At 31.0% G+C, this 60,948-nt stretch overlaps 4 protein-coding genes and 4 long non-coding RNA genes across 14 annotated transcripts; all 8 read left to right on the top strand.

Annotated features, from left to right (window-relative positions):
• Window positions 1–3,925: 3,925 nt before the first annotated feature.
• On the top strand, window positions 3,926–8,224 carry LOC105341439 (uncharacterized). 3 transcript variants are annotated; one of them, XR_010712507.1, is made up of 6 exons: window positions 3,926–4,065; window positions 4,158–4,207; window positions 4,305–4,436; window positions 5,943–6,069; window positions 6,401–7,597; window positions 7,812–8,224. It is a non-coding gene; the product is annotated as an uncharacterized lncRNA (long non-coding RNA). The 3 variants fall into 3 exon arrangements; XR_010712505.1 differs by having other exon boundaries at window positions 5,940–6,069; XR_010712506.1 differs by lacking the exon at window positions 6,401–7,597 and having other exon boundaries at window positions 5,940–6,069.
• Window positions 8,225–13,058: 4,834 nt separating this feature from the next.
• Window positions 13,059–16,370, top strand: LOC105341442 (uncharacterized). Its single transcript, XM_011447987.4, has 6 exons — window positions 13,059–13,241; window positions 13,330–13,376; window positions 13,485–13,616; window positions 14,587–14,713; window positions 15,290–15,315; window positions 15,778–16,370. Exons 1-6 carry the CDS (start codon window positions 13,147–13,149, stop codon window positions 16,152–16,154), a joined length of 804 nt encoding a protein of 267 aa, XP_011446289.3. The 5' UTR covers window positions 13,059–13,146; the 3' UTR covers window positions 16,155–16,370.
• A 2,949-nt stretch (window positions 16,371–19,319) lies between these two features.
• LOC105335212 (uncharacterized) lies at window positions 19,320–19,906 on the top strand. The gene is made up of 3 exons (XR_901261.4): window positions 19,320–19,451; window positions 19,536–19,585; window positions 19,669–19,906. It is a non-coding gene; the product is annotated as an uncharacterized lncRNA (long non-coding RNA).
• Window positions 19,907–21,184: 1,278 nt separating this feature from the next.
• On the top strand, window positions 21,185–57,478 carry LOC136274185 (uncharacterized). 3 transcript variants are annotated; one of them, XM_066080661.1, is made up of 6 exons: window positions 53,853–54,103; window positions 54,336–54,394; window positions 56,034–56,177; window positions 56,499–56,604; window positions 56,760–56,791; window positions 56,975–57,478. In XM_066080661.1, exons 1-6 carry the CDS (start codon window positions 54,015–54,017, stop codon window positions 57,364–57,366), a joined length of 822 nt encoding a protein of 273 aa, XP_065936733.1. In that variant the 5' UTR covers window positions 53,853–54,014; the 3' UTR covers window positions 57,367–57,478. The 3 variants fall into 3 exon arrangements, 2 of the variants coding, with proteins under 2 accessions (XP_065936733.1, XP_065936734.1); XM_066080662.1 differs by lacking the exon at window positions 56,760–56,791; XR_010712504.1 differs by lacking the exons at window positions 53,853–54,103; window positions 54,336–54,394; window positions 56,034–56,177 and adding an exon at window positions 21,185–21,321 and having other exon boundaries at window positions 56,975–57,477.
• LOC105324269 (uncharacterized) lies at window positions 26,004–29,390 on the top strand. 2 transcript variants are annotated; one of them, XM_034483604.2, is made up of 6 exons: window positions 26,004–27,093; window positions 27,178–27,227; window positions 27,311–27,454; window positions 27,669–27,813; window positions 28,001–28,032; window positions 28,394–29,390. In XM_034483604.2, exons 1-6 carry the CDS (start codon window positions 27,005–27,007, stop codon window positions 28,789–28,791), a joined length of 858 nt encoding a protein of 285 aa, XP_034339495.2. In that variant the 5' UTR covers window positions 26,004–27,004; the 3' UTR covers window positions 28,792–29,390. The 2 variants fall into 2 exon arrangements, with proteins under 2 accessions (XP_034339495.2, XP_011421626.3); XM_011423324.4 differs by having other exon boundaries at window positions 26,014–27,093; window positions 27,654–27,813; window positions 28,394–29,386.
• On the top strand, window positions 32,521–35,879 carry LOC105325685 (uncharacterized). 2 transcript variants are annotated; one of them, XM_034483603.2, is made up of 6 exons: window positions 32,522–32,917; window positions 33,143–33,201; window positions 34,272–34,421; window positions 34,744–34,867; window positions 35,023–35,054; window positions 35,235–35,879. In XM_034483603.2, the coding sequence occupies exons 3-6, from the start codon at window positions 34,376–34,378 to the stop codon at window positions 35,624–35,626; spliced, it is 594 nt and encodes a 197-aa protein (XP_034339494.2). In that variant the 5' UTR covers window positions 32,522–32,917; window positions 33,143–33,201; window positions 34,272–34,375; the 3' UTR covers window positions 35,627–35,879. The 2 variants fall into 2 exon arrangements, with proteins under 2 accessions (XP_065936735.1, XP_034339494.2); XM_066080663.1 differs by lacking the exon at window positions 33,143–33,201 and having other exon boundaries at window positions 32,521–32,917.
• On the top strand, window positions 41,151–43,846 carry LOC136273419 (uncharacterized). Its single transcript, XR_010711633.1, has 4 exons — window positions 41,151–41,840; window positions 42,094–42,192; window positions 42,435–42,524; window positions 42,771–43,846. It is a non-coding gene; the product is annotated as an uncharacterized lncRNA (long non-coding RNA).
• On the top strand, window positions 47,365–50,724 carry LOC136274184 (uncharacterized). Its single transcript, XR_010712503.1, has 6 exons — window positions 47,365–47,647; window positions 47,736–47,785; window positions 47,867–48,010; window positions 48,247–48,391; window positions 48,760–48,791; window positions 49,281–50,724. It is a non-coding gene; the product is annotated as an uncharacterized lncRNA (long non-coding RNA).
• Window positions 57,479–60,948: the final 3,470 nt, after the last annotated feature.

The following is a 60,948-nucleotide window of genomic DNA, read 5'->3' as shown; positions in this document are numbered from 1 at the left end:
TGACTATTTAATTGCAATTGTGTTTTCTTAATCTGGAAAATGAGACCTGTTACACCATTGACATTATTTGAAACACCATTGACATTTTGTATGCTCTAATTATGTTTTACTCATTTAAATACTTGATTAAAAGATAAAAGTAAAAACAAATTTATTCTAATAAAGAAATGAAATTATCCACATTTTATTTTTATTAAAAAATCAAACTTTTTAATGACTTATATTGTATTATAAGATATGTTATTCCACTGACATTTCACATACCCAATTATGTTATACTAAAATCTTTCAAATGCTTAAAGGTAACAAATGCTAGCTGAACTTCAACAAACATATATAGACAAACAGAAAGTGTATATGCGTGTATGCACTGATTTTGGAGAAAATTGGAGAAAATTCAATTTAATTGTCCAAAATGTATGATTGATATAAGCTGGTATAGTATTGACGATGTTGTTTGTGAGATTGATGAGGCAAAGAAAGTTCGAACTCGGTACAAGGTGGATAAAAGTGTGTGGATGCCAATAGTAAAAAATATAACATCAAAGAATGAGTGAATTCATGTAAAACAACATCTACATGCAATTTTTCCGTCTGTGGTGTAACACTGATTATAAGTGGTGTAACAGTGTGTCTATCTTCAGATTATGAAAGAATGAGGCACGAAAACTTTTATTTAAGATCAAATTTATCACGTTTTAAATGCAATCAAAAATAGAAATTAGTTTATTTTACAAAATTTAACCCGCTTATCTCTTATTTATTATCGCTAGGTCAGTGGTGTAACTTTTATGTCAGTGGTAAAACATAAAAATCAGTGGTGTAACATGTACATTTTTCTCCAAATAAAATTAACTGACAATAATACATGTATATTTGAAAACACCAGTGCATTTATATTAATGTCTTTTTTATGCTCCATTGAAAGAAAAATCCAGTTGTGTTCTTTTTAATGCTCAAATTAAAAATTTGTTGAGTAACATCAAGACTTTGTCTCAAATGTTATGTTGGTCATAATGTAAATGTGTCAAATATTTTCTGTTATCTAATTCTAATAACTTTAAATGAATTTTGTTGATATAAACCTTATGTCCATCATTTTAAAAGAATTATTTTATTTTATTTAAGAATTTTTTCCTATACTATATACCTGTTACACCACTGACAACATGTTCACAGTTCATTAAATTACGGTCTAATTATCAACCAAATGGTAGATTCCAATGTTTGCAAATTTTCAGATGTTATACTTCATTGTTTGTTAAATGTGTTTTTTGCAATCAAAGTAATTTTTTCAGCAATAATTTTCTCATGTTTTTCATTTTTCCAAAGTCTGCATATTTTGATAATGACCCAATTTATAGGAAATACAAAGTTTAAAAATCTTAAGTTGAATGTAATAAACTCGTGTGAACAAAAGCATGACTCAAACGAAGCTACGTTTCTTGCTTATATTTCTACGATTGACGCTGAAATTTTGGCCGATAAATAGAAGGATGGAATGCTGTAAATACTTTCTGGTATCCCTTCTTAATTGAATTGCATAAAATCTACACAAAATTTTGATAGTTTTTCGAAAACAAGTAAAATAAAACGACGTATTTTAAACAGTTTCCATAGTCCTGACACATTATTATTATGAGGATTAAAGCATTATTGTTGTTCATAAAAAATTATTGCAACGGAAAATCATCTTTGTTTGTAGACATTTGTTGTTTTTTTAATAAAGATGAAAATAATGAGTGGGCCTCGGTACAATAGAGCGACATGCCTGCCAATACACAATTACTAGTAAGTAGTGGAGGGAGAAAATGAACCTTAACGCTCTCATGTATTTTAATCGTTTCATAAAGTGATGGGGGGGGGGTCTAAAATAAAGGGAACTGGAAGTTAACCGTGAACACTAACTGATATTTTAGTTAGTTACATCGCATAAGATCTTATTTTCGGTAAAATAGGTATTCCATAAAGGTAAATATGTCAAAGATTAAGTAGATGCAAAAATAATAAGTGTAAAATTCGGATATTCTTTTTTGGTTAATCTACCAAGGGCCATATGGCACAATATCCTTTGAACGCCCATATAAAGCCAGTGTTGCTCGGGTGAGCGATGTGGCCCATTGGGCCTCTTGTTTATATTGTTAGTGTCAATTCATGTATTTTATTATGCGTGAGTGATGGAGTAATGTGACATAGGAAATATACACAAATCGTGCCTAGCTTTTGCATTATCGGTCCAAGCTGTTTTTTCCGTGAAGCAATCCCGGACATCGACTAAATAGAGAATGATGTGTTTGTTACAAGAGACGTATCATCCTTTTTTCTGAAATAATCAATTGAGTGTTTAGCTTGGTAAATATACTTAACAAAATTAAGCAATCAAAATGACTAAAGCAATATGATATAGAGCGCCATGAAATGAAATAAGTAATGTCAATGAAAATGATATGTTTTTGAAATATGTTCAGAATGTGAAGTGTTTTAATGTCTATTGGTGCAAAGAGCCTATACGACGAGGACATACAAAGCTACAAAAAAATATAGACAGCTGTGCGGCCATTAACATGTCATTTAATTTGCACATGGTATATACAATTAAAGATATAACCAAACACGAGAAGGAAGAGGCATTATTTGTAATGATTATTAAATTTGCTTTATATCTTATAAATTATCTAAATTTTCCTAAATAATTGCTATTGTAATTTACATGTAAATCAATTAATATCATTGAATTTTTCACGTACGTGATGTATATTATTCAGAATGGTACATATATTATCAATCAGACCTTTCTTTAAAATTTACCTATGATATTTATAACCATAGTCTGTCATCTAGTAAAGAAAAAATAAAAATATTTCAGCTTCATAATTTGAATGTTTTCCTTTATCTTTATATACAACTCTTCTTCTGATGAAGATAAATAGAGTCTAAAAATGGCCACGACCATCGAACTCTCTTAAAATTCAAAACACATGAAATGTAAAAGGCTTGATTTGTAATAGTTTTAAAATTTGCTTGATATAATTATAATCTATCTTAATTGACCTAACCAAATGCATTTGTATTTAAGATGAAAATTAATAAATCTCAAATGCATTCCTGACTTACTTCGAAATTTAAGACAGATATACTATTAAACATATTCTTGAGTAAGTTATAAGTTAAGTCAAAGGCGTATAGCGTATATAAACGTTAAATCCATTACTGTGTGATTAACCTTAATATTTTTCTTTAACGTTGAGAAGAGGAAATATGCTTTTTCAATATGACTTTAGATTACTAAAATGAATTAAGACATCAACAGATTTATAAGGTTTGCATTCGAATCAAATTGTTAAAAAGGCAACCTATGATGTATGATATACATGTCTTGTTTACAAAATCTCGTTTATACTCATTTTTAAATAAAAATCTAATCTTGAACTTGTTTTGTTCTGGATGATTGATTGAATGGCATGTATAATGGCATACTGTTTATATAAGATGAAATACAGGTATTTGAATGACAAGGTAAAAAAAAATTCTTTGGGAGTGTTTTTCGAAGCCAAATGTAATCACTAAATAATTGTAAGATAAGAGCTTCAATGTTGCTATATCAAGTTTGATACTGTCTTTTTTATATTTGTATTGTTTGGATTTTTCTTACGGTACCTTAATATGTTTTACTCCAGAGACATTAACAAGCAACCGTTTTGTTTAAGTTAGAGAAAAGACAGTTGCCTCCTAGATATCAAAATGATACAACAGGCTACTATTTGCTTTCTTGTTTTGTTTCGTATTGATATTTTCTTCATTTCATCGGTCTCATATAAATCAAGGATTGAACTATAGAGACAATTTCATGCATATGTTTTCATAGAGAAGGAAACTCAATTTAATTTCCTGTTCGTGTAAATACCACAAAGTTACACCAGGATAAATTACATTTGGAAGTTAGTTAATCAACAAAAAAAGATCATAACAGTAGAGTATGGAGAACAGTATAAGAGTGTTGCTATTTTTGTTTTTTGGAGTCTATGTTTGTCTCAATACTGTCACTGATATCCCGAATATGTGTGGGTAAGTTACTATGGCGTCTGCCAGACTATATAAAGCAACCTTACTTTTCCGGATATTCTCAGCTGAGTTTTGATTTCTATTCTATTTTACAGAGAAAACGTTTGCTGTGCAGGTTTTCAACTTATACAGGGGAGTTGTATAGGTATTTTAAAATTTTAAGCACAGAATTTCACACAAATTCATCATATTGTGGAATTTGTGATAAAATTCACAGATAATAGCTTCTTTGATTTCTGTAGAGTGTCCTCCAGGTTATCATACAGAAAACTGTACAGAAATTTGTCCTGATGGATTTTATGGACTTTTATGCAAGGAAAAGTGCCCGCCACAGTGTAACGAGACATGTAATAAAACATCAGGAAGTTGTCCAGGTAAAGGAAAGTCAAATGTCGTATGAACTGCATTGGTACCATAACATTTAATAGTAAAACAAATTTTTATTTAATATACTTCTTGCATAAGGAAGGATACTAATTTATGTGTTGAAGCACAATCAATGCATATTTTTATTTCAGAGTGACGAGCTTAAACAAGAAAAACTTTGATAGCCGTTATTTTATTAATTATTATATATATATAACTCGGGATATTACAGATGTGTGTTTAATTTCTAAATATAACGCTCTTACGTCAAAAAATGATAATATATGAAAACAGCCGTTTTTATACAACGAATTATAGAACATCTACCATACTTTTTATAATAGTGAATAAATATGACAAATCCTGATTAGTGTTGATCGCTTGGGACTTTTTTATTGTAATGATTAAGCATTATCGATGATTTTGTAAACCCTCTAACAGTGAATTTCGTTTTTGTTTGCGGCTCTATCCTTTCAATGGATAAAAATGGATAGAATAGGTGGGCCTTGGAACAACAGACATTATGTATATAAAAGAATTAAGCAGATCAGAGAAGGCTGGTTTACGTATCACGTGACTTTATTTATTTTACCAAATTCTTACCAATTGTGAGAAACTGAAATGAAATTCGTTTTACAAATAATGTACAAATAATGTACTTACAAATAATGTACTTACAAATAATGCATTCTGTAGATAAAGTTAAATGGCATCAAAGAAACAACAAACACGCTTACAGAAATTTATGTCACGTGACACGCGAGGCACGGACGTGTGATATTATATAAGGTAACGAGTTCACAAAGGTAAACAACATCAGCTTGTATTGGGAAGACCCACTGAACTTTGGCATTTAAAAACAAATTACATATTAGTGAGGTACGTTTTTCATTGATTAGATGAAGGAGAATAATGAACTTAACTGTGTTTGTGTATATCAAATTCTTTCAAATGTAGAGCGGAGCTAAAAGTCTAATGTTAACCTCAGAATAGACATTCAATGAGATGTCAACACGGGAAATGGATTTGATTTTGCTTCTAAATTTTGACAAGATTTTACAATGCTGATATGTAATGTGATGCGTTAACAAGTTTTAATGTGTCACTACAAAATGCATTTCGTATTTTTCTTTGTAATTAATGCTTATATATACACAAACAATCCTAAACAAAATAAAGAATTTCGTTAGCATTTGTTTTTCTCGCTTACTATTAACTTTCAGAAGCCAACCATTCAACAATTAGATTAAGATATGTTGTTTGTATTTTGAGAACAAATTTTCATTTGTTATATACAATATAATCTATTTTATTTCCCTCCAAAGTTTCCTAATGACGTTTGTCGTGAAAACAATGAGAATTCATTTTGCATGATTAACTAACACCTGCACCAATTTACCCCTTTTATATGATTACTTACACTTAACAATATCAAATTTATAATTTCCTTGAATCAAGTGCTTTAAGCTTATAGTTTTACCTTTTGCATTTGGCTTTATTTTTTCATTTAGAAGGTATGGATACTGATCTAAAGAAAAAACTTATAAAATTCGTAGAAGGAAACATCTGGATAGTTATTGGAACATCGTCAATATTTGTCCTCTGTTCCTGTGTGTGGTCTGTTATGTTTTATAAGATTTGGTACGTAATCTATCTATCTATCTATCTATCTATCTATCTATCTATCTATCTATCTATCTATCTATCTATCTATCTATCTATCTATCTATCTATCTATCTATCTATCTATCTATCTGTCTGTCTGTCTGTCTGTCTGTCTGTCTGTCTGTCTGTCTGTCTGTCTATCTATCTATCTATCTATCTATCTATCTATCTATCTATCTATCTATCTATCTATCTATCTATCTATCTATCATTTGTCTAGCTAGCTAGCTAGTTATTTGTTAATCATGAAAATTTTAGGCCATATATAGCAAAATCATATATAATTATTGCATCTATCCTTTTTCAGTACAAAAGACAAAGAACGAATCATCGGTATATTTCATTTTTCTATGCAAAATCAAATGTTTAGTTTAGAAACAAAATCCTTTGTTTGTTTTTACATTTGGTTCCTAACATGAAGTTGTATATGAATAAATACTCGATCAGTCTTATAGCTTTAATTAAATGTTAGGGGATTATAAATAGAATTGATAGTGAAGTTTTGGTCAATGACTGTTATCAAGGTTATAGAATCTTGTTGTTATACCCATTTTTATATTGGATATAAAATACAAAGTATTTATGTTTTCCTCTTACATTAACATTTGGTATTCAAACCTAATCATGTTAAGGGTATACGGCAGGCAACGGTTCCGAACAAGTTATGATTGATTTATAAAACCCTCAATAGGATTCACAATCAAATTATGTTTTCATCTACCATTCACATGTGCAAAGTATCAACTAAATATATTTATAATATTACTAGACTTTGACCCGTGCGTGCACGGGTTGACATTGCATATCGGACATTTACAAAATAGGTACATCGACACACCTTATTATTAACATTTACATTACAAAGCTTTTAGCCTACAATACTGCTATTAATTTCACTACACTTTCCTTACTTTGAATAATCCTAACTGTGTCTTGGGAAAGGCCCTCACCACAGTTAGAATGCCTCCCTTTTACCCGTAATGTAGCAGAAAATTGCAGAATCGATTTTGGAGAAAGTTAATGAAGTTGCCTTGAAAATAACAGCCAAGTTCATCAGAACAAACCTTTTTGAGACTGCAAATACCTTTCAGCTAAAAATTTTAATCCATAGAATGGAAGAATTCAACACCTTTTCACCAACGTACACGTATTTTCTTTGTAAAACTGGGTCCGTACGATTATCATAAAACATATTCTATCTTCACTCTCCTAACAAATTTAATGTAACTTTTTTGCATGTAATCAAATATTTTTTGTCATCACGAAGACAAAAGTAAGTACTTAGTTAAAATGTATATTTGTTATTTTATACTTTCTCTTATAAGAAATCATTAATATATATGAACAGAATATATATCAAAAGTCCAATGAAAATTTACCAGTATTTGTATTATCATTTCTGAGTTTATTCATGCAGATGAGATATTGTGGAAACATAAACTAAAGATCCTGTTAGCGTGAATGTATTGCGCAAGCGCAAGATTGTAAAATCCAAAAAATCCAGGTGATTTCCGGGATGTTTTGAGGAATTTTCGTTGGTTATTACTTAGCGAAGCTTAACTTAGAAAAATGTAAACAAATCGGTAATCTTCAAGTACCGATGATCTTTAAAATGTGTAAAACAAATGACAGTATTCTTCTGATTTCTCGGTATTAAAGACCAAAAATTCGAGTCTATTATTTTAATATAGTACTATAGATATTTTTATCATTTGTAGACCATTTAGCAGATCAGAATCCCCAACAGTCTAACTTTTATGAAAATAATGAAGCTTCAATCCAACATTCAACGAGCGTGCAACCACCTCCTCCGGTTCATGAAAACAACAAACCAGTGCCGCTAGAACAAGTTGAATATAGCAAAGTCAAAATGTGCAACAGTCAAATTCGTAAAAATGTTGTATCCAAGGAAATGACGTCACATGAAGATTATAGTGATGAAAGTGATGACATGTTTGATAGTGATGAATTTGAAGAAAGCAATGAGATATGTAGCAAAGTCCAAATCTCTGATCTACCAAAGACGTCTCAACCAGAGCAGCGATCAATGCGAAGACCAAACGAAGCGTATGGAAGCATTTGGCTCTAAGAAGTACACCTGATTTGAAAACTTTTCTTTTCCATGCTTGCCAAGAAAAAGTGAAATCAAGGCATCTGAAAAAGCCATCAACTGCTGTTAAGTGTCTATGGCAAGGACAATTCATATAGATTAGAAAACGCAATTTTAGAGTAAATGTATCAAACCTTGCTTTATCAGAAATTCAACAAATTTTACGTTCAACTTTTTTCTTGAACTTTTAGAGATTGTTTAACCAATAATTTAATAAAAACAAAATGAAGATAATTGTGAAATCCTACATTACAAAGATTTTTAAATGAGTTTAATAGTTATCCAAAACTTAACTACACCACTTCTTTTATTGGTCTTTGTATTATTGCTACATGGAATAATTATCAAAGTAATTATAAATCTGTACCTTACTTCTTGGTATTTACAATCATATGCAAGTTTAATGAGGAGTTCTAATTATGTTACTTTAAATTGAATTCGGTATCTTTAAAATGGATCTTAGGCCAATGTGTACGATACAAAGTCTTGTCTTAGGTATATGTTTTTATGGACATTGAAATATGACTATCTCGCTACAAGAAACAAATGATAAACATGGAAACATGTTTCTTGATGAAAACATAATTAAATATCAGTTAAAATAGTAAATATTCATAAGGAGAATATATAAACATAAAGTTTGTTTCACATATCTTTGTCACAATTATTGATAAAGTTTTAATATCAAAGATTCTATTTACATCAGTATCTTCCTTTTTCTTCATTGTATGATCATTTAATATAATTTCTTGAAATTCATTATGCCCAGAAACCAAACATATTCACGAATCTATTTGATGGTGATATGTGATGTACAACAAGGTCTCAAGAATTCCCATTTAATTTTCAGAATTTGCAAATAATTCAAACATTGATTTTTTTTCTTTTTTAATGTGCTAGACAAATATCATGTCAAAATAAAAACAAAGTGGTAAAACCATTTTTTAGGTCACCCAAGTCACTCAGGTGACCTATTGCAATCGGTTCTCGTCCGTCATCGTGCATCATGTACATCGTCCGCCGTGCATTTAACAATTTTCACTTCTTATTAAAAACTACATGGCAAATGCTTACCAATTCTTTTGGGTGAAGCGTCTCTATGGTAAGAGGAATTTAAATTGTGAAATTCATGGCTCTACAATCTACAGGACGCCATAGGCGGGGTTAAATATGTAAACAGCCCAATTTTCAAAAAAAAATTCTCTAGTCCCACATGTGTCGAAAAAAATTAAACGCATTGTTATCATGCCCATGAAGTCCTCTACCAAAATTTTGAAATTTATGATCTCAGGGTCAGGGATTCAGGCCCTAGGGAGGAGACAATATAACCATGTAGTGAAAATGTATTGATTTTATATTTTGTTCTGAAGTATCACAGTCGTTTGAAATAAAGTCATGTATTGTTATTGTGTTCTTTGTTAATGTCCTGATGTTAAGTAGTGATATTCACTCTTCAGGCCATTGGATAGAAGTCGAGGCATTGGTAAGGGGGGATGTAATTATGATTGATCATGATTATGATTGATTAATAAATTTTTGAACATTTATCTTTATTTATGGTTATTGATGTTGGTCATCGATAACAATTTTTCTTCATTTTTAAAACAATATGGCAAATTGTCACTAGATAATATTGAATTAGATATTTGTTCTATTTTAGGAAATCTATTTTAATATTATTGTAAAAAAAGTTGCATGCATTATGTGAGCATTTTAAATGTAAATGTGAATATTTTTCAGATAGGCTATTAAATTCCTGCAGTTCTTTTATTACCAAAAGCTTACAATTTTTGGCCCCTTGGAGCTAAGGAATATATAATCCGAGTTTCCTCTGACTCTTGTGACCCCCACCCCCCCCCCCCCCCAACATTTTAATGAATAAATATTTTTCAAAAATCAAAGAATAAAAAGTGGTGTAACAATCAGAGGAGTCTCATATTAGGGTTTAGCCTTCAGTATGAAGCTTAAAATGCAAACACGAGACTCTGACATGTCAAACTAAGGGCTTTGGTACTCGGGTGATCTTCAAGATTTGTGGACCGTTTGTTACACAAAACCAATTGAACCAACACAGTAAACAATTAAGGATTTTCAGAAGGATCCAATTATTCGTTATTTCATACTCTCTAAAGGAGGATTATATTCATTCACAACAATTAATAGATCAACAACGCATTTCCATCGAGCAACTAAATGCATGGAAGGATGCTAGATATTGCAGAAACTATCATTACACATTTTTGCAAAGTTTTTACTCAACATACTATGCAACAATAACGATTTGTTGTAAAAAATAATTGTTAGAAATATTTTAGTTTTGTAGCTTTTTATTCATATCAACTGTGTACGGTACCACGATATTAACTAAATTACTTTAAAATTTATATGCATTATGACTTATTATATCATTATATGTAATTAATTTGATTTTAAGTACCCCAGATTGATTCATTTTATTTTAAAAAAGGAAAAGTTATCGGTTGATTTCCCGACAGATACGAACTATTTTTTTCTCATTGGAACATATGATACCGGGGAGTTTTCATCAACATATTATCGGAATTTGAATAGAAAAAGGATAATGGACGACTCTATACAGATGTCAGTATTTTTAGTTTTTGTTCAGGAGTTTTTGAGGAATGTCTTTGTGGATCCAAATATGTGTTGGTAAGTAACTGCAACAATTTTTTTATAACGATACAATTCTCAAAGAAAGTGTGATATGTCAGATTTCATTATCTTACCCTATCGCATGTTTCAGAAATGGTATTTGCTGTTCAAACTATATTCTTATAGGAAACCGATGTATAGGTATAATATTAAGACATACATAGCATGATAAAATATAGTACTGTCTAATCACATAACCATAATATAATAAATGATTTTATAGTTTTCCATAAAAAGTGTGCCCGGGGAACCTGTGGATTAAACTGTAGCGATCTTTGTTAAGATGATTTCTATGAAGTAGACTTTAGCGATCTTTGTGATGATGGTTTCTATGGAGTAGACTGTAGGGAGGCTTGTGATGATGGTTTCTATGGAGTAGACTTGGGAGGCTTGTGATGATGGTTTCTATGGAGTAGACTGTAGCGAGACTTGTGATGATGGTTTCTATGGAGTAGACTAGGGAGGCTTGTGATGATGGTTTCTATGGAGTAAGCTGTAACGAGACTTGTGATGATGGTTTCTATGGAGTAGACTAGAGAGGCTTGTGATGATGGTTTCTATGGAGTAGACTGTAGCGAGACTTGTGATGATGGTTTCTATGGAGTAAACTCTAGCGATCTCCTTATGAAATATGCTAGCTTTTTATTTGTTTCTTAAAGATGATCTAAAGCTTCTCAAAGTCCCGGTTATAATTATGTGAGCTACATTCAATTTTAATTAAAAACACCTCCAAAGTTTACAATATAATCGATTCAAAAGTAGAATCAATCAGGGTATATGTTCATCTATTATGCTCACATGTCTTGATAAGGTACGCAACACGTATTTAACATAGACAAGGGTCTAAACCTTTTAACTTAAATTTTCAATGTATGGATGTTCTCAAAATATTTGAATCCGATATTGATTGACTCCGAATAAATGTCACACAAAGTCCAAACATAAGTATACTATGGAATCATCATTGTTCGTGGGGGACCAATGTTCGTGGTTTTCGTGGGTAAACCTTGTTCACGAATTTACATCCCCATGAACATATACTCAATCATTTTTTAAAAAATATTTATTAAATTTATCATGATTATACTTACAACGAAATGACGTCTCCACGAGCCAAGAAAATTTGGGTTACCCACAAACATTGACCCCCACGAATTAAAATGATTCCACAGTAAGACAAAAACCACAAAAACCTGTAACATTTGATTCCTCTGTCCAGACCCAAGACGACTGTTAGAATTGGTTTAGATATCTCATATAATGCTTAGGATTATCAATGCTCAACGTTGAAATGAAAAAGTATACCATGCTACTTTACATTTTTAATTTTTTTTTTAGTGTCAATTCATGTATTTTGTTATGCACGAGTGACCTACATGTAATAATGCGACTCATGAAAATATGCACAATTCATTCCTAGCTGGTAACCGACTAAGGTTTTGCATTATCAGTCCAGGCTGGTTCTTCCTTGAAGCAATCCCGGACATCGCTTAAATAGACAATGCTGTGTTTGTTACAAGAAACGAACGTTAACTTTTCTCTGAAATAATCCATGGTGTGTTTGAAAAATGTTCAATGATAAGTAAAATACTTTTATAATTTTATGTTTTGTAATGAAAGTATTTAGGTCTCAATAAATAATCATATTGTGGCAAAAGCAACTTATGATGTGAGAGATAGATGTATTAGTAATAAAATATCGTTTAAACTCATCTATTGAAATTGATTTCAAACAAGACAAACACAAGCTCTACATGTATGTATAGAATTAAATCTTATACTAATTTTTTTTATCCCAAACCATAGCATCATAGAAGTTTTCGTCTGAATGATACAATAATAATGTTGAGTGAATACAGTTTGTTGCAAACAGTCTATTTTCATCTTCGTATTGTTTTTCTTCTTCTAACGGTATTATGCCATGTTTTACCCCTGTAACGAGGACACACGACCGTCTTTTCTAAGCAAAAGGAAAAACAAGTAGTTTGACTGTTACCCTCTAATTATCAAGACCAGGCATATATCGTATTGATAATTTTAAGATGCAGATGTTTTGAATTAATATCCTTTCATTTTAAGAATTAAACTATATTGTTACAAACACAATAATCACACAAATATGAATTTAATTTCATGCCTATGTTTTCACACTTCATAGAAATACTTATCGAGGAGGAAACTTGATTTCATTTCCTTTTAGTGTAAAACCACAAACTCGCATCAGGATAAGTTAATGAAGTTGTCAAGCAACATATTACTCACAAACGTAGAATATGGAAAACAATTTAAACGTGTCGATGTTGTTATTAATTGGAGTTCATGTTTTTCTCGCCACTGCGACTGTCACTGTTGACCCGCATAAATGTGGGTAAGTCACTGGGTGGGTTTGTCAGATTACCATGATTAACTCAATTTTTTTACCTGACATTTTGATTTTAGTTGTGTTTTATTTACAGGGATGTTTGCTGTACAAGTTATAAACCTCATAGGGAACGCTGTATAGGTATTTCTCATCCTCGTACTTAGGATGTTACCCAAAACATTAGATATGTAACATTATTTTGAATTTCCTGTAATTATTCTTAGAGCATAGATTCTTTGATTTTATCAGAGTGTCCTCCAGGGTGGTATGGAACAAATTGTTTTAAAATCTGTGCTGATGGATTATATGGGCGTTTGTGTAAGGAGCAGTGTCCGTCACAGTGCAACACAACATGTGACAAAATATCAGGAAGATGTCAAGGTAAATGGAAAGAAACGGAACCAGCTGATTTGTTTTCATAACATGTCAAAACATGTAAAATGATTTTATATATTTCAAACATAAATAAATATGACAATTAAATGTTTAAAAACACATTCTGTGGAAATGTTAGTTCAGAGTAAACAGATTAAACATGAACCATTTGAAGCAATATGAGCTGCAATTTTCATGTTGAAATTTGTTTTACGAAAATGTTATTTTTTGTGGGAAAAGGCGTTAAGGAGCCTAAATTGAATCAAAATTGTATTATTGTTGTCCTGTACAAAAATAGATTTGCTATATATCCCTTAGAAGGGAAATATCTTATTTATCATAAAAGTTCAAGTTACATGCAGACTTGTTATACTAACAGGTTTTTGCACTAAAATAAAATTATAAAAAACCCAGCTCATATTACTTTAAGAGTTTTATTTTATCACACAATACGTGAATATTTCAGGATGTCACTGTTTTATGAGTAATTTGCTGGCATCCTTATACAACCACGTATACCAAAAGGGAAATGACGACACTTTAGAGTGTATTAGCATCTATATTTGCCTTAACTTCTACGGACTATATCCGCTAGACATAGACACTAAGTAACCAACCTTAACCGTTTTGTAAAACCATTTTTGTACAAACCGTTCTTTAATTCATTTTTGTTTCCGATCACATTAAGCAGGAAAAAACATAATAGCTAAATAAAGAAGGGTGGATGGTCTTGGTCATTTAAGACAATGTTTTTATCCGTGTGATGAAAAAAACTCTATATCAATATTAAAATGTTCAAATTCAAAATAAAGAGATTTTTGTTTTACTATCAGGTAGTTTATGGCCAAATGGTCTAACCTAAAGGCAAATTCGATTAGTAACGTTTAAACACAAAGATGAGACTGGTGGCCGACTTTCTGCATTTTTATGCTTGGTTTTAATATTTTTAATTTATTTTACTTATTTCTTATTATAGGTTTGAATACCGATCTGGAGGATCAGATTATAAAATTTGTGGAAAGAAACATCTGGTTATTAATTGGAACATCATCAATATTTGTCCTCTGTTCTTGTGTGTGGGCTGTTATTTTTTATAAGATTTGGTACGTAATCTATCTATTTTTCAATACCTACCTACCTACCCACCCATTCACCTACCTACCTACCTACCTACCTACCTACCTACCTACCTACCCTACCTAACCTACCTAACCTACCTACCTACCTACCTACCTACCTACCTACCTACCTACCTACCTACCTACCTACCTACCTACCTACCTACCTACCTACCTACCTACCTACCTACCTACCTACCTACCTACCTACCTACCTACCTACCTACCTACCTACCTACCTACCTACCTACCTACCTACCTACCTACCTACCTACCTACCTACCTACCTACCTACCTACCTACCTACCTACCTACCTACCTACCTACCTACCTACCTACCTACCTACCTACCTACCTACCTACCTACCTACCTACCTACCTACCTACCTACCTACCTACCTACCTACCTACCTACCTACCTACCTACCTACCTACCTACCTACCTACCTACCTACCTACCTACCTACCTACCTACCTACCCTAATTACTTATCTATCAGTCATAAAATTTTAAGCAATGTTAGGAAAATCATATATAATTATTGCATTTATCCTTTTTCAGTACAAAGGACAAAGGACAAGTCATCGGTACATTTCATTTTTCTATGCCTAATCAAATTTTTAATTTTGACATACAATCCTTTGTTTGTTTTTAAATTTGGTTCCTAACATGCAGTTGTATATGATTAAATAATCAATAAGTCTTATAGCTTTAATTAAATTATTTAAATTTTGGTTTAAAGATAGAATTGGTGAAGTTTTGGTCAAGGACTATTATCAAGTTCATAGAATCTTTTTGTTATCCATATTTTCAAATTGGACATAGAATACGAAGTATTTTTGTTTACCTCTTACATCAACATTTGATATACATACCTAATTATGTGAAGGGTATACGGCAATCAACGGAGATTGGTTCTGAACAAGTTATGATTGATTTAAAACACCCTCAATAGGATTCACAATCAAAATATGTTTTTTATATACCATTCACATGTGCAAAGTATCAACTAATAAAAATTTATATCAGTATATTTGTATCATTTATAGACCATTCAGCAGATCAGAATCCCCAAGAGTCTAACGGCATTATTTATGAAAATGATGAAGCTTCAATCCAACATTCAACGAGCGTGCAACCACCTCCTCTGGTTCTTGAAAACAACAAATCAGTGCCACAAGAACAAGTTCAATATAGCAAAGTCAAAAAGCGCAACAGTCAAACTCGAAAAAATGTTGTATCCAAGGAAATGACGTCACATGAAGATTATAATGATGATAGTGATGACATGTTTGATAGTGATGAATTTGAAGATAGCAATGAGATATGTAGCAAAGTCCAAATCTCTGATCTACCAAAGACGTCTCAACCAGAGCAGCAATCAATGCGAAGACCAAACGAAGCGTATGGAAGCATTTGGCTCTAAAAAGTATACTTGATTTCGAAAGTTTTCTTTTCCATGCTCGGCAGAAATTCAAGAAAAAGTAAGATCAAGACATCTTATAAAGACGTCAACTGCTTCGTTATATTAAGTGCCTATTACAGGGACAATTCATATAAACTGGAAAACGCAATTGTTATAGGGTAAATGTATAAACTTTGCTACATTAAAATTCAACCAACTTTACGTTCAAGTTTGAAACTTTTTCACAATACTTTGATAATAACAAATAAAGAAATTGTGAAATCCTATATAAAAAAGGTTTTTAAATTGTTCATATAGATAAACATAGATAAACTTAGTAATACCACTATTTTAAATTTGTATCATTGCTACATGAAATCGTTATTAAAGTAATTAAAGATCTGTAATGTATGTCAAATTGGGTGGTTATTTTTCAGTATTTATAATGCAAGTTTGCAAAGGAGTTACAATTCTGTTTCTTTTAATTGTTTTCGGTATCTCCAAAATAAATTTCAAGCCAATGTGTAGATCAAAAAGTCTTATCTTGGGTATTTGTTTTTATGAACATTAAAATAAAAAAATATCTCTGTTAAAAATGGAAAACATTAGAAGCTCAAATAAAAAAACCCCTAATTTTGTTGAATATAATGGTCTAAAAAAGAGTATATTAAAACAAATAGGTGAATGCAATGTAAAAGAAATTAAACCAACAGTTGGAACATATATCTCAAACACACAAGCCATATTCTACAAAAATAGAAAAGGGTCTAAAGATATTTAAAACGTTTTGATAAGGGAAAAGAAGGTCCAAAATAAAGCAATTTTTAAATAAGAAGCGAATATGACACTATATTTTAATGAGAATTATTGGTTTAAAATATTTAAACGTCCTTTTAAGACAATTTAAAAATCTAAATTCCATTGGTTATATTTCCAAATTGTACACAGGATATTACCAACAAATTATTATTTACATAAGCTCAAACTTATTGACTCTCCTAAATGCTCTTTTTGTAAATAAGATTCTGAAACAGTCATATTTTTAGTTTAAACAATATTTATTTCTTAATTGCATCATACATATTACAATAACGCTACAAAGAAGATTGAGAAACAAGCCAAAAGGCTTATGTTAACCTCGCTCTTGACTAATCTCGCTTTCGAGAGTCATATTTTTGTAGATTGCCCATTTGTAAAAGAACTATGGAGTGGCATTGAAGAAACTACACGGTGTCTCTAATGTTTGATAAGCAAAACATACTTTTTGGTGACTCTTAAAAATCACAGTATGTATAAAGTACAAAACCTGTTAAGCTATATTGTAAAACAGTATATTCTCACTTATATACCTACTTTAAATGTGTTGGAACTTAAAAGGAAAACTAAATCAGTCTTCTTGTGGAAAAATATTTACATTTAAAGAATTGTGAATTTGAAAAATTCAAGAGCAATTGGAGAATTGAGCAAGTTTCTTCTATATCCTTAACTACTTGTTAACAAAATGTATTATGCTTTTTAAAATAATCAATATCTTAACCCTGATAAACAAATATAATGCAATGCAACCATTGCCCCATTAGCTTTTTTTCTTTCCCTCCTTTTTTTCTCACATAAATAAAAATATGTACATGCTTAATATTATGTACATGCTGTTGCTTGTGTATAATATAATCAAATATTGGAAAATCTTTAAATTTAGAACTATCACTTATAAGTTGGTGTGCATGTTATATTTTTTATTTGCTTTTCTTCTTTTGTTTGTGTTTATATGCATGTTATTTCACTCAATGTGTCCTTTTTCACACTTACTAAAAGGTACACACTTACGGTATTAAAGCCCAAAATTTCGAGTATATTTTGATATAATAGTAGAGATGCTTGCATTTATATTGTACGTGGAATATGTAGAGATTCCAAAAGAAATGTAGTAACAAAGCTGTGAAAAACATAATCAAAAGTTTAGTTGAAGTAGTAAATATTCATAAGGAAAACATATAAACGTTAAATTTGTTTTACATATCTTTATCACAATAATCGATAAAGTTTTAAAATGAAATGTTCTAATTACTTCAGTATCTTCTTTTTGGTTCAATATATGATCATTTAATGTAATTTTTTGAAATTCATTGCCTGCAGAGACCAACTATTTTCACGGGTATATCTGAAAGTGATTTGTAATGTGTAATAGGGTGTCAAGAATTTTTCCCTTTTTATTTTCAGGTTGCTGAATGGATAACATAAGCCCATTTTTAATTTTCATTGACCTCATTGTTATATTCTGGGTATCAAAAATTGACCTGTAAAAAAATCAAATATGCAAAATAAAAAAAAAATTATGCTTAAACATTTTTCAATACCCGGGGTAGTAAAGTTAATTATTTTAGAAGTTAAAATGATTAATTAATGAATTTTTAAATAAAAAAGTCAATATACACCCTACCTCCAATGAGGTTTTACGTTCAGACTTCTAAAATAGGTTTAATTTTGTATGGTGTGGTATTTTTAAATGTGGAAAAAGATATTTCAATGCACAAATAATTTATTAATTGGAGTAGTTTTGCACACACTACCTCTTCTGGAATTTCATATACACATTATGCTTGAAATATATGCACGTTATAAATTGATACTTTATTCAAAACTTATTGAACTGCTTTAATTGTTTTACAATATTCATTTAAAATAATACAGGTCATTCGCTCTCGCTCATATACATATACTTTTCTGATCATTCTATCATTTATTCAAAGTACATAAAGTGTAAAAATGACAAAAATAATGCATCCTGAATAATCAGAATAATCACAATAATACAACTACCTGCTAATAAATATGTTGAAGACTTCAAAATTGAAAAAAGATTCGAAACATTAAATTGGAAAATAGCCACCGACTATTGCAACATGCCTGTTCCAAAAAGCATAGAAAACAAAAACCTGACAAAAGAAAGTTCCCTTCTGAATGAATCAAATGATTAGAATCTATAAACAACTATAAAAAGAACAACGACCCCAGGTTAATCAAAATCTTTCAATAATACACAATTATTGATATCATTTTACTAATTTCATGCGAATGTTATTTAATAAATATTTGCTTATTAGCTCATAGCGATCACTGAAATACGGAGATTGTCATTGATAGTTTTTCCTGCTCTTAACCCCTCAAAACATTTTATTCTAAGCAGACCGGGAAGTTGTCAACAACGAACACACGATATTCAAAGAATATGGACGATAGTGTATATGTAATCGCTTTACTGACAATTTCTGTTTATGTGTGTTCCAGCTCTGTTACCGTGGATCCGAACATGTGTGGGTAAGGTCAGGTGAGACGATATAAGAACTAAGATCTGACCAAATGGTTTTATTTGTCATTTTTAACATTTGTCTCTTGTTTCAGAGTAGGCGTATGCTGTACAAACTTTATCCTTATAGGAGATCGTTGCATAGGTATAATATGTTTTGAAGATTTTGCATTTTATGAATGGATTACTTTCTGAATTTTTTTCTGATAAATCATTGTTTTTCGGAAGCATGTGGTCCTGGAAGAGTTGGAGAAAATTGTAGCAAACTCTGTCCCGATGGATTTTACGGACAACGATGTCACATGAAATGTCCATTAGAGTGCAACAAGACCTGCGACAAAGTATATGGACTTTGCCCTGGTTACAGCGCAGGTAACAACATTTTTTCTCATAACTTTGTAATTACTGTAGTATGTAAATTCCTAAAATTTTAAACATTATGCATGGTCTGAAGAATTAATATCAATTAAAAGATGGTGTGATGAATTGAAAAAAATTTCTTTACAGTCAAAAATACCACAATGAAAGGTAACACAGTTGGTACGATTTCGGATAACACTTTGGGAAAATTATAAAATACCTCCAAAGATAAAACACTGAAGCATCATAAATATACGATCTATCTATCTATCTATCTATCTATCTATCTATCTATCTATCTATCTATCTATCTATCTATCTATCTATCTATCTATCTATCTATCTATCTGCTCGTCCATAACTCTCTCTCAATTCGTATAAGCAGATTGCGCCTTAGAAAAGTATTATTGTCCTCTAAGCGCACATTATTTAAAGCGCTATTTATGACTGTTTATATCGTATCGTCGAAGAAATACATTTTTCTATAGAAGGTTTTAAATATGTATTGTGTTGGCCAGCTAATGTTTAATTGAATATTTTTTACGCTTTTTTTCGTGGTAAATAACACATACAATTACAACCATATAAATGTAAGCACAACTGTCATTCTTCCCAATTTTATATGGTTTACATACTGTGGTTTAAGGTTTGTTAATTCCTGTATCTCTGGTTGTTTTAATTCAGAAAATAGGAGATTATTCACTGAATTAGATGTGATTGTATGATAAACCAATTAATACTATATTCCAGGAAGTATGTGAATCAGTAAGCCAAATTTCCAAACTAACAACACAAATATAATCTCATTTAGAAATTATGACGATGTATGTAATGAAAGAAATAAGATATAAGGGATGTTGAAGGAACATATTTGTTTCTTATTGTGATTTTGAATATAACAATAAAGTTGAAATGTATCTTTACAACACTGTATGTGACTTCATAAAGAATAGAGATGTCCATGCATTAAAACTGAAGAAAAACCCAATACTCCATCAAGCTACACCATTATGTGATAATTTTCTTGGGTATAGCTAAAATAATTAGAAAACAATGAACATTTTTTATGAAAACATAAAATATTCTTTGCAAGGTTGTTGGCTATATAGGTCTGCTAAAGATTGTTGTCGAATGAGGCATTTTTGCTCTTTGGCCTCTTGGGTAAACAATCAACAAAACAACTACTTTTTTACTGATAGAAAATAGGTAAAATGCAACTGACTATGATTTTACAATAGGAACTCTTATCTCATGACAAGGCTGGTCAATAGATGAGCTGGAAAAATAGTCTATGAATATTTTTCAGTCTAAAATCACTAGACTATGAACGTGTGTAATATTAATTTTAATATAACTCCATCATCTTACATATTTCAGTTTGCACACATGGAAGGTTTGGTAAAGATTGTCACTTACCTTGTAAAAGAGGATACTACGGTCATCTCTGTTCAAAACCTTGTGAATGTGAGGCTCACATGTGTAATGAACATACTGGTTGTAAGACTCGACAGAACGAGACTTGTAAGTTGCTTTTTACACAGCTTTTAAAGAATTAAGATTTAAAAAGTAACAAATTTTTAATCTTTTTTATTTTGAAAACAACGAGTACGCTTAATACACAATGAGGTTATTATATTAAGTTAATTTTATGGTGAGGGAAAAAAGTGAAAGTCTAGGATTTAGTTTAAAATTGCTATTTGCTAAATTGTCTATCTATTGTTATAATGTATTTTGAACAAAAAAAAATTAAATATCTGTACATTTATATTTACAGTGTATGACTGTTTTATTTTAAAAATCTTATTTAACAGTGGTATCTCGGATTATTAAGAGAGTTTTAATTTTCAGGACGTATTTTGTTACACATATGCTAGATCTTTACTTTAACATATTTAGCAATTTTTACGAAATAAAAAAGATTTGAAGCTAATTGGTAAGTATTGTAATTGCAGTTATTATGTCGTTTTCAATATTCTCTAAAAAAGGATTGAGCATCGCTTACCATAAATGTTTTGTACAAGGAATGTAGGACAGTAAACATGACATACAGTTTAATTTCCAGAGTAATTTGGAGTGAAATTACTACCAAAAATGTCTTCATCTACAATTTCTATTCTTTTAATTTACTTTTTATAATAAAGTATTTTCTCCGATAAACTATAGATGTAAATAAAACCAGTGTTTTATTCTTTTCATAACTTTTTAAAAGGGCAAACCCACGGCATGTAGCAAACACAATGAATGTGAATGTGTTCCCTCTTCGTAAAGATTTTTTTGTAAAATATTGTTAAATAAGTTGATATAAAAAAATTGTTTCATGTTCTGAAAGACAAGTTTCGACAATGCACAAAAATTGTAATAAACACAAAAGTAACATGAGAAGTTTATGAAAGAAACGTCACATGTGTCGAATTGCTGTTAATATGAGTATATGCTCTATGATTGTAGACAAGCATATGTGTAGGCAGGTTAACAGAAAATATCATTTGATAACACCATCATTAGAACATTTTCGTTGGTTTTGCTTTGTTCATTTCAATTTATTACAGAGTCGGAATTTGTTGTGTAGGTTATGAAATTGATAAAGTTCAGTTTATATTTGGCTTTTGTAAAAACGATATAACGTCAAACTAAAATGTGATATTTTTATTAATGAGTTGTTTTGTAATTAAAAGTTTGAATATTAAAATAGAGTGTTGTATGGATTAAAATGTAGTGAATCTTGTCGATATGGTTTGTACAGACATTTTTTGAAGAAGAAGTTTACAATGTTTACAATGTTAAAAATAATGTAACAGAAGATCAAAATGTAATCTAGGTAAAAATGATAGCAGAAGATTATTTCTTGTTTTATACATCAGAACATTATTGGGAATAATATTTTGACAATACATATTGTACATGTATGAGTGAACAGATAGAATGACAGAAAACATCATTTTCAGTATACATGTAGTTTTTCACGTAGCTAATAGTGATTATGTTTTGATATCGATTGCTTGAACGCAGTGACATCCCATTTGTTTAATAGTCGGAACGTCGATCTTTTTGCCCAGGAAAGTTTTAAAAGATGTATCAGACATTTAAATACTTTTCTTACATAGCTTTGTTGTGTGTGATTTTACACGGTCTTTTAGATGGTTAGAACAATAAATGATATGTAAAAGCAAATGATATCGATATACGGAAACAATTAACGAATTTACTGAACGAAAACGATGTCCTTATTCTCGATGTATCATCAGCATTTGTTTTGTTCTTGTGCCACATTGATATAGCAAAATGTGGTTTGTACTATCTATCTATCTATCTATCTATCTATCGACAAATTTATGCACTTTTTAAAAATCGTTGATTTTAACATTCATGAATATAACTAATTTTTTTCATTAAAAGTGACCAACGCTGCCAGTGGTATGGGTAAGTATATTTTCAAAATATGAATTTGAATGCACGTATCTAAATAAGACACAAATTTTTGTTTTCTTTGTTTATGTTTATTAAGCTTTCTTAAATTCGGTATTTTTCAACTTTAAAATTAAAAGGTATAATCAGAGAAATTCAGAAACAAAATAGATTTTGTTACATCATTACAAACCATCGCGTTCAATCATCTACAAGGAAGATAAGCCAACTAATATGTTATACTTTTGTACAGTGATATTTTAAAAACTTTGCTTAAACGTAACGTTTTGTATCCATTTAGCTCGTCTGTCTTTCATACGTAATTTTTCATTTTTGAAAAGTTATTCCTGATATTTTCACAATTAAAAATAATCTTAATCAGAATCTAAAAATTTGGGGTATTATTTTTTTATTTAAAAAAAAATCAAAGGCATCCATATCAAAAATAATTAATTTACCTTGTTTCTGAAAGTAACAAATACATAAAACACTACTTCCAAATGTTGGGTTACGATTTCTTTTTGCTACCATTGCCCCACATTGATATTTATACCCGCTTATTTTGTATCTAACAAGCTTGATGATAAACATTTTTCGCTTGTCTAGTAAATTTTCCTTTCTTTTTTTATAAGCTTGAACCAATCCATTTGGTCATAAGTGTACGCTAATGCCTTATCCTGATTACCCGTTGTACAACTCTTCCTTATAATTCGTTGATTAATACAGTTTGTTCAGTGTTACTTTATAAACCGAGATCAAAATGACGGCAGTTTAATGCTTATATAGCGTTCAATGTATATTTCTCCTGAAACACTCTGCTTTTGTGTAAAATAATGTATATGTCTAAAATGAGAGCAATGTACGTTTTTGTATTGAAGTTATCATTATATATTAATGGCCTACACAGGTCGCACGGCCCAGTCTGACGTTGAAATATAAGTAAACTCGAAATATTTCGATGTTTTTCCTGTTTCCTCCACCAATTTATTTGTTTCTATCGGTGATTTGCCTCAGTCGACACAGTTTTATAATGGCGCGCTGTTCCGTGCGGTCAATTGACGTCGCTTTTTCAGGCGTTTTTAAAGACATGTTCTTGTCTTAATATCTTTAAAAAGACCTTTGCTAGTTTTAAAAATATCTTTAAATTACATATGAAAATGACGTGCACCATACGGACTATATCACAATAGAAGATTATGAAGTTTTGAAATGTTTTATAAAAACTATAACTATTCATAACGAAAAACTCAATTACAAAGTTTGGACAATGTTTACGCTGGACCGTGACTACTTTCTGCAACCTTTTGATACATTAAAATTTTAGTTTATTTCAATGGAAAACATTCAAATCCACTTTAGTTTGATTTGATATTGTATGACAAAGATTTAGATATATGTCACAGGAACAATTATTTTAGTTAATAAGTAATCATATTTGCGTTCATATTGTTTTCATTTCCAATTGTTCATTTGTTTACATTCACACCGCTTCATTCATTCATAGTATGATAGTAGTACGAGAGGTCACGCGGTTACGTTTGGCGGGTGGATCAGTGAATGAATGGGTGTGTTAGACTGGTTTTTCGGGTTTGAGTGAGTGAGTGCGCATGTCCGTTTGCTTAATCTAACTTTGAGCACGAACTTTAATTCAGAAACACGACGCCTACCAAGACAGACGGTTGAATTATTAAAATTCATAGTTTTTCAACCCGACTATATATTAGTTCATTTTCCTGTTATACTTGATCACCTAGATGTTCATGTGGAAAGATTTATTTGATTCACAAATACATTAATATATATCAGCTACCCCTTGACATATACATTATGTATATATAAATCCATTAAAAATGACGAAAACGCGATTGTTTATGAACATTTTGGACAATTCTCGTACATGGATGATAACAGATTAGATTTTAATTAGTATTAAACACTAATAAACATTGACTTTTACTTATGTCAATAAACTGGACCATCTAACAGCTGCTTCGCAATTAGCAGGTCAGCGATAACGTTGGAATCACGCGCATACATAGCTTCATATACAGGCTTTGTCCGAAATCGTCGTAGATCTAATACAAACTAGCGATTTTCGACCAACGTTTAGAGGTAAGTCACCATACCTTCAATTTCACCTCTCATTGTTAGATGGAACCAAAGTATTAACTGTGCCACGAGTGAACCTTAACGTACAACACATGTCAATAGAAGGTATACGGAAGGACTGGCTAATGAAAATGTCAGATCATTAAATCAACTACATTATCTTATGTAAACAATATGACCCAATTGATAAAGGTATTTCGAATAACCCTATTTAAACATACTCTGCAGAATAATTTACTAAATGAACAAATTTCGGACAACTGACTGATTTATCTTCATACCCATAAAACTCAGAGTTGGGGTCAATTACTTTGAAAAGTAATTCATTACTTTCAAATACATTGACAATTTTATCAATTACTTACAATTACAATTACATTGATTTTTTAAAATGTAATGAATTACTCTCAATTACTTTGATAAATGTAATTAATTACATTTCAAATACTTTGGTTTTATTTTTTAGATCTTAAGAACATATACATATATTAACAGCATTAAGATATACAGAGCTTTAAATACGGTTATGTTTTTTATAGGTTGTATAGTTCAGTTCAGATCAGATTTCTCAAAAATTTCTAGAGCAATTTTCTTTAACATTAAATTCATTAAGTACCATTGAGTTCATTAATACTTTCTCTATAGTGAATTAATTTTTATTCACATATTAAAACTTTGTTTATTCAGAAAGTACAACTTTTGGCAGTACAGTATATCAGTATATAAATAATAATTGCTATAATTCACAAGAATGAGATATTTTGACTCCCTTAAATCTAAAATCAATGGGGGTTCTTGGTAATTAGAGGAGTTCACACCTCCACAAAATTAGATCTTTACCTATTGCCCTGGGCAGGGTGTTATGCTGTATAAACATATGAAACATTATGAGACATTTAATTTATGTATAAACAAAAGTCCATGCCAAACATGTATAAAATCTATTTATCATTATAAGACACCTTTTTTCATATTTTAAACTTGGAAAAAAAGTAATTGAGATGTAATTGAAAATACACAATATTTTTGGAATGTATTTAAATACAATCAATTATTTGTAATTGAAGACAGACTCAATTACAAATTACTTTCAATTACTTTGAAAAATGTAATTAATTACATTCAGTTACAAATACTTTTTTCAATTACCCCATCCCTGATAGAACTGTACATGTTTCATGTGGTTTCCGATACTCAGAACTTCTCTGATTAATAATCACCAACTGTATAAGAATTGGAGTGATAACCAGGCATTTCTGTTATATAGATATTAATAAAAGTTCACTTTTGAAAGGAATCCTAATTCATAGTTCTGATAATGTCCATTAAATTTATACACCATTGATGGTAAAATATGGGTGTTGGTTCAACCCACAATGAGAAGAAAGTTTGTTTCCCCATTTTTCCGTCGTGTGAGGGCGAGGCTAAGTATTTTTGTTATCGTTATTCATTCCTGAAATTGAAATATAATAAACTATAATATGTTGTTACAACCGATTGTAAAATGTCAAACCAATTTAATGAAAATGTTATTGTACTTGTAATGCAGTACATCTGCTTATTACAAACTAACAATCACTAATTCAAAGAGGGTATCGTTGATAGTATTTCCTGCTCAGAAAAATCCTAAACAAAATATTTTCATCACACCGGGAAGTTGTCAACAACGAACACACTGCATTCGAGGAATATGGAGGCTAGTGTATACGTGATCGCTTTACTGACAATTTGTGTTTATGTGTGTTCCAGCTCTGTTACCGTGGACCCTAACATGTGTGGGTAAGGTAATGTGAGAGGATATAAGAACTAAGATCTGACCAAATGGTTTTATTTGTCACTTTTAACATTTGTCTCCATTTTCAGAATAGGCGTATGCTGTACAAACTTTATCCTTATAGGAGATCGTTGCATAGGTATAATATGTTTTGAAGATTTTGCATTTTATGAATGGATTACTTCCTGAATTTTTTTCTGATAAATCATTGTTTTTCGGAAGTATGTAGTGCTGGAAGAGTTGGAGAAAATTGTAGCAAACACTGTATTGATGGATTCTACGGACAAAAATGTAAGATGAAATGTCCATTAGAGTGCAACAAGACCTGTGACAAAGTATATGGACTTTGCCCTGGTTACAGTTCAGGTAACAACACAACGTTTGTCTAACTTTAAAGTTTACAAATTCCTGTCAAATTTAATTAAGATACATGTATATGGACCAAAGAAATTTGATGATTTACGTTCATATTATATGCTTTTTTATTGTTTATTTTATTTTGTTTTAAAATTAAGGCCGCCTTGTGTTATGTTTGCTTTTAAATATTTTAAATAATTCATTTTAGACAATAATACGATAGGTTACATGAAAGATGACACAACAGAAAATGATTTAAAAGAAAAGTTAGCAGAATTCTTAGGAGGCAAAATGTGGATGATAATTGGAGTATCGTCAATTTTTGTATCTTTTTCTTGCATTGGGGCGCTTTTAATTTGCAAAAAATGGTATGCTCTCTCTCTCTGTCTCTCTCTGTCTCTCTCTTTCTTTCTAAAAATACGTTTAATTATAATGTAAATGGTACATCAAAATTTAACAAAATCATTACTTTTTGTCATCATGCAGAACTGTACGTTTAATGATTTTTTTTTATTTAAGTTATCAAAAACAAATAAGAAAACTTAAACTTTTCAGTAAAAGAGAAACAGAAACAGTAACAAGGACATGTGAGTGCTATTTTCAAAACAGGAAAATTACATTTCTTAAAGTATTTCATTTCTTTGATGTCATTTTTTATCTATTCATATCAAAGAAAAAGAAAGTGTAAAGAACTTTTGTATGTTAGAATGAAACATTTATGTCAGAACACTGTTGACCATTGATATTCAACTCATGTTTGGTAATTATCTTTACTTAATTTGATAATATGCATATTTTAATTATGAGTATTATACTATTGTTAAAATATGCACAATTTTCAGTTATATAAAATACAGCAAGCGAGCCAAAGTTTAAAATGTTATATATACGTTTTGGGCCAAACATGAAGTAGACAAATACTAATTTTTAGATGATATTGTTTTACAGTCTACATCTCAGATCAAAACTCTCAACAGTTAAATGGCTTGAGGTATGAGAGCGATGGATTTTTTAGCAACAATTCATCTACATTACAACCGCCTCCTAGAACTCAACAAAACGGCACGTTAAGGGGAGATAATGCAACAACCCAACCAGACGGTGAATACAGTAAATCAAAAAAGCGTTATAGTCTCGTTCGAAAAATTACTATCTCGCGGGAAATGACGTCACACTCAAAGTACAGCGATGACAATGAGGACTTGTATGACAGTGATGAATTTGACAACAGTTTTGATGTTAGTAGAAAAGTTCAAATCTCAGATCTTCCAAAGAAAGATTCCTTTAAAACGTTTCAATCCGAAGACATAAACTCAAAAGAAGCTTATGGAAAAGTATGGCTTTAACAATGCTAAGAACTAACCTTTTATACTAACATGATGTTATTTGCGAATAAAAACAGCAAAAGCACGACAGGAGCAACACTCTGTCTAAGATTTTCTCGGATTTTGAAAATTACCAATAGATATTAAAGACATAGAATTGAGTATCAAATTTGTATTTTCTCCAGATTATAAAAATAAATATATCCATCGTTGAAGGAAAATCAAGGATTTTCAAAACCTTCTGTGTGTTGGCTTGATGACATCAAAGGAAATAATTGTGTGTAATTTTTTGAAATTTCGTAGAATTCATAATTTTTGTTGGCCATTTGTAAAATCAAATAGATACAAATTGATGAGACAAATAGAAAGAATTCTTGTTTGGTCATTGATTTATTTGATTATCTAGTCCAAATGAGAATGGTGTGCTATGTTTTTTATTTAACACGAATATTTACAAGGAGAGTGTTTTAGTTTGAGTATACAGTTTAGATTTGCAACTTGTGGGCATTCAGATATTTTTTTTTACATTGCTCTTTATCAAACTTTATGTCGACGCCGCCAAACATACTTGATAATAATTAGAAATTACTTAGGAAGAAGGAAATGTTGCGTATCATAACCCACTGTTAAACATGTTACAAAGGAGAAATTCTATTTATAAAATTTCTTTGTTAAATTGTATCTTAAAAGGATCATAGTATTAAAACTGTATTTTGCATTCCTTTTTTATTTCTTTTGGTTAGAAAAATGTTTCAAAACGACAGATCGGAGGTCCGAGGAGGGGGTAACTCATGAAATGAATCTTTTAAAAAACAGATGAATTACTTATTTACTCTTGTCTAATTAGTTTGTCTTCAGAAATGTTGGATAGCTCCGAAGTTCAAGTATTTTTTATCTAATCATCTCAAATTATCAAACATACAATACATGGTGATACACAAGGATCATTAATATTAGGCTAGTAACTGCAAGTTCTCTGGTTCTAAACCCCGCGGTAGGCACAAATGTTGGTACTACCAAATCTCCGTCTTAATATTGAAAAAGAAAAGTCAGCAATGCAGAAAATTGCCTCAGGATGTGACGTTGGTTTGTCACTTCGGAGCTATCCAACATTTCTGAAGACAAACTAATTAGACAAGAGTAAATATATAGACAGCATCGCGTTTTTAGCTCACCTGAGCCAAAGGCTCAAGTGAGCTTTTCTGATCACAATTTGTCCGTTGTCTGTCGTTGTCGTTGTCGTCGTCGTTGTCGTCGTCGTTGTCGTCGTTAACTTTTCACATTTTCATCTTCTTCTCAAGAACCACTGGGCAGATTTCAAACAAATTTGGCACAAAGCACCACTAGGTGAAGGGAATTCACGTTTGTTCAAATGAAGGGCCACGCCCTCTTTAAAGTGGAGATAATTGAGAATTATTGAAAATTTGTTGGTATTTTTCAAAAATCTTCTTCTCAAAAACTATTTGGCCTGAAAAGCTAAAACTTGTGTGGAGGCATCCTCAGGTAGTGTAGATTCAAGTTTGTTCAAATCATGGTCCCCGGGGGTAGGGAGGGGCCACAAGAAGGGGATCAAGTTTTACATAGGAATATATAGAGAAAATCTTTAAAAATCTTCTTCTCAAAAACTATTTGGCCAGGAAAGCTCAAATTAAAATGGAAGCATCCACAGGTAGTGTAGATTCAAGTTTGTTCAAATCATGGTCCCTGGGGGTAGGGCGGGGCCACAAATGGGGGATAAAGTTTTACATAGGAATATATAGAGAAAATCTTTAAAAATCTTCTTCTCAAAAACTATTAGGCGTGAAAAGCTCAAATTAAAATGGAAGCATCCTCAGGTAGTATAGATTCAAGTTTGTTCAAATCATAGTCCCTGGGGGTAGGGCGGGGCCACAATGGGGGGATCAATTTTTACATAGGAATATATATTAAAAATCTCCTTATCAAAAACTATAAGGCCAGAAAGCTCAAATTTGAATGCAAGCATCCTCAGGTAGTGTAGATTCAAGTTTGTTCAAATCATGATCCCTGGGGGTAGGGTGGGGCCACAATTGGGGGATCAAGTTTTACATAGGAATATATAGAGAAAATCTTTAAAAATTTTTAAAGACCATTTGGCCAGAAAAGCTTTAACTTGTGTAGAGGCATCCTCGGGTAGTGTAAATTCAAAATCACAGTCCCTAGTGGTAGGGCGGGGCCGTGATGGCGGTTTGAATTTTTACATATATACAGAAAATCTTTAAAAATATTCTGGGAAAGTTTTTCGGTCCAAAACTCAGTACTTAGTGTGAAAGTACAGGTTATGCAGATATAGGTTTGATGAAACCATGATACCCTAGAGAAAAGTGGGGCAACAAAATGGGGGGGGGGTATATAGGAAAAGAGAAAAATCATCTTACAGGTACAACAACAAAAGGGGCTTTGTATTTACCAAAAGAAAGAGGTGGATAAAAATTGGCAGATTTTCATTTTTTTTTAGCAAGATCTACTGTACTTAGTTGTCAAGATATTTTGATACTGTAATGCTAATTTGATCAGAATTAAGGCAATTGTTGCTCAGGTGAGCGATGTGGCCCCTGGGCCTCTTGTTTAAATTATGGGAGAGGGTGTTTCTAAAAACACTGACAATCCGAGATATGCATCGTGTTTCATTTTCATTGTTCAGGAATGGTACATGTGTTACTATCTGTCACAACCCTTTCTGATATGTCCAAATTAAGTGTATGGGTTTAAGTTAAGGACATCCATGGTCGGTGATTACTGTATATCTAAACGGATGGTTCTTTTAAGACCACATAAATTTATGCTTCACATTTAGGTTACTGGAATGCAAGACTCAGAATTTAGTCCTTTCTAATTACTGACCCATCGATACACAATGGGAATAGAGACAAAATATGTTGATAACTAAAAGTGTTCAAACTCAAAAACCCAAAAAAAAAACAGATCAGGAGCAGAGCGAACCCGACATCTACAAAATCAGAGGCAGGATAAGGTGCCATGGAGGAGTGGGCATCCTCTGCCGACCGGTTGTATCCGCAGTTTTTTCTATTTGTCGTTATCGGGAAAACGAAACAATCGGTAGTCCAATCGCTGATTAATGATGACCTATCAATAATTATTAAAAAAGTCAGTCAGCATTCGACCTAGCAGAGGATTGCTTTTGCTGACAAGGTCGTTGTAACGATAATATATTTGTTAAAATGATGACTTCAATGGAGACTGTTGATAACCTTGCTTTATCAACTTGTTTGTCAGTAGTTTGTGTTGTTTTAGAATCTATTCATACGTAGAAAATGCTATTGCTTATCGAATTAACTGAGAGACCGAAACTCCATATGCATGTGATGAAGATACATAAGTACATAAGTAAAGAAGGTTGATGATAGAAAAATTGGAAGTCATCACGTTTATCATATAGTTAAATTGAGAAGTTACAATTAATGGTTTTTTCTAGAAAAATATCCAAATATAAAAAAAGATGACGCAGGCTTTGCAATATCTTTCATTTCAAGTTCATTGGGATGTATCGAGCCGACGTAATAATGAAAGTAACATTTATTGATTGATAATTCGTCGTCAATGTACGTAAATGTCGATTTGAAGACCATAGTGAGTAATTTCTTTTTTTATGTACAAATTTTTGAATACTCTCTCTCTCTTTCTCTCTCTCTCTCTCTCTCTCTTTCTAAACATTGCTTCGAATTGTAGTTAAGTTATGCTTTTTTGGCAATTTGATTTTTTTTTAAACATACACAATAGTGTAATACGATTTATTTTTATTTCATTATGTATTCAACACATGTTCGTGTGACTAATTAAAACCCTGGTTGGCCTACTAATGATGTTGAATAGAATAACTTAGCACGTTCATTTCCTCCTAAATCTCCTTCCTGTTAAATTATTATGTTTGGTTTAACGTTGATTTATGAAACTTCCTTTTCCTCTTCATTTGCTTACCAGAGGATGATCTCTGAATTAGTGTTCTGTAACCATGCTTTCATTTTTGTCCTTAACGTTCTTGTTGAAACTATATTGAGGAATCTTTTATCAAAATGACAACGTTTGACACAAGCGGCCTGTCTTTATTAGGGACGACAATTGTGATCACTTAATTACTTTCAACACTGTCCGCAAAAGACTGTAACAGGTTAGTTTCAGTTTTTTATCTAGTAATATTGATGAAAGGGTAATTCTAGCCAAATATATCTGGTAAAAAAATTAACGAATGTCATTTTATTGATAAACTAGATTTAAAGGTTAGTGTTATACTTCGATTTGTGAAAATAAATCAACCTTTGCTGTTACATAAAATGTATAAATGTGTGGCCGTTTCCATGATTTTGTAAAATAAGATACACCTTTTAAATTCAAGGTTTAATGGAACTTGCTGCTACAATGAATATTTTGACTCAGGCACTGGAAAATGTTTAAGTATGTTTTTGATCATCTATCTATCGATCGATCGATCTATCTATCTGCTCGTCCATGACTCTCTCTCTCTCAATTCGGAAAAGCAAATTGCGCCTTAAAAAAGTATTATTGTCCTCTAAGCGCACATTATTTAAGGCAATATTTAATACTATGTTTACATCGTATCGTCGAAAAATACATTTTTCTATAGAAGGTTTAAAATATTTATTTTGCTGACCAGCCAATGATTAATTGAATTTTTTTTCGATTCATTCACGGTAAATAACATATGCAATTACAACCATATAAATGTAAGCACAACTGTCATTCTTCCCAATAATATATGATTTACATACTTTGGTTTTAGATTTGTTAATTCCTATATCTCTGGTGTTTTATTCAGAAAATAGGAAATTGTTCACTAAATTAGGTTAGATTGTATGATAAACCAATTAATTCTATATTCCAGGAAGTATGTGAATCAGTAAGCCGTATTTCTCAACTAACAACATACATATGAGCTCATTTCGAAATTATGACGATGTATGACGATGTATGTAATGAAATACAAGATATATGGGATGTTGAAGGAACAAATTTATTTATTTTTTTTGATTTTGAATATATCATTAAAGTTAAAATATATCACTACAACACTGTATGTGACTTTATAAAGAATAGAGATGTCCATGCATTAAAACTGAAAAAAAAAACCAATACTCCATCAAGCTACACCATATTGTGATAACTCTCTTGGGTAAAGCAAAAACAATTAGAAAACAATGACAATTTTTCTGAAAATATAAAATATTCTTTGCAAGGTTGTTGGTTATATAGGTCTGCTAAAGATTGTTGTCGAGTGAAGCATAATTGCCTTTTGGCCTCTTGGGTAAACATCCAACAAAACAACCACCCGTCACTGATGGGTAAATACGTAAAATGCAACTGACTTTGATTTTAAAATCGTGACTCTTATCTCATGACAAAGCCGGTCAATAGGTAAGCTGGGAAAATAGTTTATGTAAAATCACTAGACTATGAAAGTGTTAAATATTAATCTTAATATAACTCCATCATATCACATATTTCAGTTTGCTCACATGGAAGCTTAAGCTTTGGTAAAAATTGTCATTCATCTTGTAAAAAAGGCTTCTACGGTCATCTCTGTTCAAAACCTTGTGGATGTGAGGCTCACATGTGTAATGAACATACTGGCTGTACGACTCGACAGAATGAGACGTGTAAGTTGCTTTTACGAAGCTTTTAAAGACTTCAGATTTAAAAAGTAACATTTTTTATTTTTTTTTTTATTTTGAAAACAATGATTACATATAATACACAATTAGGTTTTTATATTAAGTTACTTTATGGTGAGAGAAAAAGGTGAAAGTCGAGGATTTAGTTTAATTGCGACTTATATGATCATTCACTTATCTGTATGCCTTCTCTTTGATTAAGTTATCAAATTTACAATTGTATATTACGCATAATCAGAAACGTTTAAATCAATATACTTTATACAAGAGTATATATAGCTTAAAATAATTGTTACTATATTTTCAGCACACGACGTCAGCGACTCTTCCGAGAAAGATCATAATTGGAGAGTAGTAAGCCTCAGTATCATGGTGCTCATTGTTGTCAGCGTCATTTGTGCAGTAATTTACCTCCGACGGGGAATAAAGCGGTAACAAAGACTAATCTATTGTGCAAATGATTTGTAACACATAGTTGATAATATGTACACTTGTTTTTTGTATATAAATGCAATAAGATGTAAATACAACTTGTTTCATTGTAACAGAATTTTATAACGTCTCAACTTTTAAAACAATAATTCAGGTATTTGCAACGTTTGGCGAATCTCTGTCTAGGTAATGTATTAACAATTCGAAGAACTATTTCAGATTGGTTTTACATATGTTTATGAATGTTTATTATCATGTTCTCATATATTATTCCTTATTTTGAAATTAATATCATTATCTAAATTTAAAGTCAGAAGGAAAAAATAAGTTATGTATATACTTTCATATTTTGTATTATTATTATAGGTAGAGATGCAACAAAGTCACAAGGATGCAACATTGTTCAGCAACAAAATTGCATGACAGTAGAAATAGTTGCCAACGAGAATAGTTTATCTCCAGATTACGATGAAGTTCGTTTGTCTCAATTAATTCGTAATAGTACTGATCGTCCGAACCTACAATCAAGTGAAGAGAGAACGATAGGAACTCCTGTTGAGGGGAAATTTGCACATTTTGAGGGCATTGGTAATGCTAAAAATGAAGTTGCAGATTATAGTCGGCTATTGCTGAGGAAAAAGCAGAGTACATGCATTTTGATTGATACAGTGATTACGGAGGATGAAGGATATGCTCTCTTACGAACAGATGTCAAGAAAGATACAAATGCAGACGTCAAACCCAACCCAAAATATTAACAATTCAAGATAATCATTCTGCAAGAACTAATATTTAACACGCTTTTCTTAGAAAATATTTACGACTAGGTAGATCTCCAAAAAACTGATATAAAGACAAAAACAAAAGAAATGCATGAAGAAGAAATGAAGTCAGCTGAAGGAAGTTGTTTCTGTGTATTTGATGTTATGTGATATATATAATAAGTATTATAAACATTGAAAAATATTTTTTTTAATTGTTAGCTTACTCTTTTATTGTTAATAAAATTGATTTGATATAAATAAAAAAAATCCCAATAACAAGACAGGTGTATCAATATTCCAAGGTTATTTTGAAGGGTCAAGCGACTAGTTGTTACCTTTTCTAAACTCAGCTAAACTTACTGGAAGTTTATTGGAAAATTCTATTTTGAGAGGAAATCAAACATTTCACAACACATCGATACTTCAAGTGCACACAGTGTTTGAAAAGTGTAATATTCAAATATTTGTCAGTGCAAAGTTTCTCTTTTAAGTATTTTACATGTAAAGTAAAAAAATAAAAATATATCAATGTAACCAATATAATGTTTGTAGATTGCAAAGTGTGCATTTCAGACATTTATATGGTACTTTGCTCATATTAGTTTTCCGTTATCACTATCCAATTCTAATCATTAAAAATTAAATATACATTAAAATGTTGGGTAGACATACAAGAATATTCCTGTTTAAATATGTAAATGTAAGGTTGGCCTTACCTTGCATTTGTGACCGTTACACTAATATAAAACAGTTCAGGGTTAGCGTTAGGGTTACAGTTTATTTAATATAGCTGGGGAGTTTTCAAACCTGACAGGATGCATTCAAACATTGTATTTTTTATTTAATATTAATATGTAATGACGAGGAAAACAATAATGCACAATAATTACATGAAAGTTGTGTCATGTGGGAATATCAATTTTAATTGCAATTGAAATTTGATAATGCGTATTGTAAAATGTTTCCTTCTGAACATCTTGTGTCACTTTACTTAAGTAAATAGTCTCAAATCAAATAAGCATACAATTTTAAAAATATCTTAAATAAATAAACTCGACATTTTATCAAGCACTATAGAGGTTTTAAGACAATGATTGATTTAAACTGTAGATGCCTTAAGGTTCAGAGCAAAGGGAACATGGCAACAATCAACATTCTTTAAGGGAATATTTTTAAACACTGGTTTTCCAAATTTTGCTGCTATTTCTTAAACCTTAAACATTAGGCAATTTGATTATTCGACTCGTCGAATTGTGTTTGGTTAAAAGTTCTTATGAATAAATAATGCATTGGATTGTTTCCCGGCTACAAAAAAATAATGATATCAAAATACAATTTCAACATAGAAAATACCACCTGACTGTTTCTGCGTGTTGTTTTGTTCCATATTTTGACCTTTCCATTGTACACATATACATGTATCATAAAGAAGACTGATGTATGAAAAAATGACAATAACAAATCGTGAACCATCTCAAAAATCCATTAAACGAAATACAAATTAAAAGCAGAGCAACACGGACCTCCAAATAGATAGAGGTAGGATCAGGTGCCTAGGAGGAGTGAGCATCCTCTGCTGACGGGTCACACCCACCGTGTGCTCTTTGTCTGATCGGGGAAAAAATCGGAAATGTCCGTTGACAATAAGGCAATTATTTATGGTCTAACAATTAGTATAAAAAAGTCAGTCAGCATGCGACCCAGTGGAACATTGTATTTGCTGACAAGGTCGTTGTATCGACCAAAGAACTTACAAAAAGATGACTTCCAACGAGATTGTTGATAGTCCTGTTTTATCAACTTGTTTGTCAGTAGTTTGCTTCGTCTTAGAAACTGTTCATACGAAGAGCATCCCCTTTCGTATTGAATCAACTGAGAGAGAAAAAACCCACCATATGCAGGTGATGAATGTATATATAAGTAAGGAAAGTTGACTATAGAAAAACTGAAGTCATCGCGCTTATCATAAAGTTTTGTTGTTTGGTTACCATCAATGTCCATTTCCATTAAAATATCCAAATATGAAACAGATGATACGTATTATCTTACCCTCTGCAGCCAAAATTAGAAGAAATGACTGATACCAACGAAATATAGAGCGTCCATTAAAGTATATTTTGTTGTACATAGGCATCATGTTCATATGCAGTTGTTGCTTTTCAGGAACTAATTTAGTATATTTAATTAAAACATCCTTATTTTGAATATAAAAACCAATATGCACAAACGTTTCACTTACTGCAATGAACGTTAAATAATTTATTTAGGTAAATCATCAAATGTACAACTTTGCTTGAATGTCCTCTTGAAAAGCAAAAGCTTTATGTTCATTTGCAGTTGATCTATGACGATATAAGCACAAAAACTAGCTTTTATTTGGTTTGTTTCAGAGCTTTAGATCAAAGTTTCATGTCAACTTATTTATATGTCTTAAATGATAATTAATTCGAAGATTTTATAATTTTTCAGTTGAACAAGTACTTTAATCAACAACGTCTTAATTCACAAGACCAAGTACAGTTCAAGTGCGAATGTATTTGCACATCTTTTTTTTCCATGCAGCCGGTCATGCCTGGTTGAGAACATATGGTGTTACATAGAAAAAGCACAAGTTATTTATGTTATGTCCTTATCAACCTGATGGAAAAATACTGGTTGCAAGCCATATTTCTAATGTAATAAAAATATGAAATTGGTTTTTCAATATAGGATGGTTGGAAAACAAATACAAATGTATAAATAAAGTAAAAACAAAGAAAAATAAAGTGCACCAACATTTGAAAACGCAATCAAAAACACTGTATTCAAAAGTGTAATACAGGGAGCATTTGGCAACCAATATTATTAGGAATACAGTTACCTAATTCCGGGTAGTAGTTGTGTGATGCTAGTTCAGCGTTAAGCGTAAATAGTTGTCCCAATGGTGTACAAATGTTTGGTAATGATATATCTGTTTGGGTTCGGTATACAACAGCGCCAAATACTATTAAGTTTTGTGAATTTATGTCTTGTTCTAATGCTACAAACCTGAAAAAATTATGCTATTTTATAATCAAAATATACAGTTTGATATAATAGTCTGTCCTCCAGTATTATACTTTTTCCTATCTTCATTGTATATATTGTATATTAATGCTTATTTACTATTTATATACTACTTATCTATTCATTTATACAATGTACCTCTGACTTTTGAACTGTATATAATGATTGACCTCATGTACCATTCCATGGTGTGAGCGAATAAACTGAATTGAATTGAATTGAATTATACAGCATTTGCCAATTATTTGGTCATTGTCAGAATAGCTGCATTCTTTATTTTGATATATAAATTTACAAAAGTCTCTTACCACGTATTATTTTATCATATAGTAAATTAAATACATATTAAAATCAATACTATGTCAAATTAAAAGAAAAACAAAAATCAATTAATAAATAACAAAAAAAAGAAATAAAAATCAAATATAAAATCAACCAAAACTTCATAATTTATAATGTTTATGTTAAAAAGTACAGAGTATTCACTATGGTAATAAAAAATAAAACATTATGAGAAGGATTGTCAGAACCTAAAGTAGATGTACTTCCCTATCTAATTCATACCTTATAATTCAAAATTAATATTACCAACTCAATTCCAAAAGATTAAGCAAAAAAGCTTGCACGCGAAGATATCCTAAAACTTGTATAGTTTAATAAATTTGATCTTTTTTATCTCTGGAAAAGAAACAATTATAAAAATGTAATGAAAGATAATGTTATGATATGGAATTTGTTTTTATATTTAATAATAATTTTTCTTATTCTTGACAATGAGCACACGGTGGGTGCGGCCGGTCGGCAGGGGGTGTTTACTACTCCGAGGCATCTGATCCCACCTGTATCTTTCTAGGGGTCCGTATTGCTCAAAATTGAAATTCTTTTTTCGCTATATGGAATTTTGGGATGGATGAAAGTTTGTTATCATCATTTTTCATATCTATCCTCCACATTAACACTGTTTGTTATCGACACATTTCATAGAACTGTTTCAGTTGGTTTCCTATACTAAGGACCTTGACGGGTATAAACATAGTACTATATCGGACTCTGAATGATAACCAGGCACATACTGTTATACATTTATAAATAAAAAGAAACAATGTTTGAAAGCACTCTAAATTCATTGATTTGATAGTCTTCATTAGAATGATACACCATAGAGGGTTTTCTGTCTAATTAAAGAACGGTATTGTTTAAACGCAGTATGAGGGGAAAGTTAAGTATTCGTGGTTTCTCGTCGTGTATGAACGTGGTTGTGTAAATTTTGTAATCGTCATCTGTTCCACAAATTTAGAGCTTTCGATCATACAAAAGTTATCTTAGTTATAAAAAGTTGTTATAACAATTTAAAATCAGGAAAACTAAAACCGGGAAGTTGTCAACAACAAACACACAACATTTGAAGAATATGAAGGATTATTATTAGTGTACATGTGTGTTTAGGCTCTGATACCATACACAAATACACAAATTACTGAAAGAAAAAACTATTCTCGTGTATCTCGAGCATTTCTTTTGTTCTTGTTCCGGATTACTTTGAAAATTATGGTTTGTATCATAGGCAATTTCGCCACATATGATTCTTATATGTATTGCCTTTCGACTGAGATTCATATGAGAATCATATGTGTATCATATTTTTATTGAATAATATGAATATCATATGTGGCAGATTATTTGAGAATCGTATGAACATTTATATGTGGATCAAATGTAACATTATACATATGATTCACATATGAAAATTCCTTCATATGAGGATCATATGTATAATACAAGTGTAACCATATGAAAATCATATGAAAGAAATCCGTGTAAATAATGTTTTTTAGCGTTTATAAAAAAATTTATTCAATTTCCATATTATTAATATAATCAAATGTAAACAACATGATTTCATGTTTACTAGCCCTGTAACGTTATATAAGCCTTATTTAGGTTCAAATGTACAATAATGACACAGCTACATGTAATGCATGTGTGGTAGAGTCAGGTACATGTTTATGGCATTCCTACTAGCTCTGGCTAGTGGGTTAACCCTATAGCTCGATCGGTAAAGTGCTGGACTGGCGTGCCAGAGGATCCGGGTTCAAATCCCAGCAGAGGCAAAAAGTGTCTCTGTTACATTTGGCACCCACGTTGGGACTTGGGTATTCTCTGGTGGGTGAGAGAGATTGTCTCTAGTACTTCGCCCCAAAGGTGCTGGCACTCCAGGAGAGTCGGGATCGACGCCTCTTTCCTTAGAGCGGGACAATGTGATAGAGTCAGGTATATGGCATTCCAACTAGCTCTGGCTAGTGGGTTAACCCTATAGCTCGATCGGTAGATTAAAATAATTCAAAAAAATAAATAAATAGAATCTCATTCCGGGAATAGAAGCGGAGTCTGTTTAAAATTTGTTTTGTCACATACGTCATATTTTACAAGAAGCAGAAAATGGGATGAGAGCAATTTTTAAAATAAATAAGATTGTCCTTATCCTATCCTAAATCATTAACTCAAAGTTTATTTTGCACAACAGATTTATTCAGTTTGTCGTCATAAATTTCCTATTCACTCACCGTACCGATATATTATAGTTATATGAATTGAGAATATCGGTACACACGTTGGGCCATAGGCGTAATATTGTAGCCTTATTTAGATGATTAATCTGATGTGCAATTCATATCTTTGATAGATGTATGTCACAGTTATTAGTTTATCTATTAAAATTCGTTATAAAACAATCATCAAAAGTGAAAGTTGAGAAAAAACGATCAACTACAGATGGGAAAATTCGGGTTAAATGACACAGAGCTACATCCGTACATGTGATACCGTAGCATTCTTCATGAATGAAAACTTTTATTCATGTCGTTACTTCTCTGAAATACTGCAATTGACGCATGTTAAATAACGAAATGTTAATCCGAATTTTCCCGTTTAACTACATACAATTATAGATTTGTTTGTGCTTAACACTTCATGTTTGTTTTGAAAAAAAAACATAGCAGAGAAAATCAGCAGTAACAAAGCCCAATTAAAGACGCACACAACACAACAGGCGATTGTTATGGACAGGAAAAAAGCAAACCTTGCAGGATTAAATGATAATGTGTAGGATAAAATGATTTGTTAACAGAAACCATCCTAACTCATGCAGATATTTTATAGACAGGTAAATATTCTGCTATGTAAGTATGATATGTTTTGCAAGTACATTTATTGATTGATATTTTCCTTTATGAATTTATCCATATTATTTATAACTGGCATTTCTGACCAATGCCAAACATTCACAGTGTCAGTGAAAATATTCAGTACTTGACCATGATTTAACTATTTTTTGTTATGAAAATGGCCAATTAGCGACTCTAGTAGATATACTTATAACTTATTGTTTGGCTTATTGAAAAGTTTATTTTTTAAAGTTTTTGATAGCTGAGTGCTGACCAGAGAGCATGTTTCAACTGAGTAAAACTGCACACAACGATATATACACAAAATCTGGGTATCAAAGGATTTCAAAGGTAGCATATTTGTCAACTTTATGATAACTGTAAATTGCATTACAAGTTCTAACATTTCATTAATGCTAATTTAAAGCACCTTTCGTATTTCAAAGAAACAGTAACATTGTATTATTTTTAATGTGAATAGTTTGAGATGTTTTGAAAATATTATGTGTGTTGATTTTTTAAATTTACTTTTAAATGAACAATAGGTTTGTAACACTATGTTAAGTAATTGTTCGATTTAATTTTTTTTTTAGTAAATTGTCAAAAAGGATCATATGCACTACAATCTTAAACCCAAAATTGACGTATTCTGAGGGATTCATTGGTTCAGACTTTTGCTTAAGGTAAGTATTACATGGCTGCTATCAAAATTGTTTTTCATTCAGTTCAAAATAAATTCAAGGGTTATTGAGAGATCCAAGATCATGAGCACATGCAAAGGTCATTAAAAATAAACTAATGAAGTCTACTATCTTTCAGGTGAATTGCTTTATTCTCATTTATAATGAAGTTGATTTAAAGATGTATGGAATATTGTACATAATACATTACACTTAGTCTATAGTTTTTAAAATATTTCTTTTCATCAGTTTGAAGGGACCATATACTCCAAAGAAAATGTAGTCTGCAACCAAGGAGATACTGAAGAATTATAAGGAGATATTTATTCTAAAAAGATTCTGGTCATTATTCCATTTCATGACCATGGACAGCAAGCTGATAAACAAGGGAACAGGACTTAAAACATGATATTCTTCAGTTCAGTTCAGAGATTTCTAAATATGCGTTGGACATTGCTTCTACTCAATTTTCATTTTCGTTTTGTAATATAAACTTTAATGATTTTTGGTATATTTACTTATGATATGACTTTCATTGGGATACATGACAGTACTTATACATTTATGAAATCAAATGTCAAATAATTTGTAATCTTCTAGTAGAATATATGTATCGACAAATGCTAATAACTTGTTTTTCTATATTCTTTGAATAATTTAATTATGTGCACTATGTAAAATAAGCTATTTCTCTGTATGGAAAACAAGACATTTGAGGGATAGATCTGTAGAATAATATGCTTATGTCTAAAAACTTTTAGAAATATATTGATAAATTTTATATAAAGCAGAAACACCTTATTTTCTTTGTGCACAAGTGTATATTTTTGTTTTGATAAACATGAAAAAACCACATATGTATGTTTCATATGATTTACATATGATGCCCCTTTTATATGATTCTCATATGGAAAAAACTTGCAACACACATAAAAGTTTCATATGTTAATCATATGACAGGGCTATCATATGTAAATCATGTGTGAATTATATGTGGATCATATGATTTGTCACATATGATTCACATATGAGGCCCTTTTTTATGATCTCATTCGAAACAAATCATATGATCCACATATGATTCACATATATAAATCATATCTGGCGAAATTGTCTGTATACAAGGCTGATTTTCTTGTTTATTTTAAAATAAAAAATTATGGCCGCTCTTTGTAGCATTTGAACTGTCATGTTAAACTCATCATCGAGGTAATGTGGATTTTTTTTTATCAGGCAACAATCCTACAGGTTATGCTAAAGATAACACCTTGACGAATATCTATCTATCTATCTATCTATCTATCTATCTATCTATCTATCTATCTATCTATCTATCTATCTATCTATCTATCTATCTATCTATCTATCTATCGATCTATCGATCGACAAATTTATGCATTTTTTAAATCGTTGATATAACATGCAGCAAACTTTACTTATTTTTTCACTAAAAATGACTAGCACACTGTCTATTGGAATATGAAAGTTTGTTTTCAAAACATAGATTTAGATGCATCTATCTAAATAAAAACATTAAATAGTAGTTTTCTTTTTGTGTTGTTATTAGTTTTTATTTAATTCTGTAAACTAAACTTCACATTATAAGGGATTGTTTACGATGAAATTCAGAATAAAAATTGATTAATTGCATAATGTAGTGATAACAAAAGTATTCTGATTTGTTGTGTTTGCTGACGTTTGGTCATAGCTGCATAGACATGTAGTAGTCAGTCTTATATTCTTCAGGTTATGCTAAGCAGACAAGTAAAAAAAAAACTTGAGCCTTGTTAACATATTCTCAGCTGCTTGTTTATCTAATCAGTTAACTATAAGACAAAACAAATTACTGTAAATGATATTGTATTACATATGTCCTACTGGTAAACAAGAATGCCGCCCGCTGATGCAGTTGGTGTAATTACTGTCAGCAGCCTTGATGTATGAAGGGCATCGATACAAAGTAACAACGATCCAGACTAAGGCTTGCCTAGCAAAAGGCAAAACGATACAGCAGGAGGAAATGTATTAATTATAAAAACGTTATACCAACTGGCTATAATGGTATGACTAAAAATAAGATATTACCTGGTGATACAGCAACACCGGTGATGGAAAATATACATAGATTTATGGATGTATAATTAATTAATGTAAGATATGAACGGCATGTTTAACGTTTACCGGGATATTAACTTGGTTGGTGACGTGATCATATTCTGTGAAGAAGATTTGATCACGTACCAAGCAAGTTAATATTACGTTGAACTTTTTAACATTGCTGTTTATTACTTATATTAAGTTTGACAGTGACAACTTATTCAGAATCATAAATATAACAGGGTTTTTTATGTTAACAATTGCAACCGTCAAACGGTAAACGCGTGCGATAACTATTGTGATGTCATAAAAAAGTTCACATAGAATTGAACGTTTTTGCTGCTTTAAAAGTTTATGTAAGGAATTAATTCAAAGCAATTTTGCAAATGTAGATGTCAAAACTGAATGTTTTTAAAATGAAAATTTAACGAAGTATTTAACATTGATAATAGATATATTACATAGCAAATTGAACTAAAATTAGACCCATCTTAATGGTCATAATGTTAACGCCTTATTTTCTTGAAAGCTTAAAAAATTCATTGTTTTTGGTATTATACAATTTCACTTTTCTAGAATTTTTTCAATTGTTAAACATAAAAAATGTACAAAAGTATTAAAAAAAAAATTTTTCGGTGGAGATTGCCTTTACAAAGGAATTATCTAATTTGAAAAAAAAATAGCGAAAACGCGCAACATAACAAAACAGTGAATCAAAATGATGTACTTTTCAGTACCCCGCTAAAGACCGTCAACCCTCCTCCCCGGAATCAACAATTGTAATACAATAAGGACCTCAACAATAACGTTGAATCAACCTTACGCATCCTTAAGTCTTTACCGGATTTTTTCAGCAATTCTTGTATTATCCATACAATATAATAAATTTTTGACCTTAAATTTAAAATCTCCTTACTTTCACTTTCCACATGTTCCATCTAAAATATATCCGCTGATGTGCCTATTGTTAAAAAATGTTTGACATTAGCTATTTTAAATGATATTACATTTAACAGAATTTACATTGGTTGGGACCAAAGTATTAAGCATGTCATGAGAGAGCAGTAACCTATGATGCTTATCGACGAAAAGTAAAGCTAATGGTTGACTAATGACAATGTCAAAACCTTTGACCTACTACATTTTTATATTTAATCATAATGTCTATATTGATAATTTGCCAAATAGTATTTTAAAAGGTTATCCTACCAACCACATTCCAACAGAGTTCTCAAAATAGCACACATACTGAACAACTATTTAAAAACTGTTTACTTCTTCTATTTATATCCCTTTTTTAAATAAGAAGGAACTAAATTATGTAGATAATAAACTTGCGATCATTAATTAAGGTCTTCCGTTTCCAACGGAAGACCTTATTGTTTTCGTACTGTTTATTATTATTTTTTTCTCTCCAAATTTTGTGCACGCGATTTCTCGAAAACTACTCAACTGATCTTAACAACTTTTTCACAGATGATGGGACATTATCTGAATTTTATGTATTTTTGAAATTTTGTCGTCGCCACTTCCGGTCAGGATTTACGGTGGTTTTTGTAATTTTTTACGACCAATTTTGTGCAGAGCTGATCTCAAAAATATTAGAGATATGACTTTGAAATTTTCAGGATAGGTAGAGCATAGTTTGAAGTTGTGCACTATTTATTTGTTTTGCACCAGTGGCGCTATTCCTTGGAGCTCGCTTAGGCACGAAAATGGGGTACAGATTTCGAATCAAATTTTTCATATGTTTTGATCAGTATCTTTTTACCAGTTGATATTTTGTTAAGACATATAGAACAAACGTAGTGAAGAATCAAAAGTTCTATCCAATAATATCAAGAAAAAGGGGCTGGCCCCTTTAATTAGGGACCAAGAGACTCGTAAAGTCTATTACGAATAACTTGAAAACGATAAATATTTTCTTATGCATTATTAAATCAAAGTTGTTGATCTCTACATTATTGGTTTGAAAAAGTCATCGTCAGGCCCATGTTTGACGTAATTAGGGATTTGTATTATTTATCTTAAAATTTGGGGGGGGGGGGGTAATTTTGAAATTGTATCGATATTTCATGGTATCATTTAAACTAAAAAAAAATTGGACGGAAGACCTACTCGTTACTCGTAACGAGATCGTATCTAGTTTGTTTTTATATTTATTCCTCACATGGTCGTATTATTTATAGACCCACAAAACGTTTTAAAGTGACTTTTAATACGTGGAACCTTTAAGGGTTATTCACTTAGTACTTGGCATTGAGTGATAACCAGGCATTTCCTGTTTTTTTAGGTTTTAATAGAATATATCGGTTTTTGATAAAATTCCTGAGTCATAATTATGATAATGAAAACAAGACACTATAGACTGCTTCTGTCTGAATAAACAAATGGCATTATAATACCCCTGTTAGACAGTTACCATATAACTCTTTACGAAAAAAGTACAGCATTTTGACTGTTGGACAGGAATTGTTGCATTAGAACTGTCAAAATTGTCTGTTAAAAGAAATTGTGACCGGTTGCGTTACATTCCTTGAAAATGTGTTATTGATTAAAAGGGGTATAACAAAGCAGTTGCTGACTGGGGTCAAGGGCAACAGTTGATCTGTCGGACTGTTAAAAATTTCAATGTAGAAATAGAGGACAAGTGTTTTCTAGTTTTTCTGCCCCGTAAAGGCGCGGTTTAGTAGTTATAGGTATCGTCGTCTATTTTACAAATAAAAGTTATCTTATAAATGGTGTAACAACGTATTGTAAAATTTCAAACGTCTATCATGCAAATGTTTTTTTTTAAATGTACATCTACTTATTAGTTCATAGTGATCACAAAATATAGCAAGGATTCTTGATGGTATTTCCTGCTCAGGACAATTCCTAAACAAATTATTTTCATCAGACTGGGAAGTTGTGAACAACAACACGCCATGTTTGAAGAATATGGAGGATTATGTACATATGTTTACAATGGTGATGATTGGTGTCCATGTGTGTTTAAGCTCTACTACTATTGACCCAAATATGTGTGGGTAAGATAATGTGAAGGGTTACATCGACGTCATAACAAAACAATGTGTATGTTTTTTTCTTTTTAAATTATATTCTCTCTTTATTTAGAAAAGGTGAATGCTGCATAGACTATACAATTGAAGGAGATCTATGTATAGGTATTATATTTAAAACAATTTATATAACAGTGATTAATTTTTTTATAAATGCTTTTTCAATAAAATATTTTATTTTTAAAGTATGTCCAAATGGAACACATGGCAAAAATTGTTCAAAACTCTGTAAAGAGGGGCTGTACGGAGAAAAGTGTAAGAAGAAATGTCCATCCGGATGTAACAAAACCTGTGATAGAGTATCTGGATCCTGCTCAGGCCATGGTCTAGGTAACAACACACCTTTTGCCATACCCGATCTTTATTGTAACGCACTCTCTTATTAAATATTCAACATTATATGAATTTATCGACTACATAAATTTAGTTTAACGTTACATTTCAGGTTAATTTTCTTGTCTTATTTACCATACAAAATTATTTTTGCTCTTAGTAACATTTGCATTGTCATGTTAAACTTATCTTAAATACAGTGTGAATTTTTTTCTCGGGCAACAATACGACAGATTACACTAAAGATAACAGATCGAAGACTAGCTTTGAAGGAAAACTAGCAGACTTCTTAGAGGAAAATCTGTGGATGATAATTGGAATATCATCAATATTTCTTTGTTTTTCCTGCATCGGGACTATTACATATTGCAAAATATGGTATCGATCGATCGATCGATCGATCGATCGATCGATCGATCGATCGATCGATCTATCTATCTATCTATCTATCTATCTATCTATCTATCTATCTATCTATCTATCTATCTATCTATCTATCTATCTATCTATCTATCTATCTATCTATCTATCTATCTATCTATCTATTCTTTACCCTTTATTCATGTTAAATAACACATACTATTACAACCAAATAAATCTATCTTCATTCTTTCTTTCTTCCATCCATCCAATAAATAATGTTTTAAAGTTATAATATACTTTTCAGAAAGCTTCACTAGAATTGCTAAAAGTATTTTTTTTTGCTCTTTCAAAACTACAAATTAATCAACCAAACTCATTTTCAGTAGGAGTAAGAAAAAGACAGTCACAAGAACATGTATGTACTTTTTTTTAAGAAATAAAAATAAAAACCAAGGATTGAGACAATACTACTTTTTAATAAAAAGCAGCGTTATATTTTGTATTTTATCCATCTGATTAAAACAAGTTTTTCTAGCGACAATAGAAAACAAAGAGCGGATGAAGGATCTGATTTTAATCAAATTTTTGTATTTTATAATTCTATGTTGTTTTTATCTATAAGCAAAGAACATATAAATATTTTCTTTTACATGTTAACATGTATCAATTATGTAAGAGCTAGCACAAAGTCCATTTTGATAATCATCAATGTTTGGTCATTTCCTTTTCATTGCTAAATGATTTGCATATTTTGAAAACAATATGTTTTCATGATATAAAATATTATACATATCATATTTATAGTTAAAGAAAACATTATATATTCCTATTTTTAAAGGGATACAGCAAGCGAGTCACATAATTGATAAAATGATACTAATTACTAGAAAATATTGTTTTGTAGTCCTATCATCAGATCAGAACAATCAGCAGTTAAATGGTTTGAGGTATGAGAGCGATGGAGTTTTTAGCAACAATTCATCTACCCTGCAACCACCTCCTAGAATTCGTGAAAACAGAACGCCAAGGGGAGATAATATAGCCACCCAACCAGAATGTGAAAACAGTAAATCCAAAAAGCGTTATAGTCTCGTTCGAAAAATAACTATTTCGCGGGAAATGACGTCACACTCAGAGTACAGCGATGACAATGAAGACCTGTATGACAGTGATGAATTTGACGACAGTTTTGATGTTTGTAAAAAAGTTCAAATTTCAGATCTTCCAAAAAAAGATTCCTTTAAAATGTTTCAATCCGAAGATATAAAATCAATGGAAACTTATGGAAAAGTATGGCTTTAACAATATCTATTGAATAGCAATTTATAACAATTTCGAGTTGTCTTTGCAGTGCTACAAGAACTCTATTTTATCAGAAAAGAAACAAACTTTTTTTATGTGTAATGTAACATTGAATAGATATAACAAGTAAAGAAAAAAAATATCAATCATTATAAACAAAAAAGTAAAAGAATAAAATGAAATATCTAAGGATATGATATGCACGTCAACTTTGAAGACTTATCCACGATGTTTTTAAACGCATTTACAAAAAAGAAACAAAACTGTCTCGTTTCTGTATATTTCGTCATATGCATTCATGAAAAAATGACAATAACAAACTGACAAATATCTTTAAAAATCCGTAAAACGAAATACAAATTCAAAGCAGACCAACATGGACCTCTAAAAAGATAGAGGAAGTATCAGGTGCTTAAGAGGAGTGAGCATTCACTGCTGACCGGTCACACCCGCCGTGTGCTCTTTGGCGTAACATGACAACATGTTGTCATTTACAAAGGAAAACACAGCAAAACACGACAGGAGCAACACTCTTCCTAAGATTTTCTCTGATTTTTAAATCCCCGCTGTGGAACTTGCCAATATATTAAAGTCGGGAATTCGTTCAAGTTCGGGGACAAGGACTTTATTGTGAATGCTAACATGTCTTGTGCCTCAAAAAATGTTATATACAACATTACGTGTAGCGGATGCAACGAATTTTATATAGGAGAAACTGGAGAAACTGAAACAACCCTACACATCCGTATTCGTATACACAAACAACACGTCCATCAATTCGAGTACAGAAAAAATTAAACTTAGTGAACATCTTGATATTTGTGGCCACGGACTATTTTCAGTTTTTCTGGTTTATAAACTTTATATTGACAATGCAATTGAACGTAGGGAAAAAGAAAAAAACATTTTATAAAGTAACTAAAACCTTCGTTAAATAGTTTGATATAGACTGTTTTATCGTCTTTGATTTTGTTTTACTGTATATTACGCTTTATCTCATACGTGTGGTGTATATTACCCGTGTGATAAACCTTTGCTATATTAAACTGGTGATGCTTTATCAAATACTTCCGGTCCGAACTATTTTTGACACAGCCCCTCACTTCAATGCTTCAGTGACCTATTTTCGAAGATTTGATAGTACTTTCAAAATAACTATATCTACTACAAAAATTTATATTAAATGGATTTTGTCAAAAATTTAGATTCAAATATGAAGGAAAACACATAACTGCTTAGCACAGGCGTCGGAACCGGGAGGGGGGGGGGGGGCTTAGCACCCTCTTTGCAAAGTTGTACATTCCCGTAACCAAAAGACCCTTTTTTCTTGTTTGTCAAGATTTTATTTATAAGTTTAGCCTCTTTCAACTTTCAATCTGCTTTGTGTAGTTTATAAAACTGCAAATTACGTTAACTATCAAGGAGTTCATCCTGACGACGCGATGAAGGATGTGTTCATATACAAGAACTTACCGAAATAATGTTTATTAGACTTTTATTCCACCAGCAGTAAGCTTTCTTATTCACTATTTTCAATTTCGAATCATTAGGCTAGGCCTAGTGTTTGTTTTATAAAACATCAACAACTGTTCCTCGTTCGAGTCAATTCAAACTAACGAGCATTCCCAACTTTGTGTATATAAACAAACTTCATTTTTTAATTCTTCTGATCAGTATTTCTATTTAATCAAGTAAATAATCTCTAAGAAAAATTATTTAGATCTAAAAGTTATTTCAAAGTTTAATTCAGTGAAACTTTACATCAAAACAGTTAGATTTATATCAGAAATGACGTACTAAATTGTATTGCGCAAGGTCACAATAACCGCATAACACAACGTTGCATCATCGTCTTTGATCTTTGAAAAATCAATTCGGGTCATAAAAGGGACTGTCTCAAAAGCTTCTGATCATAATGTAAATCAAATTGTATGACATAAATAGAACATCTATAGTTGTGTGATTTTATATTTGCTTTATTCAACTCGTTGAAATGGTTATATTCGCTCGGCAAGCCTCGCCAATATATACACCATTTCAACTCGTTGGATAAAGAAAATATAAAATCACACAATATAGATATCCTCTATATATAACTTTATTCTATGATTGTTTCCTTCAATAAGCATTATGACGTCATAGTATTATTGTTGACGTTATCACTAGGTAACGTAATTACGTCATAGTTTTTACGACTGTAAAACGTCTGAAGATTTTTAACAATGAAAGCGCTTAACGTTATTTGCAGTTTTATAAACTACACAAAGCAAATTGAAATTTTGAAGGGGGCTAAACTTATCAAAAATCTTGAAAACAAGAAAAAGGGTCTTTTGGTTACGGTTTTGTATAACTTTGCAAAAAAAGTGGGGGGGGGGGGGGGGGGGCTAAGCCTCCCCCCAAACCAATAGCCCCTACGCAGTTATGTGTTTTCCTTCTTATTTGTAATTAAAGTCTTCGACAAAATCCATTTTATATCACTTTTATAGTAGATATAGTTATGTTGAAAGTACTAGCAAATCATCGAAAATAGGTCACTGAAGCGTTGAAGCGAGGGGCTGTGTCAAAAATAGTTCGGACCGGAAGTATTTGATAAAGCACCACCCGTTTGATATAGCAAAGGTTTATCACACGGGTAATATACACCACACGTATGAGATAAATATATGTATCCATCATTGAAGCTGTATATTTATATATCAAGGATTTTCAAAAACCTCTTTGTGTTAGCTTGATGATATCAAATGGAAACAATTGTGTGTAATTATTTTTTTTGAAATTTCGTAGAATTCATAGGGCCATTTTTGTTGGTGTTTAACTAAATAGATACAAATAATGAGTCAAATTGAAAGATTTCTTGTTTTGTCATTGATTTATTTGATTATCTAGTCCAAATGAGAATGGTGTGCTATGTTTGGTATTTAACACGAATATTTACAAGGAGAGTGTTTAAGTTTGAGTATACAGTTTAGATTTGAACAATAAACAACCATTGGCAACTTGTGGGCATTCAGATTTTTTTTTTTACATTGCTCTTTATCAAACTTTATGTCGACGCCGCCAAACATACTTCATAACAATTAGAAATTACTTAGGAAGAAGGAAATGTTGCTAGAGCGTATCATAACCCGCTGTTAAACATGTTACAAAGGAGAAATTCTATTACTAAAACTTCTTTGTTAAATTGTATCTTAAAAGCATCATAGTATTAAAACTGTATTTTGCATTCCTTTTTTATTTCTTTTGGTTAGAAAATTGTTTCAAATTGATATATTACTCGATATTATATATTTTCCACCTAAAGTTATGTAAAGTTTAAAAAATGTAAGAGGACATTAAATGAACATTTGAATTTACGCATATGTTACAATAATTTGATCTAGTTTCGTTCTACTATCCAAAAAAGGACAAGGTCGTTGCAATGATAATATATTTGTTAAAAAGATGACTTCAATGGAGACTGTTGATAATCTTGCTTTATCAACTTGTTTGTCAGTAGTTTGTCTCGTTTTAGAATCTATTCATACGTAGAAAATGCTCTTGCGTATCGAATCAACTGAGAGACAAAAATCCATATGCATGTCATGAAGATATATCAGTACATAAGTAAGAATTTGACGATAGAAAAATTGGAAGTAATCACGTTTATCATATAGTTTTATTGAGAGGTTACAATAAATGCCTTTTCTAAAAAATATATAAATATACAGATGACGCTGACTTTGCGATATCTCTCATTTCAAGTTCATTGGGATATACCAAGCCGACATAATAATGAAAGTAACATTTATTGATTGATAATACGTCGTCAATATATGTAAATGTCGATTTGAAGGCCATCGTTCGTAATTTCTTTTTTTATGTATAAATTTTTGAATACGTTCTGCCTCACATGGACATAAAAATAGATTTTGCTAACAATGGAGTGCAATTGGTACCCATGGGGATTTAACAATCTCTCTACTAAACATTGCTTGAAATTGTAGTAAAGTTATGCTTTTTTGACAATTTTCTATTTATTTTGAAACATACACAATAGTGTGAGACGATTTTTTTCAATTCATTACGTATTCAACAAATGTGCGTGCGACTAATTAAAATCCTGTTCAGCCTAGTAATGATGCTGAATAGTATAAATAAGCACGTTCATTTCCTCGTAAATCTTCTTCCTGTTAAACTCTTAATCTGTTTGGTTTAACGTTAATATCTGGAAGTTCCTTATCCTCTTCATTTGCTTACCAGAGGATGACCTCTGAATACGTGTTCTGTAAGCATGATTTCATTTTGTTCCTTACTTTCCTGTTGAAACTATATTGAGGACTCTTTTATCCAAATTACAATGTTTGACACAAACCGCATGTCTTTATTGGGGACTACAATTGTGATCACTGAACTACTTTCAACACTGTCTGCAAAAGAATGTAACAGGTCAGATTAAGTTTGTTATCTAGTAATATTAATAAAAGGATAAGTCTAGCCCAATATATATGGTAAAAAAATTAAGCAATTAAATTTTATTGAAAAAATAGTTATGAATGTTGGTGTTATACTTCCATTTGTGAAAGTAAAATCAACCCTTGCTGTTACATCACATAAAATGTATAAATGTATGTCTGTTTCCATAAATTTGTAAAATGAAACACGCCTTTTTAAATTTAAGGTTTAATGGAACTTGCTGCTACAATGAATATTTCGACTCTAGCGCTGGAAAATGTTTAAGTACGTTTTTGAATATCGATCTATCTATCTATCTATCTATCTATCTATCTATCTATCTATCTATCTATCTATCTATCTATCTATCTATCTATCTATCTATCTGTTAATTCCTATATCACTGGGTGTTTTAATTCAGGAAATAGGAGATTATTCACTTAATTAGATGTGTTTGTTTGATAAACCAATTAATACTATATTCCAGGAAGTATGTGAATCAGTGAGCCAAATTTCTAAACTAACAACACAAATATAAGCTCATTTAGAAATTATTACGATATACACTAGACAAAATTGCTTACATATCATAAAATGATATAATATTTACATCCTTAATTTTTTTAAAGATGATTCTAACGTTTAAATAGGTGACCTTATTTATAAGAAAGACATTTAAATGCCCAAACGGAAAATGGAAGCAATGCTAGCCGAAGCGTAACTGTTTATTTATTATTATTATTTATTGAGAAATGCTCATATCGTGCTCATACTTTCTTTGAAAAATAAATGTTCACTTTCTTTTTTGTGTTCCTATTTTTGATGCATGCATTACTAAAACCTCACAAATAACCCGACGGGGTGCGCGTTTGACCACAGAAGAGCGTGGCAGGGCAGTTGGTATTGTCTCTGCAGGGTGCTCCTCTAGAAAGGTTAGAAAAAATGTTAATGATTTAACGAATACCAGTGATATTGGCTGAACATGATGCATTATGCTTCTCTACTAAAACATTGTCAGTTTTGGTAGCCACAGTGTCACACGTCAATTGCAAGGTTTTACCAGATATTTGTACAAACCGGAAGTGTGAAGACCGAGCAAGAATTCCAAAGCGCCGCGTAAATACTAGGCAACGAGAAGGACACATCGCATTTCTCCGAGCAAATGTAGGCCATATATATATAGGTCACATCACATAATGGGTGTACCAATGTTTGATAAACAATACTCGAAGAAACTGGTCAATAAATTTGCAACAAATAATGTTTCATTTTCTGTATTATAATAAACTATTAAAATAAAATATTAATCAATCTTTGTTGCGTTCAGATCCAAAACAATCAAAGAAAAAGTAAATGGTGCGTTAGCAATTTTGCCTATTGTATGTAATGAAATACAAGATATAGGGGATGTTAAAGAAACATATTTTTTTCTTATTGTGATTTTGAATATAACAATAAAGTTGAAATGTATTTTTAACAACACTGTATGTGGCTTTATAAAGAATAGAGATGTCCATGCATTAAAACTGAAGAAAACCCCAATACTCCATCAAGCCACACCATTATTTGATAACTTTTTTGGGTATAGCTAAAACAACTAGAAAAACAATGAACATTTGTTTTGGAAAATAAAAAATAATCTTTGCAAGTTTGTTGGCTATATAGGTCCGCTAAAGATTGTTGTCGAATGAGGCATTATTGCTCGTTGGCCTCTTGGGTAAACATCCAACAAAATAACTTCTTTTCACTGATAGGTAAATAGGTAAAATGGAACTATGATTTTACAACAAAGACTCTTATCTCAGGACAAAGCTTGTCAATAGATGGAAAAATAGTCTATTAATAGTTTTCAGTCTAAAATCACTAGAATGTGAAAGTGTTTAATATAAATTTTTATATAACTCCATCATCTTACATATTTCAGTTTGCACACATGGAAGGTTTGGTAAAAATTGTCACTTACCTTGTAAAAGAGGATACTACGGTCATCTCTGTTTAAATCCTTGTGAATGTGAGGCTCATATGTGTAATGAACATACTGGCTGTAAGAGTCGACAGAATGAGACTTGTAAGTTGCTTTTACACAGCTTTTAATGAATTAAGATTTAAACAGCAACATTTTAAAATTTTTTTATATTTTGAAAAGAACGAATATGCAAATATGCGGTTATTATATTAAGTTAATTTTATGGTGAGGGAAAAAAGTGAAAGTCTAGGATTTAGTTTGAAATTGCGACTTATATGATTATACACTTCTCTAGTGTATGCCTCCTCTTTGATTAAGTTATCAAATTTACAATTGTATATTACGGATAATCAGAAAGTTCAAATCAATATACTTTATACAACAATAAAATAAGCTTAAAATAATTGTTACCATTTTTTTCAGCACACGAGAAAGATCAAAATTGGGTGGTAGTAAGCCTCAGTATATTGGTGCTCATTGTAGTCAGCGTCATTTGTGCAGTAATTTACCTCCGACGGGGAATAAAGCGGTAACAAAAACTAATCTATTGTGCAAATGACTTGTAACACATAGTTGATAATATATACAATTTTAATTTGTAAATAAACGCAAAAAGATGTAAATGCAACTTGTTTTATTGGAACAGCATTTTATAACGCCTCACCTTTTTAAATAATAATTCAGGTATTTGCAACGTTTGGCGAATTTCTGTCTAGGTAATGTATTTACAATTCGAAGGACTATTTTATATTGGTTTTACTTATGGGAAGAAGTGTTTATTAACATGCTCTCAAATATTATTCCTTATTTTGAAATTCACATTATTATTTAAATTTAAAGACAGAAGGAAAATATAAGTTATGCATATACTTTTGTATTTTGTAATATAATTATTTTAGGTAGAGATGCAACAAAATCACAAGGATGCAACATTGTTCAGCAACAAAATTGCATGGCAGTAGAAATAGTTGCCAACGAGAATAATTTATCTCCAGATTACGATGAAGTTCGTTTCTCTCAATTAATTCGTAATAGTACTGATCGTGCGAGCCTACAATCAAGTGGAGATAGAAGGATAGAAAATCCTGGTGAGGGTAAATTTGCACATTTTGAGGGCGTTGGTAATGCTAAAAATGAAGTTGCAGACTATAGTCGGCTATTGCTGAGGAAAAAGCATGGCACATGCATTTTAATTAATACAGTGATTTCGGAGGATGAAGGGTATGCTCTCTTACGAACAAATGTCCAAAAAGATACAAATGCAGACGTCAGTCCAGACCCAAAATATTAACAATTCAAGATAATCATTCTGCAAGAACTAATATTTAACACAATTTTCTTATAAAATATTTACGACAAGGTAGATCTCCAAAAAACTAATATAATGACCGAACAAAAACAAAAGCAATGCATGAAAAAGAACTGAAATCATCTGAAGGAAATTGTATCTGTGTATTTGATGTTATGTGATATGTTTAAGAAGTATATTAAACATTGAAAAATAATTGTTTTTTTTTAATTGCTAGCATACTCTTTTAATGTTGAGAAAAGTTAATTTGATATAAATAATAAGATACCAATAACAAGACAAATGTATCAATATTCCAAGGTTATTTTGAAGGGTTAAAAGACTAGTTGTTACCTTTTTTAAACTCAACAAAACTTACTGGAAATTTATTGGAAAATTCTATTCCGAGAGGAGAGGAAATAAAACATTTCACAACACATCGATACTTCAAGTGCACACAGTGTTTGAAAAGTGTAATAATCAAATATTTGTCAGTGCAAAGTTTCTCTAAAGTATTTTACATGTAATGTAAAAAATAAACATAAATTAATGTAACCAATATAATTTTTGTAAATTGCAAAATGTGCATTTCAGAAATTTATATGGTACTTTGCTCATATTAGTTTTCCGTATTCACTATCCAATTCTTATTCTTAAAAATTAAATATACATTAAAATATTAGATAGACATATAAGAATCTTCCTGTTTAAAGTTGTCAATGTAAGGTTGGCCTTACCTTGCATGTGTGACCGTTACATGAACATAAAACATTTTAAGGTTAGCGTTAGGGTTACCGTTTATTAAATATAGCTGGGGAGATTTTCAAACCTGACAAGATGCATTCAAAACATTGTATTTTTATTTAATATTAATATGTAATGACGAGGAAAACAATAATGCACAATAATTACATGAAAGTTGTGTCATGTGAGAATATCAATTTTAATTGCAATTGAAATTTGATAATGCGTATTGTAAAATGTTTCCTTCTGAACATCTTGTGTCACTTTACTTAAGTAAATAGTCTCAAATCAAATAAGCATACAATTTTAAAAATATCATAAATAAATAAACTCGACATTTTATCAAGCACTATAGAGGTTTTAAGACAATGATTGATTTAAACTGTAGATGCCTTAAGGTTCAGAGCAAAGGGAACATGACAACAATCTACATTCTTTAAGGGAATATTTTTAAACACTGGTTTTCAAGATTTTGCTGCTATTTCTTAAACATTAGGCAATTTGATTATTCGACTCGTCGAATTGTGTTTGGTTAAAAGTTCTTATGAATAAATAATGCATTGGATTGTTTCCCGGCTACAAAAAGAATAATGATATTAAAATACAATTTCAACATAGAAAATACCACCTGACTGTTTCTGCGTGTTGTTTTGTTCCATATTTTGACCTTTCCATTGTACACATATATATCATAAAGAAGACTGATGTATGAAAAAATGACAATAACAAATCGTGAACCATCTCAAAAATCCATTAAACGAAATACAAATTAAAAGCAGAGCAACACGGACCTCCAAATAGATAGAGGTAGAATCAGGTGCCTAGGAGGAGTGAGCATCCTCTGCTGACGGGTCACACCCACCGTGTGCTCTTTGTCTAATCGGGGAAAAAATCGGAAATGTCCGTTGGCAATAAGGCAATTATTTATGGTCTAACAATTAGTATAAAAAAGTCAGTCAGCATGCGACCCAGGGGAACATTGTATTTGCTGACAAGGTCGTTGTATCGACCAAAGAACTTACAAAAAGATGACTTCCAACGAGATTGTTGATAGTCCTGTTTTATCAACTTGTTTGTCAGTAGTTTGCTTCGTCTTAGAAACTGTTCATACGAAGAGCATCCCCTTGCGTATTGAATCAACTGAGAGAAAAAACCCACCATATGCAGGTGATGAATGTATATATAAGTAAGGAAAGTTGACTATAGAAAAACTGAAGTCATCGCGCTTATCATAAAGTTTTGTTGTTTGGTTACCATCAATGTCCATTTCCATTAAAATATCCAAATATGAAACAGATGATACGTATTATCTTACCCTCTGCAGCCAAAATTAGAAGAAATGACTGATACCAACGAAATATAGAGCGTCCATTAAAGTATATTTTGTTGTACATAGGCATCATGTTCATATGCAGTTGTTGATTTTCAGGAACTAATTTAGTATATTTAATTAAAACATCCTTATTTTGAATATAAAAACCAATATGCACAAACGTTTCACTTAATGCAATGAACGTTAAATAATTTATTTAGGTAAATCATCAAATGTACAACTTTGCTTGAATGTCCTCTTGAAAAGCAAAAGCTTTATGTTCATTTGCAGTTGATCTATGACGATATAAGCACAAAAACTAGCTTTTATTTGGTTTGTTTCAGAGCTTTAGATCAAAGTTTCATGTCAACTTATTTATATGTCTTAAATGATAATTAATTCGAAGATTTTAAAATTTTTCAGTTGAACAAGTACTTTAATCAACAACGTCTTAATTAACAAGACCAAGTACAGTTCAAGTGCGAATGTATTTGCACATCTTTTTTTCCATGCAGCCGGTCATGCCTGGTTTAGAACATATGGTGTTACATAGAAAAAGCACAAGTTATTTATGTTATGTCCTTATCAACCTGATGGAAAAATACTGGTTGCAAGCCATATTTCTAATGTAATAAAAATATGAAATTGGTTTTTCAATCTAGGATGGTTGGAAAACAAATACAAATGTATAAATAAAGTAAAAACAAAGAAAAATAAAGTGCACCAACATTTGAAAACGCAATCAAAAACACTGTATTCAAAAGTGTAATACAGGGAGCATTTGGCAACCAATATTATTAGGAATACAGTTACCTAATTCCGGGTAGTAGTTGTGTGATGCTAGTTCAGCGTTAAGCGTAAATAGTTGTCCCAATGGTGTACAAATGTTTGGTAATGATATATCTGTTTGGGTTCGGTATACAACAGCGCCAAATACTATTAAGTTTTGTGAATTTATGTCTTGTTCTAATGCTACAAACCTGAAAAAATTATGCTATTTTATAATCATAATATACAGTTTGATATAATAGTCTGTCCTCCAGTATTATACTGTTTCCTATCTTCATTGTATATATTGTATATTGATGCTTATTTACTATTTATCTACTACTTATCTATTCATTTATACAATATACCTCTGACTTTTGAACTGTATATAATGATTGACCTCATGTACCATTCCATGGTGTGAGCGAATAAACTGAATTGAATTGAATTGAATTATACAGCATTTGCCAATTATTTGGTCATTGTCAGAATAGCTGCATTCTTTATTTTGATATATAAATTTACAAATGTCTCTTACCACGTATAATTTTATCGTATAATAAATTAAATACATATTAAAATCAATACTATGTCAAATTAAAAGAAAAACAAAAATCAATTAATAAATAACAAAAAAAATAAAAATGAAAATCAAATATAAAATCAACCAAAACTTCATAATTTATAATGTTTATGTTAAAAAGTACAGAGTATTCACTATGGTAATAAAGAAATAAAACATTATGAGAAGGATTGTCAGA

Source organism: Magallana gigas, chromosome 3 (genome assembly GCF_963853765.1).
Source record: "Magallana gigas chromosome 3, xbMagGiga1.1, whole genome shotgun sequence".
Taxonomy (NCBI): Eukaryota; Metazoa; Mollusca; class Bivalvia; order Ostreida; family Ostreidae; genus Magallana; species Magallana gigas.
This window is presented reverse-complemented; position numbering and strand designations above follow the sequence as displayed.

What these genes read in the sequence shown, in the direction of transcription:
- LOC105341442 (XM_011447987.4), top strand. Translation starts at nt 13,147, where the DNA reads ATGGAAAACAATTTAAACGTGTCGATGTTGTTATTAATTGGAGTTCAT. An exon ending in GTTGACCCGCATAAATGTGG is followed by an intron (nt 13,242 to 13,329) that starts GTAAGTCACTGG and finishes TTTTATTTACAG; the next exon opens with GGATGTTTGCTGTACAAGTT. An exon ending in GGACAAAGGACAAGTCATCG is followed by an intron (nt 15,316 to 15,777) that starts GTACATTTCATT and finishes TATCATTTATAG; the next exon opens with ACCATTCAGCAGATCAGAAT.
- LOC105324269 (XM_011423324.4), top strand. Translation starts at nt 27,005, where the DNA reads ATGGAGGCTAGTGTATACGTGATCGCTTTACTGACAATTTGTGTTTAT. An exon ending in GTGGACCCTAACATGTGTGG is followed by an intron (nt 27,094 to 27,177) that starts GTAAGGTAATGT and finishes CTCCATTTTCAG; the next exon opens with AATAGGCGTATGCTGTACAA. An exon ending in AGAAACAGTAACAAGGACAT is followed by an intron (nt 28,033 to 28,393) that starts GTGAGTGCTATT and finishes ATTGTTTTACAG; the next exon opens with TCTACATCTCAGATCAAAAC.
- LOC105325685 (XM_066080663.1), top strand. Translation starts at nt 34,376, where the DNA reads ATGTGTAATGAACATACTGGCTGTACGACTCGACAGAATGAGACGT. An exon ending in GACTCGACAGAATGAGACGT is followed by an intron (nt 34,422 to 34,743) that starts GTAAGTTGCTTT and finishes CTATATTTTCAG; the next exon opens with CACACGACGTCAGCGACTCT. An exon ending in TTTGGCGAATCTCTGTCTAG is followed by an intron (nt 35,055 to 35,234) that starts GTAATGTATTAA and finishes TTATTATTATAG; the next exon opens with GTAGAGATGCAACAAAGTCA.
- LOC136274185 (XM_066080661.1), top strand. Translation starts at nt 54,015, where the DNA reads ATGTTTGACACAAACCGCATGTCTTTATTGGGGACTACAATTGTGATC. An exon ending in TAGCGCTGGAAAATGTTTAA is followed by an intron (nt 54,395 to 56,033) that starts GTACGTTTTTGA and finishes TACATATTTCAG; the next exon opens with TTTGCACACATGGAAGGTTT. An exon ending in CTCCGACGGGGAATAAAGCG is followed by an intron (nt 56,605 to 56,759) that starts GTAACAAAAACT and finishes ATAATAATTCAG; the next exon opens with GTATTTGCAACGTTTGGCGA.